Source organism: Oryctolagus cuniculus, chromosome 21 (assembly GCF_964237555.1).
Source record: "Oryctolagus cuniculus chromosome 21, mOryCun1.1, whole genome shotgun sequence".
In the NCBI taxonomy this organism is placed as follows: Eukaryota; Metazoa; Chordata; class Mammalia; order Lagomorpha; family Leporidae; genus Oryctolagus; species Oryctolagus cuniculus.
The window spans coordinates 4,431,695-4,501,772 of NC_091452.1; the positions used below are offsets into that span (position 1 = coordinate 4,431,695).

A 70,078-nucleotide genomic window follows, 5' to 3' on the forward strand; every position below is an offset into this window, starting at 1 on the left:
AGGTCTCCTTGGGAGTGATCGGGTCTCCTGGGGGAGTGATTGGGTCTCCTGGTGGAGCCGACGGGTCTCTTTGGGGAGCCATTGGGTCTTCTGGGGGAGTGATCAGGTCTCCTGGGGGAGTGATTGGGTTTCCTGGGGGAGCCATCCATTCTCTTGCAGGAAAGATTGGGTCTCCAAGGGAGTTATCAGGTCTCCTTGGGAGCCATCAGATCTGGGGAGTGATCAGGTCTCCTGGGGGAGTGATCGGTCTCCTGGGCGAGCTTTCAGAATCCAGGGATAGCTATTGGGTCTCCTCAGGGAGTGATTGGGTCTCTTCGGGGAGCCATCAGGTCTCCTGGTTGAGCAATTGGGTCCCCTAAGAGAGTGATCTGGTCTCCTTGGGTAGCCATCAGAGGTCCTGGGGAGCCATTGGGTCTCCTGAGGGAGCAATCGTTTCTCCTGGGGGAGTGATCAGGTCTCCTGGGGGAGCCATCGGAGGTCCTGGGGGAGCCATCAGGTCTTCTCAGGGAGTGATTGGGTCAACTGAGGAAGCCATTGAAGGTCCTGGGGAGCCATCGGGTCACCTGGGGGAGTAATCGAGTCTCCTGGTTATCCATTGGATCTCGTGGGAGAGTGATTGGGTCTCCTTTTGAGCGATCAGGTCTCCTGGGGGAGCCATCTGGTCTCCTGGAGGAACCATGAGAGGTTGGGTGATCCATTGGGTCTCCTTGGAAGGAGATCGGGTCTCCTGGGGGAGTGATCGATCTCCTGGGTGAGCCATTGGATCTCCTGGGGGAGCCATCAGGTCTCCTGGGGGAGTGATCTGGTCTCCTGGGAGAGTGATCGGATCTCCTTGTGGAGCCATCAGGTCTCCTGGGGGAGTGATCTATTCTCCTGGGAGAGTAAACGTGTCTCCTGGGGGAGCTATCCATTCTCCTGCGGGAGTGATGAGGTCTCCTGGGAGAGTGATCGGGTCTCCTGGGGAGCCATCGGGTCTCCTGGGGAGTGATCGGATCACCTCAGGGAATGATCGGGTCTTCTCAGGCAGTGATCAGGTCTGGGTGAGCCATCGGAGGTCCAGTGGTAGCCATCGGGGCTTTTCAGGGAGTGATCTTGTCTCTGGGAGACATCGAGTCTCCTGGGGGAGCCATTGGGTCTCCTGAGAGAGTAATCGGGTCTCCTGGGAGAGCCATCAGAGGTCCTGGGGAAGCCATTGGGTCTCCTGGGGGAGCGATCATGTCTCCTGGGGGAGTAATCGGGTCTCCTGGGGGAGCCATCGGAGGTCCTGGGGAGCCATCAGGTCTTCTCAGGGAGTGATAGGGTCTGCAGGGAAAGCCCTTGGAGGTCCTGGTGAGGCATCGGGTCTCCAGGGTGAGTGATCATGTCTCCTGGGGAGCCATTGGTCTCCTGGGGGAGCCATTGGGTCTCCTGGGGGAGTGATTGGGTCTCCTGGGGAGCCATCGGGTCTCCTTGTGGAGTGATCGGGTCTCCTGTGGTAGTGATCGGGTCTCCTGCAGAGTGATCGGGTCTCCTGGGTGAGTGATCAGGTCTCCTGGGGGAGCCATTGGATCTCCTCGGTGAGTGATCGGGTCTTCTGGGGGAGTCATCGGTCTCCTGGGGGAGCCATCAGGTCTCCTGGGGAAGTGATCGGGTCTCCTGTGGGAGCCATCGGGTCTCCTGGGGGAGCCATCAGGTCTCCTCGGGCAGTGATTGGGTCTCCTCGGTGAGCCATCAGAGGTCCTGGGGGAGCTATCAGGTCTACTCAGGGAGTGATCGTGTCTGCTGGGGAAGCCTCCAGAGGTTCTGGGGAGCCATTGGGTCTCCTGGGGGAGTGATCTGGTCTCCTGGGAGAGTGATCAGATCTCCTGGGGAAGCCATCAGGTCTCCTGGGGGAGTGATCTGGTCTCCTGGGATAGTGATCAGGTCTCCTGGGGAGCCATCGGTGGTCCAGTGGTAGCCATCATGTCTTCTCAGGGAGCAATCCTGTCTCCTCGGGGAGACATCAAGTCTCTTGGGGGAGCCATTGGGTCTCCTAAAAGAGAGTGATCTGGTCTCCTGGGGGAGCCATCAGAGGTCCTGGGGAGCCATCGGGTCTCCTGGGGGAGCGATCGTGTCTTCTGGGGGAGAGATCGGGTCTCCTGGGGGAGCCATCAGAGGTCCTCTGGGAGCCATCAGGTCTTCTCAGGGAGTGATTAGGTCTGCTGGGAAAGCCATCGGAGGTCCTGGGGAGGCATCGGGTCTCCTGGGGGAGTGATCGTGTCTCCTGGGGAGCCAACGGGTCTCCTGGGGGAGCCATCGGGTCTCCTGGGGGAGTGATCTGGTCTCCTGGGTGAGCCATCGGAGGTCCTGGGGGAGCCATCACATCTTCTTAGGGAGTGATCAGGTCTGCTGGGGAAGCCATCGGAGGTCCTGGAGAGTCATCGGATCTCCTGGGGGAGTGATAGGTCTCCTGGGGGAGCCATCGGAGGTCCAGAGTGAGCCATCAGGTCTCCAGGGGGTGTGATCAGGTCTCCTAGGGGAGCCATTGGAGGTCCTGGGGGAGCCATCAGGTCTGCTCAGGGAGTGATCAGGTCTCCTGGGGGAGTGATCAGGTCTCTTTGGGGAGGCATCATATCCTCTGGGGGAGTGATCTGCTCTCCTAGGGGAGTGATCAGGTCTCTGAGCGAGTGAGCAGGTCTTCTGGGGGAGCCATCAGGTCTCCTGGGGGAGTGATCTGGTCTCCTGGGAGAGTGATCAGGTCTTCTGGGGGAGCCCTCATATCTCCTCGGGGAGTGATCTGGTCCTGGGTGTTATCGGGTCTCCTGGGGGAGTGATCGGTTCTCAGGGTGAGCCATTGGGTCTCCTGGGGGAGCCATCGGGTCTCCTGGGGGAGCCATCAGGTATCCTGGGGGAGCGATCGGATCTCCTGGGAAGCCATCAGGTCTCCTGGGGGAGCCATCCGAGGTCCTTGGTGATCCATCGGGTCTCCTTGGGCTGTGATCAGGTCTCCTGGGGGAGTGATCTGTCCTGAGGGAGCCATCGGGTCTCCTGGGGGAGCCATCGGAGATCCTGGGGGAGCCATCAGGTCTCCTCATGGAGTGATCAGGTCTCCTTGGGAGTGATCAGGTCTCCTGGGGGAGTGATTGGGTCTCCTGGTGGAGCCGACAGGTCTCTTTGGGGAGCCAAAGGGTCTTCTGGGGTAGTGATCTGGTCTCCTGGGAGAGTGATTGGTTATCCTGGGGGAGCCATCTGGTCTCCTGGGGGAATTATCGGGTCTCCTGGGGAGTTATCGTGTCTCCTGGGGAGCCATCGGATCTCCTGGGGAGTGATCGGGTCTCCTGGGGAGCCATCGGTTCTCCTTGGGGAGTGATCGGGTCTCCTGTGGTAGTGATCTGGTCTCCTGGGGAGTAATTGCGTTTCCTGGGGGAACGATCGGGTGTCCTGGTGGAGCCATCGGGTCTCCTCGGGGAGTGATCGGGTCTCCTGGGGGAGCCATCGGAGGTCCTGGGGAAGCCATCAGGTCTCCTCAGGAAGTGATTGGGTCTCCTTGGGGAGCCTTTGGAGTTCCTGGGGGAGCCATCGGAGGTCCTGGGGAAGCCATTGTGTTCCTGGAGTAGCCATCAGAGGTCCAGGGGGAGCCTTCGGGTCTTCTGGGGGAGTTATCGGAGGTCCAGGGTGAGCCATTGGGTCTCCTGGGGGAGTGATCTGGTCTCCTGGGGGAGTGATCAGGTTTCTTGGGGGAGCCATCCGTTCTCCTGTGGGAGTGATCGGGTGTCCTGGGAGGTTATCGGGTCTCCTGGGGAGCCATCGGGTCTCCTGGGGAGTGATTGGCCACCTGGGGAGCCATCTGTTCTCCTTGGGAGTGATCAGTCTTCTGGGGATCCATCGGGTCTCCTCAGGGAGTGATCGGGTCCTGAGGGAATGATCAGGTCTCCTGGTGGAGTGACCGGGTCTCCTGGGGGAGCCATTGGAGGTCCTGGGGAGCCATTGGTTCTCCTTGCTGAGTGATCGGATGTCCAGGGGATGCCATCGGGTCTCCTGGGGGAGCCATCGTGTCTCCTCGGGGAGTGATCGTGTCTCCTGGGGGAGCAATCAGTCTCCTGGGAGAGTGATCGGGTCTCCTCGGGGAGCCATCGGGTCTCCTCGGGGAGTGATCGGGTCTCCTCGGGTAATGATTGGGTCTCCATCTTGTCTCCTGAGGGAGCCATCGGGTCTCCTGGGGAGTGATCGGGTCTCCTGGGGGAGCCTTCACATCTCCTGGGTGAGCCATCAGGTCTCCTTGGGGAGTGATCAGGTCTCCTGGGTGAGCCATCATTTTCCTGGGCGAGCCATCAGGTCTCCTTGGGGAGTGATCGGGTCTCCTGGGGGAGTGATCAGTCTCCTGGGGGAGCCATGGGGTCTCCTCGGGGAGTGATCGGGTCTCCTGGGTTAGTGATCGGGTCTCCTGGGGAGTCATCGGGTCTCCTGGGTGAGCCATCGGGTCTCCAGGGCGAGCCATCAGGTCTCCTCAGGGAGTGATCAGGTCTCCTGGGGGAGCCATCAGAGGTCCTGGGCGAGCCATCGGGTCTCCTGGGGGAGTGATCAGGTCTCCTAAGGGAGTTATCCAGTCTCCTGCAGGAGTGATCGGGTCTCCCTGGGGAGCCATCGGGTCTCCTGGGGGAGTGATCTGGTCTCCTGGGTGAGTGATTGGGTCTCCTGAGGGAGCCATCCATTCTCTTGCGGGAGTGATCAGGTCTCCTGAGGAGCCATCGGGTCTCCTCGGGGAGTGATCGGGTCTCCTGAGGCACTGATCGTGTCTCCTGGGGTAGCCATCGGAGGTACAGGGTGAGCTATCGGGTCTCCTCGGGGAGTGATCGGGTCTCCTGGGGGAGTGATTGGGTATCCTGGGAGAGTGATCGGGTCTCCTGGAGGAGCCATCAGAGGTTGTGGAGCCATCGGGTCTCCTGGGTGAGTGATCATGTCTCCTGGGGAGCCATCGGGTCTCCTGGGGGAGTGATCGGGTCTCCTCGGGTAATGATCGGGTCTCCATCTGGTCTCCTGGGGAGCCATCGGGTCTCCTGGGGAGTGATCGGGTCTCCTGGGGGAGCCTTCACGTCTCCTGGGGGAGCCATCAGGTCTCCTCAGGGAGTGATCAGGTCTCCTGGGTGAGCCATCATTTTCCTGGGGGAGCCATCAGGTCTCCTCGGGGAGTGATCGGGTCTCCTGGGGGAGTGATCGGTCTCCTGTGGGAGCCATGGGGTCTCCTCGGGGAGTGATCGGGTCTCCTGGGTTAGTGATCGGTGTCCTGGGGAGCCATCGGGTCTCTTGAGTGAGCCATCGGGTCTCCTCAGGGAGTGATCAGGTCTCCTGGGGGAGCCATCAGAGGTCCTGGGGGAGCCATCGGGTCTCCTGGGGGAGTGATCGGGTCTCCTAGGGTTGTTATCAAGTCTCCTGCGGGAGTGATCGGGTCTCCCAGGGGAGCCATCGGGTCTCCTGGGGGAGTGATCTGGTCTCCTGGGTGAGTGATTGGGTCTCCAGGGAGAGCCATCCATTCTCTTGAGGGAGCCATCGGGTCTCAGGGAGTTATCAGGTCTCCTGGGGAGCCATCGGGTCTCCTGGGGAGCCATCGGTCTCCTCGGGGAGTGATTGGGTCCTGGGGGAGTGATCGGGTCTCCTGAGGCACTGATCGTATCTCCTGGGGTAGCCATTGTAGGTACAGGGTGAGCTAGCGCGTCTCCTCGGGGAGTGATCTGGTCTTCTGAGGAGCCATCGTGTCTCCTGGGGGAGTGATTGTGTCCTGGGGGAGTGATCGGGTCTCCTGGGAGAGTGATCAGGTCTCCTGGAGGAGCCATCAGAGGTTGTGGAGCCATCGGGTCTCCTGGGTGAGTGATCGTGTCTCCTGGGGGAGCCATTGGGTCTCCTGGGGGAGCCATTGGGTCTCCTCGGGGAGTGATCGGGTCTCCTGGGGGACCCTCGGAGGTCTAGGGGAGCCATCAGGTCTCCTGGGGGAGTGATCGGGTCTCCTGGGGAAGCCATCGGAGGTCCTGGGGAGCGTTCGGGTCTCCTGGGGGAGTGATCGGGTCTCCTGGGGGAGCCATTGGGTCTCCTCGGGGAGTGATCGGGTCTCCTGGGGGACCCTCGGAGGTCTAGGGGAGCCATCAGGTCTCCTGGGGGAGTGATCGGGTCTCCTGGGGAAGCCATCGGAGGTCCTGGGGAGCGTTCGGGTCTCCTGGGGGATTGATCAGGTCTCCTGGGGGAGCCATCGGGTCTCCTGATGGAGCCATCAGAGGTCCAGGGGGAGCCATCAGAGGTCCAGGGGGAATCATCGCGTGTCCGGGGGGAGCCATCAGAGGTCCAGGGGGAGTCATCGAGTCTCCTTGGGGAGTGATCGGAGGTCCAGTGGGAGCCATCGGGTCTCCTCAGGGAGTGATCGGTCTCCTGGGGGAGCCATCGGAGGGCTCTCCCTGAAGACTTCACGGAGCTCCCCACCCACCTGCTGGGGCTGGACTTCTGCTGCTGGGCAAGACGTGGGGCCATGGTGTTTGAAGCGATGTGAGTCGGGGCTGCGTGACTTTACGTGGGACTATCCAGTCACACTTCCATACACTTCTCCTTACAGAAACCCTGTGAGCTGCCTTCCAGATCCAACACAGCCTGGCAGTGGTGACCAAAGGGGTTCTGACTCCAAGTCTGAGGGACAATGGAAGGGGAGCGAATCGGAGGAAAAATCTTTAAATACAAAGATGGTGCATGGCAAACAAGATTGCATGATGTGCTGGTGGGGTATTTTTAGAAGGCGGGATCACATCTAATCCCTGTCGGATCTTTTTTCTCAGGCTTCAATCTGTTCCTCATGCCAGCTGTTAGACTGAATTCTCAGAAAGACACTAAATGGGAAAATGGCTTTCTGACATTTCTCCACCTCCAGATTCAGCCCCGCTCGTGCCCTGCCACCTCCCTCTGATTTGCCCGATGACTCCCTGCTTCCCAGGACTGGGTTCACGGCACTTCAGAACCACGCAGCGGCGAGGCCACACGTGGTCTCTGGCCTCATCAAGTCCCGTTCTCACGGGAAGCCCGAGTCGGGGTTGGCCTCTGCTGCTCCTCCAGGACACAGCTGAGCTCCCTGCGCCCCTGTCCCTGGGGCCTCCTCAGTGCCCTGCACCTGGGGGAGTGCTCTGCTGCTGTCTGACCTCCCCGCCTGCAGGCCTCCCTTCAGCCAGAATCCTGCTGGGGCTCAGCAGGCTAAGCCTCTACCTGCGTGGCCAGAATCTCATAAGGGTGCCAGTTCGAGTCCTGGCTGCACCACTTCCAAGTCAGCTCTCTGTTAATGTGCCTGGGAAAGCAGCAGAGGATGGCCCAAGTGCTTGGGCCCCTGCACCCGCATGTAGGAGACCCGGAAGAAGCTCCTGGCTCCTGGCTTCGGATCAGCACAGCTCTGGCCATTTTTGGAGTGAACCAGTGGGTGGCTCTCTCTTCCCAGGAGGGAGGGAGGGAGGGAGGGAGGGAGGGAGGGAGGAAAGGAGGGAAGGAGGGGAGGAGGGGAGGAGGGAAGGAGGGAAGGAGGGAAGGAGGGAGGGAGGGGAGGAGGGAAGGAGGGAGGGGGGAGGGGAGGAGGGAAGGGGGAGGGGAGGAGGGAAGGAGGGAGGGGAGGAGGGAAGGAGGGAGGGAGGGGAGGAGGGAGGGAGGAAGGGAGAGGGAGGGAGGGAGGGGAGGTTAGGGTTAGGTTTAGGAAGGGGAGGATGGAAGGAGGGAGGGGATGGAGGGAGGGAGGGAAGGAGGGATGGAGGGAGGGAGGAGAGAAGGAGGGAGGGAGGAGGAGGAAGGGAGGGAGGGAGGAGGAGGAAGGGAGGGAGAGAGGGAGGGGAGGGAGGGTTAGGTTTAGGGAGGGGAGGATGGAAGGAGGGAGGGAAGGAGGGAAGGAGGGAGGGAGGAGGGAAGGAGGGAAGGAGGGAGGAAGGAGAGAGGGAGAGAGGTAGGAAAGGAGGGAGGGAGGAGGAGGAAGGGAGGGAGGGAGGAGGAGGAAAGGAGGGAGGGAGGAGAGAAGGAGGGAAGGAGGGAGGGAGGAGGAGGAAAGGAGGGAGGGAGGAGAGAAGGAGGGAGGGAGGGAGGGAGGGAGGGAGGGATGGAGGGAGGCAGGGAGGACCCTGTCACATTCCCTAATGTAGGGAGTTCTTGCTCCCCAGACACCCAGCCCGGACGTCCCACCCCGTGAATGTCTGGGTTCAGCCTCCCAGAGGACTGAGCCCACAGGAGAGGACTGACTGACTGACCTGTAGCTATCATGCTGTGAATTCACATTGAACAAAACAAAAACAGTTGTCTTATGATTTTAATAGTTCTTTTAAGTATTTATTTATTTATTTATTTGAAGATCTGAGTTGCAGAGACAGAGAGAGAGAGAGAGAGAGAGAGAGAGAGAGGTCTTCCATCCGCTGGTTCACTCCGTACAGAGCCGCAACAGCCAGAGCTGGGCCACTCTGAATCCAGGAGCCAGGAGCTTCCTCCGGGTCTCCCACGCAGGTGCAGGGGCCAGGCACTGGACCATCCTCTGCTGCATTCCCAGGAGCATTAGCAGGAAGCCGGATGGGAAGTGGAGCAGGCAGGACTTGAACCAGTGCCCATATGGAAGGCCAGCATTTCAGGCAGCAGCTTTACCCGCTACACCATAATGCTAGCCCCAATTTTTAATAATTTTTACCATTTAATTTCCTAAAACTATCTTACATCCACACTACGAAAATGTTGGTTGTTTGTAAAAACACTTGATTCATGGGGGCAGTCAGCAAAGAACACTGAATTCAATTTCAGGAAAGGGAGCGGGAAGCTGTCCCCCACCAAGCCCTGTTTGTAGGCAGAGGAGGAGCTTCAACCCTCACTCCCGGCACCTGGGGACACGCAGCTCCCACCAGCTCTCCCTGCCTGTACGACTCTGGGGACTGGAGGATGCCTGGGAGGGGTGGCCTAATTTCCTTGTAACAATACTTGGAGACTCCGTCTGTCTCCTGGGACCAGACCCAGGGCTGCAGAGTTCACAACTCCCAAGAACAGGATCTTTAAAGTGTCTGCCCCCAAGTTAGGGACCAGCACTGCTCGGCTCTAATGTGCTCAGACTCATCTCGCGGGGAAATCCATCCACCTTGTAAACCGTTTTCTCAATGCTCTGGACACCTGACACCCGGAGAGCCTCAGTAACTGGCCCCAGTTAGATCCACCTGCTCGGAACCTTCCGGCATTTCCAAGGCTGCACGGTCACACGCAGCGCTGAGCAGGGGTCCAAGGAGAGCTGGCTTGGCAGGCTGTGAAGCGTGGGTTGATGAGGCTGGGGTTTAACATGGCTCGCAGCTGCAAAAACTCAGAGCAGGATGACCACAGGCGTGGCGTTCAGCCGGGTGGTGGTTAAGACTTGGGACATGTGCACCCCGTGCTGGAGCGCCTGGGTTTGAATCCTGGGTCTGCTTCCAGTTCCAGCTCTCGGCGAATGCACACCGGGAGGCAGCAGGTGGCAGCTCAAGCACTTGGGTCCCTGCCACCCACTTGGGAGACCTGGATGGAGCTCTGGATCCTGACCCACGCATGTCAGCACTTGGAGAGTGAAGCAGTGGATGGAAGGTCTCTCTGTCTCTGTGCCTTTGAAATAAAGTGAAAATAAACAGTAGGTTAAAAAAAAAAAACAAGAACATTGCATTGCACTGTAGATACAAATCAGAATTACTTGCAGGATTGTTAAGTATTGATAATAACCGCGATGAAAATCCACTTCACACAGTAGACGAGAGCTTCTGAGCTGGAGTTTCACTCTCCCCGAAAAGCGCTACAAACTCACAGGCGGCAAGGCGGCCTCTGGGCCACCCCCGACCGATCCAGAGGACCGAGGGAGAGCTCAGGTGGGAATGTGGGATTGCATGGCTCGCCCCACCACCGCCGCCACCCATGGCTGTGCCACCTGAAGCCGCCCTGCACTGCAGGATGCACCTGCCCCCACCCCTCGGAAAAAGCTGGGTGGCCCTGAGGTTTCGTCTGTTGATGACACACGAGGGGGCCAGGACATGGAGGGACAGGACATGGGGGGACAGGACACGGGGGACAGGACACAGGGGACAGGACACGGGGGCCAGGACATAGGGGACAGGACACAGGGGCCAGGACACGGGGGACAGGACATAGGGGACAGGACACGGGGGCCAGGACATAGGGGACAGGACACAGGGGACAAGACACGGGGGGACAGGACATGGGGGGCCAGGATGTAGGGGGCCAGGACGTGGGGGGACAGGACATGGGGGATAGGACACAGGTCAGGGATGTCACCCACCAGCCTTCTGGTATGTCTTCTGAATTTTTAGCACTGCCCAGACAGGTACAGATTCTTCTGCCTTGGACAAGAACACCCTACACACCTGTGCTTTCCGCGTCCGGCAATGTCCTCCCACGAGGATGGACGTTGGCTTAGGAAGCAGAAGCAGGACCGCTCTTGTAAAGTTCACAAACTAATAGAGAATGTGCCAGAAACAGTCTGCAATGCTCCAAGTCTATGGTTGCACAACAAACTGCCTAAGCATCACGGTGTAGGAGAAGGCAGCAGGGTTGTAGCCCAGCAGGTTAAGTTGCCACTTGCGACGCCAGCATCCCATCTGGGCTCCAGTTTGGGTCCCAGCTGCTCCACTTCCAATCCAGCTCCCTGCTAATGCACCCGGGAAAGCAACGGAGGACGGCCCAAGTCCTTGGGCCCCTGCATCCCACATGGGAGGCCCAGATGGAGTTCCTGGCTCCTGGCTTCAACCTGGCCCAGCCCCCGCCATTGCAGCCATTTGGGGAGTGGATCAGCAGATGGAAGCTCGCTCTGTGTGTGTGTGTGTGTGTGAGTGTGTGTCTGTTTCTCCCTCTCTCTCTGTAACTCTTTCAAATAAATACATAAATCCTTCTAGAAAAAATTAAAGCGTGACAGTTAAAGTGTGGCTTACAGCCAAAATCTGATTGGCTGCCTGTTTTTTTTTTTCATCCAAACAGCCATGTGCACGTGTCCACGGTGTGTGGCTGCTCCCACGCTGTGCTGGCAGCAGTGAGCAGTGGAGACAGAGACCAGTCTTCGAAGACCAAAACGCTTCCCTGCCTGGTCCTTCCATACCCGTTTTCCAACACCTGCTGCAGAGCAGCAAAGTACGTGTGAGCCGACGTAAGGGCGGAATAGCATCCCGGGTGCAATGGAGACACGCACGAGCAGAACCCATGCATCTCCTGGTAGCTGAAGGACATTCTGTGTTGTTAGCACGTCACCAACAAACCCACAGCACACTAAGAACCCAAACACCAAGTACAGAAGAGGCAGCCGCTCCCTGGAAATGCGGTGGAAGTCCCTGGCTTCCACGGAAGCGTGTTCTGCAGGGGTTGCCCTGCGAGAAGGCCCTGCCATCTGGCTCAGCCCCTCTGTAGTGCAGCCGCCCTGTCTTTCTCGGTTAGCGTTTGGCACCTGCCCCTCACAGCCGCACTCGGGGAGAAGAAGCCTGGCTTTCTCTGCCCACAGAAGGCCCGGGTGTCCGGCAGTGGAACCGAGTTCCATGGCCGTGATCCTGCCCAGCAGGCCTCTCCATTCTGCCTGGGATTACCAGGCAGCGCACAGAACATGGGAATGAGCCTCCTCCCTGAGCCGGGTCCGGGCCAGCCGTCCCTCAGTGGACTCTGTTTGCATCCATAACTCGTTAGCTTAATGAGCTCCGTGTCCACGCATCATTACTGGGTCGTGGCCTCCAGCCGGTCTCAGGAGAAAGATTTTTTTTTTGTTTTTCTCCTTCCATTGGCTTCCTGGCTGCATTTGTAATTCAAAGCTCAGGGCTAAATCCCTCCCTGAGCTGAGACATTAGTGGAGGATGGAAAGACCCCCGTCTGTCTTGGGCACTTAACGGGCTGGGAGGCCTCTGAGCTGCGCTGATCAGTTAGACACGCTCATTCTTCCACGCCTCAAGGAGCGAGAGCTGGCTCCTGGAGTTAGGAGGGTTGCTTAAAACACTCAGAACCATCATCAGCCACAGGCCCTCTGGGCTGGGCTCACAGCCCACAGCCCACGCACCCGCCCCTCCAACAGCTCTGGGGGTTTGGTGCGGATTACCATGAGAGGGAGGCGGGAGGGCGTGCTGGGAGCTCACGGGGCACAGCCGGGGAGGACAGAACCGCCCAGCCCAGGCTGGCTCTCGCTGCCCCTCCCACGGCCACCACCTCCGGCTGCTCCCTGCTGCCATGAACTCCCCCGCTCCCTGACCCGTTTCCCACTCCACTGGGCGCTGAATCCCACTCTAATCTCCTTCCACACCCCGGCCAAGGTGATTTTTTAACTACAAATCAGATGACCTACACACATGAGAATACCCACAGTGTCTTCCGAGAGAGAAAGAGAGAGAGAGAGAGAGAGAGAGACAGGCAGGGAGGGAGGGAGAGAGAGAGAGAGGCCAGCTAATCCTCTGCCTGCGGCACTGGCACACTGGGTTTTAGTCCCCGTTGGGAAGCCAGATTCCGTCCCGGTTGCCCCTCTTCCAGGCCAGCTCTCTGCTGTGGCCCGGGAGTGCAGTGGAGGATGGCCCAAGTGCTTGGGCCCTGCACCCCATGGGAGACCAGGAGAAGCACCTGGCTCCTGCCTTCGGATCAGCAGAGTGCACTGGCCGTAGTGGCCATTTGGGGGGTGAACCAACAGAAGGAAGACCTTTCTCTCTCTCTCTTTCTCTCTCTCTCTCTCACTGTCTAACTCTTCCTGTCAAAAACAAAACAAAAACAAAAACAAACAAGGAGAGAGAAGAGATCTTCCACCTGCTGCTTCAGTGCCCACAGCAGCCAGTTCTGGGCCAGACCTCACGTGGTGGGTGGCAGGGATGCAGGTACTTGGGCACAGTTGTAGGAAGCCAGGTTGGAAGCAGAGTAGCTAGGACTCCTGCTGGGTGTCCCAAGCAGCAGCCTGGCCCCTTGGGCCAAGCGCCCACGTCTGCTCTTTGTCCAACCAGGACAAAGTCATGCAGCAAAGCCCGTGCTGGCCGCGTGGCCTGTCCCCTGCCTTTCTCCAGCCTCAAGCCCCACCCTCTCCCAGTTCACCGCACGGCTCCGTCCACAGGGTCCACGGCGCTGTCCGTGGCCTCGCTGCCACAGGGCTTTTTCCTGTGCAGTGCTCCGCCTGGATGCCCCTCTTCCCTCTGCCCATCATCCCCCGGCTCTGCAGTGGGCACACTCCCAAGGCACCGCCCGGCCTCTGGACAGGGACGCCTCCACCTGCCTGGTCAGGGCCCACAGGTGGGTCCGGGTCCCCAGCACAGAGCGTGGTCCCGGGAGGCTATAGTGGAAGAACAATCAGCTGATTCACATGCAGTCTAATCAGTGCGATTCCTGTAGGTCCCAAAGTGCAGCTCTCTGTGTTGGGCTCTTTGTCACGCAAATCGCGGCCTCCTTGTGATGCTAATTTCATTTTCATCAGGCAGGGGACCAGCAGCGCGTCCTTTCCCAGTGAAATTAATGAACCATCTCAGTTTAGTTGGGGCTTTTCCACTTTTAATCTCATGTATTGAATACATTTTTTGCATTTTTTATTACTACAAAGAGAACAGATTCAGTGTAGTCCGCAGATGCAGTCCTAGGAATTTAATTTCACTTCGCTCCTCCCTAACTTCTGCCTTTCTACCTTACTAGTTTGATTTTTGCAACAATGTATCTTAGTTTACTGCTAGTCAAAGGCTTAATACTCCAGGAGTGAAAAATAGAAAAGGCCCCCACCTCACGAAGAGCTCACCACCAGCAGCTCAGTCCTGTGTGAGCTCCCCAAAGCCCTGTCAACCATCTCGGGGGGAAAGTGGCTCCGGCAAGTTGCCCCTCCGTGTTCTCACTGCCCCCTTAACTGCACGCACCCCAAACCCGAGGTCTAGGACAAGCCCAACAGCGCCGCCCACCGATGTCCCTGCCCGTGCTTGTGTTACTCTGCAAGGCACAGGGGAGCAGGGACCTCGGAGGAACCAGCGCCCTGGAGACGGGGAGAACTTCCCTGGGATCACCCGGCTCACTCATGCGCTCCCAACCAATCACAGGGGCCCGCACAAGAGGGAGAAGCGAGAGGCGGCAGCACGAGATGGTCTCCAGTTCTGCCTTTGCCAGCCACCGGGGCCCAGGGGTGCCCCTGACTGCTGGGATCTCACAGCCCAAGGGGGCGGTCGTCCTGCGCGGCCCTGCGAGAAACAGCTCTGCAGAAGTCTCCCGGACGTCGGGGTCCCGAGGTCCGGACCAGATGTGGATTCCTGGGGTAAATAGGACGCTGTTTCCAGTCACTGGTCTCTGGTCATTGTCACAGCAGCAACAGGAGTGGGGCAAGTCTGCTTCCAGGGTCTCCTTCAGCCTCACTCCGGTGCCTGTTTGCTCGGACTCCGTCCTGTCCCGTCCAGTCCCCTCCCGGGAGACACTGTCACTGCTTCACTCCTTTCTCCTTCCCACACTGTGCCTGCCAGAGCCTCATTTGCATGTGAGAAAAATACCCAGAGGATTGAAAAGGCACTCGCCTGGCTTATACCCAGCTGCTGAAGCGAAGCAGTATCTAGGTTTCTTTTTTTTTTTTTTAAGCTTTATTTATTTATTTGGAAGGCAGAGGCAGAGAGAGAGAGAGAGAGAGAGAGAGAGAGAGGTCTTCCATCTGCTGGTTCACTCCCCAGATGGCCGCAATGGCCAAAGCTGCACCCATCTGAAGCCAGGAGTCTCTTTGGGTCTCCCACACGGGTGCAGGGGCCCGAGGACTTGGGCCATCCTCTACTGCTTTCCCAGGCCACAGCAGAGAGCTGGATCGGAAGTGGAGCAGCCGGGACTAGAACCTGAGTCCATATGGGGTGCCGGCACTACAGGCGGCAGCCTTACTAGATAAGCCACAGCGCCGGCAGCCTTACCGGATAAGCCACAGCGCCGGCCCCTCTAGGTTTCCTGATGTGGGAGAAGAGCAGTCCCCTGTTTATGTCACTAAGGTCAGCCGTTGGCGGTCGTGGCCGGGACCCAGGAGCCTGGCACTCGCCAAGGTCTGCAGCCCCTAGGATGGCGCCCGCGCCCATGCCTGTCTCTCCCGTCTGCCCCTGAGTTCTTGGGGCTTTCTGCGTTCCCCGATGTCCCCACCGCCGAGTCTGCTCTGTGGTTTGAAGTCGGGGTGAGAAGGGCCCGTCCCGGGGAGGCATCTGCAAGAACAATGCCAGAATCTGCCCCGAGAATCCAGCTCACCAAGGCTGCCAAACTCTGGTCTGGTGGTACCTGAGCCTCCGCCCTCGGGGAACTCCGTCTCCCTCTTGGAGAAAGAATGTCTCGGGACCCCCGTGATGGGTGCTGCTGTGGGGCTGGGTGACGTGCAGCACCCACCCACAGTGGACAGAGCCATGGCTTCTCCTGTGGAAGGTCCAGGCTTGGCAGACTGGCACACCTGGGACTTGCTGGCCGGGGAAGCCCGAGAACAAGACAGGGCCCTGGTGTTAGCTCCACGGAGGCACCAGCGGGCAGTCCCTGCAGCCCGGGCTGTGTGAGGCCGCAGCTTCCCCCGCCGGCCCCGCAGAGACGCGGCAGTGCCGCCCTCTCCCGGCTGTGCCTCGGAGGACAGCGAGTTGTCCCAGAATTCTGCAGCAGGCCCCTCATGCTCCCCGCTCCGTTAGGGCAGGAAAGGGCATTCCCTAGTAGCGAGCCAAGTCTCCCCGGTGCCAGGGCGCAGGGTCAGCTCCCAGAAGGACGTGGGTGTGGTGGGAAGACGCTGCTAACCACGAGGAAGGAAGAAGGCGGCGGCACCGGGGGCGGGAGGCAGCCCCCTCCCCCCGTGGACGAGGGTGGCTGTGTAGGTTCAGGAGAGTTCGCTTGGAGTCCAGCACAGGGGCCTGTGCTTGATGCAACCACTATGACCCCAGCGGGGAAGCCCGCATCCCACGCCAGAGTCCCAGTCAAGTCCTGGCTCTGCTTCCATCCCAGCCCCTGCTATGCGGGCGCTGGCCTGGCTCAGGTGGGTGCCTGTCACTCACGCGGAGCCCTGGCCTGCAAGTGCTCACGTGGAGATCCTCGTGGGGCTACCACCCCCGACTGACCACTACACCAGGCATCTGGGGAGTGAAACGGGCGGGTGAGAGAGCCGTGTGCGTGTGCGTGTGCGTGTGTGTACACGCGTGTCTCCCTCTCCTCCTCTTGAATAAATAAAGAACAATTAAATTCCGCAATGTGCGGGGATGGGTTCTAAATGGTCACTTCTACAGTTAGAAAGCTGTCATTAACTTGTGTCCGTTTCCTAGTATTTTGGAGACGTCTAGGTTAACACCTTATTTCTCCTAAATATAATTTACGTAGCAAATCGAAGTTAACGATGTATCACACTTGACACAGGAAAATTACTTGCAAACTGAGATTATCTCGCTGCGATCCTGTCTGCTTCTGGGAGAGGTGCAGTTTATCCCGCAAAATCCAGCCAACCAACCAACCAACCGCACCGATGGGTACTGCGTGTCAGCAACCAAGAGCCAGAGGGAAAGGCCGTCATCACCGTCACTGTCCACAGGGACAGTCAGGAAAGGCGTCGCCTCATCAAGCAGGCTGCTTGCTGCACACCTACTGTGCGCAAGGCAGGCTCCTGAGAGCTGGGCTCGATGCTGATACAAATAAAGGATTCGCAAGAACGGCTCCACTTCGATGGTGAGTCCACCCTCCGTTGAGATGCGGTTACTTAAGTCTCCACTTAAGGAGAAGCTGTGCACCTCAGGGACTCTGGAGCTGGGAGTTTTCATTCCACGGGGTTGAGAAGGAAGATGAGAAGGCCGCCGCTCTCCAACATTCTCCTTAGACGCTGGCATTTCTCTTCTGTCACTGCAGGAACCCGTGTGCCTGACTTGCAGGGACCAGAGCTGGGAGTGGACCTGCAGGTCCGATGGCCCCGGTGCCTTGGTCTTCCCTGAGTCCAGTCCTGTGCCAAGAGCCACAGCATGAATCTCCCCGTGGGGTGGCCCCTGCTGACCATCCCACAGCTCCCTGGAGGAGTCCCGATGCAGGTTAAGGGAGCTCGGCGGTCGGCTCCCCCTCTGGAGAGCCAGGGTGGCAGCAGCAGGACGCGAGCCATGGCCCTTGGTGGTGCTGACCTGTGGCTGTGTGTCCCTCGGTTCCGGCAATTGTCCCTGCTGATGGGAGAGGCTCGGGTGGCCGAGGGGATTGAGGGACTCGCGGGACTTTCCACTCAGGTTTCCTACGACCCTAAAGTCCCCCCTCCCCGGGCGATAAAAGTTGGTTAATTTGAAAAACCCAGACTTTTACAGTGTCTCGTGGGCTTCTGGAAGGGGTGGAGATGAGCCAGCACTTTGAAAAGGTCACGGAGTACGTGGAAGAGGGGACGGCTGGCTGTAGAAGAAGGAACGCGTCGTCGCCTGCTTTCCCACTCACAGGACCTCCCCAGGTCCGCTCCCTCCCTGGACACAGGACAGTGAGGGCTTGCCAGGGCCCCGGGTCTCCACTTCCTTGCAACAGAGAATCCAGGAGCGCGCAGGAGAGCAGTGAGCGCAGGTGCGCCCTCCACAGAGTGGCCCATCGAGGGCAGCGGCCCCGTCTCTCACTGAGTCAGCACACACGGGTCATTTCATGAAAGGACGCCGCCTCGATAAAGGAAGGAACTCCCCTGGCCTTCCTGGGAGGTGCAGGACAATCTCCCGGAGCCAGCGCTGTCCCTTCTCGTCCCTGTGCTGGGCTGGTGTCCCCTGCTGTGTGGCAGGTGTGTCACTGACAGGCTAAGGTATCACAATCGGCACACAGTGAGCTGTGGCTCAATCTTAGTCTGCCTTGGTCCTCTAAGCCACCATGAATCTGGGTCTCCATCTCCAAGCCTACACCCGGCAGGTGGTGAGACAACACAGGCTCCCCGGCCGGCTCCACTGCGACCTCTGCCTCCAGCCCCACTCTCCCGTACTCACAAATTGTTTCTGAGAGGTTTCTGTGAGACCCCCTCGTAGATACGAGGACGGCTGAGGTCAACAAAGACGACGTGGTCCCCACCCTCAGGCTGGTGCAGTCTAGAGGGAGCAGACATGCCATCCAGCAAGCGAACCATATTCGGTGCTTAGTAGGGTTTTCTGTCTGCTGATCAGATAGGCTGTCACATGCTTACATACAGCAACCTGTGTTTAAAAAAAATTAACTCCGGCCGACGCTGCGGCTCAATAGGCTAATCCTCCGCCTTGCAGTGCCAGCACACCGGGTTCTAGTCCCGGTCAGGGCACTGGATTCTGTCCCGGTTGCCCCTCTTCCAGCCAGCTCTCTGCTGTGGCCCGGGAAGGCAGTGGAGGATGGCCCAAGTGCTTGGGCCCTGCACCCCATGGGAGACCAGGAGAAGCACCTGGCTCCCGGCTTTGGATCAGCACAGTGCGCCGGCCACGGTGGCCATTGGAGGGTGAACCAACTGTAAAGGAAGACCTTTCTCTCTGTCTCTCTCTCTCACTGTCCACTCTGCCTGTCAAAAAAAAAAAAAAAAACCCAACAACAACAAAAAAATTAACTCCCCAAAAGCTCAGAAGGATACGTGGGGCTGGGAGGCGGGCCAACAGCCCCAGTCTTGGGCTCTCACTGCACACGGGCACTTGGCAGGGGGTGGAGCCCGGCCAAGGCCGACTGCGCCCTGACACGACACAGCAGAAAGCAGCAGGTGTGGGGGGGGTCACGACTCAGAGTGGAAGAGCAAGTCAGAGACTTGAAACGACTCAGCGCAGGTCCTGGGGGAGCCGGGCGTACGCTCTCGTTCTCCCCTGACTCCTTTGCAGGGGGAGGCTTCCCAGGCGTCTCTGCCCACGTGTGTTCTCAGTAGCAGGGCACCGAGAAAGAGAGAATTCCCTGTCACCACCCGTCCGGGGCCGCCAGGGGCTGGTAAGGCCGCTTTCCACGGCACAGGCATGCGTTAGCTGCGCCGTCTAAGGTCTAGCCCGCAAGAAGGCTCAGGGGTAGAAGAGGAGGGGTCCCCTGAGCGCTGTGGAGCGAAGGCGTGGATTTGCTCGGGTTCTGGTGCTGCTCACATCACCTGAAACTGGAGCCTGCGCGGTTTCTCCTGGCATCCCTGCCGGGAAATCGGCTTTGGTTTCACGAGCCATGTGTTTCCAGAGTGTTTTGAGTTAAATTTCTTACAAATCCAGCAGGTTTTTTAGCAGTCACACATGGAAAGGGGAAAGTTGGATCCACAGATGCCTAAAAGGCCAGGCCCCGAGCGCCACGATCCTGACAGAGCCGCGGCGTGGAGAGCAAACGCTGCTCTCCAGGGTCGTTCTCAGCGGCACAGGGACGGCCTAAGCACAGAGCCGCTGGGAAGCGTTTGGAAGAAGAGGTCAAGTGTCCCCAGGAATGCAAGTGCATCTAACGCTATCATCCCAAACACAGGAAGCCAAGCCGGGAGCCAGAGAGAGACACAGACAATCGCACATATAGAGGAAAAACTCAACCACCTTTTGGATGAAGTGCTGAGTCTCCCTACTTAAGGGAGCTGCTCCGGGAGTCAGGACGAGGTTGGTCTGACCCCAGAACCTGGCCCTAATCACCAGGAGCAACCTTTTGGCCAAATTTTCATCCCCAGCTCCTTGTCCGACACCATGCTCTGACTTGGGCTTTCTTGGCTTAGTTGTTCTTTTTTTTTTTTTTTAAAGATTTATTTATTTATGTGAAAGGCAGAGTTACAGAGAGGCAGAGAGAGAGGGAGAGAGAGAGAGGGAGAGTCTTCCATCCGCTGGTTCACTTCCCAACTGGCCACAACGGCCAGAGCTGAGCTGATCCAAAGCCAGGAGCCAGGAGCTTCTTCTGGGTCTCCCACACGGGTGCAGGGACCAAGGACTTGGGCTATCTTCTACTGCTTTCCCAGGCCACAGCAGAGAGCTGGGTCGGCAGTGGAGTAGCCAGGACTCGAACTGGCGCCCATATGGGATGCCGGCACTGCAGGCGGCAGCTTTACCCGCTACGCCACCGCGCTGGCCCCTGGCTTAGTTTTTATCTTGTGCTTTTGAGGCTGCTCTTCGTGGGTGGTTCCAGGTCAGCATTGGTGTGGTTTCTGGCCCACTGTGGGTGTCCAGTAACCGCCAGCCGAGTGAATACCACAGCCGGCCCACGACAGGGATTTGTGAGAGGAAAAACCATCCTTTCTCGTGGTCCTCGGGCATGCTGCTCGTGGGCACTGAGAATTCCCAGTCCCTGCTGAAAACGGAAGACGCACACTTGACCTTGTGCTCGGCTGCCGTCCGTGCGCGGGGATCGGCCACTCCTCGCCCCCACCGCCCCCCTATCCTACACATGCTGCCCCACGGGAGCAGTCCTCTTCCTGATACTTTTATGAGCACTGGTTAAGACCATCTTAAATAAGCTGTGAGGGTGGTGCAGAAGAAAAGAGAAAGGGTCTCCGCAGAGTGACACCTCCTGACTTCTCCTTTTGCCCGAGTTAGCATCTGTGAGTCCTAAAGTCATCCCGCTGCTCCGCTAGCAGGTGAGTGGGGCTGCTGTCTCCATCGAGCTGTCTAATCAGTGAGAAAACCGCTCACTGAATGACTGAGACGTGTTCATTTACGCCCAAGTGGGTGTGCGGTGGGAAGCGGCACAGCGAGGAACACAGTCTCTTTCGTAGCCGATGGTCTCTCCCACACATCTCACCAAATACCACTTACATGATAATATGTCATTTTGCAATTGGTCTACAGCTTTCCACAGTAGGGAGAAAGCGTGAAGTAGGGTATCGTTTTCATTAAAATTCATAAAAGCAGAGGCTGCCTGGAAGGGCTGGCAGCGCTCTGTTCAGAGCTGAGGACTGCCTGTCTGTCGTTACGACCCGGGAGGCAGTAGCGGATACCCGATTTCACGAACGCAAAGTGCATGAGCCATGACGTCATCCTCTCGGAAGCCAAGTCCCTCACAGCCTCCGAGGCTCAGGAAGGCTCGGAGAGTCTGCGCTCACGGAGGGAGGTGGGAGCCCCTGAGAGCGCGGGATCCGCCACGGCGCCCGCCTCACTGCCACGGTTCCCCCGCCTGTGCCTTGCCGACTATGCTGAAGCTAGCTCTGAGAAAGAACTGGATGCAGAGACTGTAGCGACTGGTGATTAAAGTCCACTCGCTTTTCTTGCAGAAACACTTCCGGAATTTCATTTCAGGAAGGTATTACACATGGATCGATTATTAACGGCTTTTCACCTCTTTCTTATGTTCTGAGAACACGTAGAAGCTACGAAGAATGCAGTGACAAGATTTGCCATGACTCCTAGAAGATGGAACACCCAGGCCTTAGGACAGGAAGAGGACAAATACTCCTGGTACTTGAGCAAGGATACGTTAGTACATCCATCACTGTCCAGTGACAAAACACGCCAGGGACAGCGCTCAGATGTTGACACTCAGACTGAGGGTGAGATGAACCCTGACCACAGCCCTGTGAGATGGGCACTGTCTTATCCCACAGACAGAAGAGAAAACCGATCCTCACGGAGGCGCTGTGCCCGGCCCGGAGCATCAGGTGCCCGGCTGGGGGAGCCGGGATCAGATCCTGCTTGGGTGGGGCTAAGGCTCTTCCTGTAGGATGCCCCCAAGCCCCCCCGTCGCTTCTCTGGGTGTCACCTGTTGGGAGAACCTTCTTCAGAACACGCACTGTGACCCAGTCACCTGTCCTGAACCACGGCCCCTCTCACCCCCTCACTGCGCTTTCCCACGACACTGCACGCCCCTGGGGTCCTGGGTCTTTACGGGTCAGTGTTGCTGCCACCAGACAGGGCCACGGCAGAGGGGACTTGTCTGGTTCACCTCTGTTCCGGTGCCGCGGGCAGCTTGCTCCCCCACCGCCTCCCACCCCAGGCCCTCCGGGGAGCAGCAGAGGCATGGATGAGGTGGTTGTAGCTCCTGCACCCTCGTGCTACGCAGCCACATCCTCTCCACGAGTTTCCTAAAGGGACCGGGGTGACTGCAGCAACACTCACAGTAGACACGGAAGACAAAGCGCCCGGAGCCCCTCCACTGACGGACGGGTAACCCCAGTGTGCCGTATGCAGACCCAGGAGTTCTTCAATCCCGAGAAGGACGGAGCTGCTGATCCAGCTGCCACGTGGGGGAATCCTGAACCCCGCGTGCAGGAAACTGGTCACAAAGAGGGCTTATCTTACGATCCGACGCAGGCCGGGTCAGCTGGCAGGGACACGGGGCCCTGGGAGAGGCACAGGGCTCCCCTACTGGGGTGACTGAAGAGTTCTGGAGACAGAAGTGATGGCTGCACGATATTGCAAATGGAGGTTGTGCACCAAGGTGTTTACTTCAAGATGCTTAATGCTCGCTCGCTCTCTGCCTCTCAAAGAAACAAAATAATTTTAATGGTTAATTTTTTTTTATTTTTTGACAGGCAGAGTGGAAAGTGAAAGAGAGAGAGACAGAGAGAAAGGTCTTCCTTTTGCCGTTGGTTCACCCTCCAATGGCCGCTGCAGCCGGCGCATCGCGCTGATCCGACGGCAGGAGCCAGGTGCTTCTCCTGGTCTCCCATGGGGTGCAGGGCCCAAGCACTTGGGCCATCCTCCACTGCACTCCCAGGCCACAGCAGAGGGCTGGCCTGGAAGAGGGGCAACCGGGACAGAATCCAGCGCCCCGACCGGGACTAGAACCCGGTGTGCCGGCACTGCAAGGCGGAGGATTAGCCTAGTGAGCCACAGCGCCGGCAATGGTTAATGTTATGTCACATGAATTTTCCCTCATTTTAAAAAGTTACACAGTAGTCTTGGCCCCAGCCAAGTAAGCTGTGTAGGGGCAGTGTTTGGCGTAGTGAAGACGAAGCCGTTTGGAACACCCGTATCCCACATGGGAGCGACTGAGTGAGAGCCCCAGCTCCACTCCCAAGTCCAGCTTCCTGCTGATGCGCCCTCCGAGGGCAGCAGCGATGGCTCAAGAACTTGGGTCCCCGCCTCCCGTGAGTTCCAGGGCCCTGGCCTCAGCCTGGCTCCATCGCACCTGTCGTAGGCACTTGAGGAGTGAAGACGGAAGATCCTCTCTCTCTCTCTCTCTCTCTCTCTCTCTCTCTCTCATGCCTCCAATAATAATAATAATCCATAGTTTTTAAAACTTTGTACATCTCAGTTTCTTCATCTGTACAATTTCTAAGCCTCCAATCAGGCAGTATTGGGATGAGGTTCAATTGCGACCTGATAAAGGACAGCAATTTACAAATTACAAAGTGCTACAGAAAGGCCGTTCCTACTCGTGTGGGCCGCCATTTCCGGTCCAGTGACGCCACAGGAAACTGCTGAATTAAGGGAACAGTGTGTGTGTGGGGGGGGGGGGGGTCTCAGCTTGGTTTTGCTTGTAAGACAAAGTTAGGCAGAAACAGAAGGTTCTGTAGGAAACTCATGGCCCCATCTTGTCCTTTTAAAAGAACTTTGTTCACATTATTTTAACTTTATGGCCAGGAAGCTGATAACCCCAGTGGCAGTATTGCATGCCGGGCAGTGGGTCTCCGGGACTGTGTCAGTTTTTTTGATGTATTTCATCACCTGTGCAACGTTCTCAGCTGTTATCTTTTCAGATACGCTTCCCTGCCCCGCGAAGCCCGGATGCTGGAAGGCTGGCCCGCACCGCGAGGCCGCCCGGCTCTGGCACACCGCGGTGCCTTCAGCCCGGCTCTCCTGAGTCTCTCCCTGCTCTCTCTCCCTGGCGCATCCACTCAGGCCCTCCTCTTCAGTGAGTCATCTGCTCCTAAATTAATCTGCCGAGTCTCTCATTTTGCCTTAAGTCCCAACATTTTCATTTGGTCCTTTTTTCAAAAGTAGTCCCCATCTCTCTGCAGCAAGTCTGGGTTTCATCTGGGTCTTGCTGAGGACAAGCCCATGGCTACGCTAAGTTCCGTGCGATTCCAGCGGGAGAGGCCCGTGGGGAACGAGTCTGTGCCCCGCTCCACGGACCGTTCAGTGCTTTCCGTGTGCAGCATCCGACTCATCCCGAGCCTGCTTCCTCCTCGCGTGGGGTGGACTCTGCACCTGCAGCTGTGACCATGCTGTCCCCCTCCAGGGAGCGGCTGCCAGCGGGCCGTGGGCACTCGACACCCGCGGTGGAGGCCGCTCTGTGTGCGCAGCTGGGCTGACCCCAGCCTGGGCGGACACTCCCAAGTCGCTGAACTCAGGGTCTCCAGGCCCCTCCCTGAACGACACCCCCCCATCTCCGCAGTTTCCTCCGGCTCCAGCATTCCCGCTGATCGTCCAGGAGTTGCCCTCCAGAGAGGAAAGCTCTCGGGATCCCGGCTGGTGCCCCGGGTACCCCTGGACGCCAGCCTGGGGACTGTTTTTATTAATATCGCGTTGTCTGTCATTTGCATCCCTTCGTTGCTACCTGTGATGGAAGGGTTAATTACCCTAGGATCACCCTAGGGTTACCTAAGCTGCTATGACTTAAAGTAAAAGCTTTCGTTATTCTTTCATTTAGTTTCATCGATTTTTTTGGTCAATGCTAAATGGTTTTCATGTGCCGGTTAGTGATTTTTAGCTCTTTTTCTGTGAATTGTCTTCTGCAGATGATGCGCACTTATAAGTCCCAAATCCAGCCGTGTTCTCACCATCCCTGTTGTCTCTGGGTGACTGGAAATGAAGCCAAAATGCTTCGGCCGCGCCAGGAAATGCGGAGTATGAAATTCGAGTCCGAGTTTATTTTCAAAACGGTATAAACTTTCCAAAATATTGCTCAAGCCTTCAGTTCCTGGGTCTGGACAGGGCCACCCATCTCCAAAGTGAACTGCGTCGCACAGACAGCCCTCGGTTGTGTCTGTCAGGGGAGTTCCCGTAGATGCAGTTCAAATGAAGCCTGCGTGTCACCAAGCCATGGCTTGTCCCTCGCTAATCCTCTTCTGTCACCAAACCGTTGAAGTGGCTGACAAGCACTGGGGTCGGCCTGTGGGGGATTTGCCTGCTCCGTAAAGTGTCTGCAGGGTTAAAAGCGGGGTAGACGCTCTGGAGAGAGCAGGTTTCACACCAAATGTCAAGAGAATCTAAATGTAAATGTCGACTCAGAAAAACCGGCCGGCTGACGTGGCGGGTCGATAGCCTGCCTCCAAGCTGTTTGCCTAAGTGCCGCTCGAGTGATCCCGACCTTTGGATCCATCACCCCCGATTCACAGGGAGAAAAGGTGGGTCTGTGCTCAGGACGCGGTGTTGGACGGCAGACACGGCCCCCTTCGTCAGCCCATGCGCATGGGCCAGCTGCCGGGCCATGAGCGTCTCCTGCCGGACTCCCCCATTGTCTGCCGGGTGGGGGCCTTTGCTGGCTCTTTGTCGTCGCTGCTCCCTCCTATTGATAACGTGACTGCTCTGTGGAGAGGAGGCCTGGCCCCCTGGCAGAGCTGGATGAACTTCTTAGAGGCACCCAATGGATTCCTTCGCCCTTCTTTGATTTCCACTGTGAAGACAGCAACCTCGATAAGGCAGCGAACCCCGTGCAGAACCCCCTACCCCCTGCAGATGCCAGATCCCGACCTGAAGCCAGGAGCCAGGTGCTTCTTCCTGGTCTCCACGTGGGTTCAGGGGCCTGAGTACTCGGGCCATCATCTACTGCTTTCGTAGGCCATAGCAGAGAGCTGGATCTGAAGTGGAGCAGCCGGGACTCGAACTGGCGCCCATATGGGACGCCAGCACTTCAGGCCAGAGCGTTAACAAGCTGCACCACAGCGCTGGCCCCAAACTTCCTCTAAAATGCTTTTCTTGCAGCCAACAAGCAAGCAAAACCAGCAGGTCTGTATGATGAGGAAGCGTGCCTGTGGCCAGCCTCACGGAGCAGTTCCTGCAGTGAGTGGAGTTAGGGGAACACTCCCTACCCCTGCCTTGCCCTGGGTGCCCAGCAGGTGTCGGACAACTGCCTGTGCGGTGCTCCTGCCGCACGGTGATGAATCACAACCACAGAGCTAGGTGGACACCATGATCCCCGCTGCTCCTGGGCAGGTGGGAGTGAGGGGGCAGGCCCCAGGCCAGGCAGCCAGCGCTGTGCGGTCCTCCGCACCCATGTCCCTGAAGATTGGGGGAGGAGGGAGCGAGAAGCCGGCTGTCTGGCTCCATCCCACCAGCTGGCCACCACCAGTGTCAGTCTCACGTAGGGACCCACAAGGATGAAATTCCAGAACAGAGACCCAGGACCGCAGCGGGATGTGCTGAGAATGACAGCGCGTGGGGCAGGTCCCACAGCTGGTTACCACTAGAGAGCGGCAACCACTCGTGTGCCAGCGAATGCCGGATGCCTTGGAGACAGGAGCAGCTTCCCAGGGCGGCACCCTTGGGTGCACCAGGAGTGGGAGAGGGGTGAGGGACAGGAGGAGCGAACCTCAGCCCTTCCCTGGGGGGTCGTCCTTGAGGACTAACACACCCCCATCTGAGCTTTCTCGCGTCTCCTCTCACTGCCTGCGATCCCGTCTTGCGGGGACAGACGGTGTCTAACGGGGTAAAGCGCTGACATTTACAGAGGGCTAAGGAGGTGACCACGGCCTGTTGTCAACCCACGTGGTTTCTGTGCTGGCTTCAACTCCTGCCGCTCTCGGCCCAGAGGCGTGAGGGGAAGGGTTTAAAAGCTACTTAGCAAATGTCTTAGTTAATGGAGACCAAAATAAGCCAGTGACCCTATGTCTCTCACCTTGAAGTTGCAGCGTTTGACAATGAACTCTGTGCTCCGCTTGTGAGGCTTCTGAAAGAGGGGCTACCCCTCCTGCAGAGTCGCATCTTGTTTCATAACAAGACATGCACGCGCACGCACACTCACACACACACTCTCGGAAGCGCCTAGACGTGACTAAAGCAGTCCATGGCTACAAACAGCGGCTTTCGCTCTGGTTGCGTAGAATACCGGACACCCCTTGCTGAAGGAAGCCAGCCGTCTGCAGGGTGGTTTTGAGTTGTTAGATCCATGTCTAACGCACGGGCTGCTGTGTGGAGACTCGGGAGACGACAAGGGCAGGATCTCTTCCCTGTGACCCCAGGGTCGACCCCGGCCACACAAATTAACACACTCATTTGTCTTGTGTACAATGGCAGCACAGGGCCAGGCCCACGTTTGCCCGTTCCAATGCACATTTGTTAAAAGGCAGGAGGTGAACTCCCGCGGGGGCCACGTTATTGCGTGGAGACAGTGGGCCAGCAGCAAGAACTAGTCGGCCGTTGTCGGTGGGACCAACCTCGGGTTCACACCACCCACACCTGCCTTTCCAGATGACGTCATAGTTAGGATTATGACCTAAGAAGCAAACCGGATCTGCACAGATGTGTTTAGCAATATCCAAGGTTCACGCTTCCAAAGGACGGTTAAGGAGCACGCGTAGAGGAATAGAGGGACCCTGCCCAGACCCCCGGGTCAGCCCTGAGCCTCCTCCCAGGTCAGGCTGCAGCGCCCGGCCCCAGCAGGGCCAAACAGGCGAATCGTCCCACCCACACGGAGCCTTGCACGTTGAAGTCATTTCAAGCTCCATTAGATAGCTGCTCATCTCTGCTTCTAATGTGCGTGTTATTCTGGCTAAACACATCTGTTACCAGGAGCTGGTCTGCTTCAAGAATTCTGCGTCCCAGGGCCAGACAAGCCCTTTCAGTCCTTGTGAGGATTCTGAGGCCGCGAAGAACGGCCTGTGGCCGAGAGTGACGTAAATTCTGATATTTTAGCTTTCAGCAAGATGGCGGGCTATTACAGTATTCAATTATCTAAATGTGACAGTGCTACGAGGCAAATGTCCCCAGGTCCGACATATCAATCTACTTGACATTCAACAAATTACCCTGTGTTTTTACAGAGTGACCGTCATTTGAGAAGGCCAGGACCCATGTCACCCAGCTGCCCCTGCCCGCCCGCACCGCCTCCACTAATGCACCCATTACGGACATAAGGGGGCACATTTGATGCTGCCGGAAGAGAGGGTGCCTGCAGCTCTCGGAAGAGGCGGCTCCCGATCGGGCCGGGCACCTGAGGATGAACCGGCCGCCGCTTTTGTTCTCCCTGAGACAGACCAGTGTGGACCTCGGGGAGAACGCCGTCTTCCGTAGACGTCCAGCTGTGGCTGCTCCTCGGCCCAGTGAGCCTTCTTGTCACCGTCCCTTGTGAGAGCAGAGAAGGACAGTGAGTCCCGCCCTGGGTCCCCGCAAAGCCAGGTGTCCTCGCAATCACACACAAAGCCTACAGGCCAGCTGTGACGGGTGACCGCCCTCCAGGGGCCAGGGACACGGAGGGGCCCTGCCCCTGCACTGACCCCGAGTCACCCTTGTGACAGAACTGTGGGTGACTGTCAGGGGCTTGGCTCCCGACTGGAAGAGCTCACTGCTCTCGCCGCTTTCGCCACTTAGGAATTCATGGCTTTCCCTACCTCCTTCATTATCGAGAAAAACGAGGCTACGCGCAGTTAATTTTCCACAAATCAGATAGCTTATAGATGTAGGAATCAGGACCGAAACGTGTGCAGGCGCCTGGGTCAGCGCCAGCTGTCGTGCCCGGAGCCCTCGTCTAGGAAAGCAAACTCACCAGCCGCTGGAAGCCCTAGAAGCTGCTGGAGACCATTGCCTTGCAGCTTTAGGGAATGAGGCAATGTCGTCACATAAAGCACTTTAAGGTCTCTTTTTAAATAAGTGGATGCAGGGCTGGCACGGTGGCATAGCAGGTAAAGCCGCTGCCTGCAATGCTGGCATCCCATATGGGTGCAGGTTCAAGTCCCGGCTGTGTCACTTCTGATCCAGCTCCCTGCTGTGGCCTGGGAAAGCAGCAGAAGATGGCCCAAGTCCTTGGACCCCTGCACCCATGTGGGAGACCCGGAAGCTCCTGGCTCCTGGCTTCAGATCAGCGCGGCTCCGGCAGTTGCAGCCATCTGGGGAGTGAACCAGCGGATGGACGATCTCTCTCTCTCCCTCCCTCTCTCTCTCTCTCTCTCTCTCTCTGCCTCTCCTCTCTGTGCAACTCTGACTTTCAAGTAAATAAATAAATCTTTAATAAATAAGTAAGTGCAGTGCGTGTGAAAGCAGAAGCCACACTCTCCTGCACAGTGCAGGAAATGCAGGCGATGCCCCACCCTGTCCCCCTCGCCGTCCGATGCCCCTCCCTCCAGAGCTGAGGCCGAGCTGCCGGCCCCCTCGGTTAGCTCTGTGCGCCCTCAGAGAGGCCGCTGCACTGCTCACCCCCCGCACTTCTGCTCCGTAGCCTCCTGCAGAGAACAGCCACGGCTGACGCTTTATTTTCTGTTGCTTCCTGCTTGGTGTCAGGGCGAGATTGTCCAGGCTCACGGCTGCACTCTGAGGACAGGCTGTCTCTGTCCATTGCCACAGCATCCACGGGCGGCCCTGGGTTCCAGTCTGCTGAACGGGGCATGGGAGACCCGGCCACACCAGGGCCTGTCAGCCCCAGAGGCCAACGGCACCAGTGGCCTCGGCACCTTCTGCCCGCAGGCCTGGACGCCGCCCCGCCGTGCACCACACATCCGCTGCCTGCAGCTGCGTGCAAAGCCGCGCCCACCGTGGAGATGCCACAGCCCGGAGCTGAGGCCCGCCCGGCCTGCGGAAGCTGGGACGAGCGCCCTGTGCTCAGTGGTTTCACGCGACTCCTACTCCGCTCCTCCCTTCAGAGTGGCTGCGTCTCAGCCTTCGTGAGGTCACGCGCAAACCTGGCCGCGGCGCCGTGGGTGGTGACTAGATGTTTTTGCTCTTGTTTTATGCAAATCTAAAGACATTCTGCTTTGAAAAAACTTCTGTAGGGGCTGGCGCTGCTGCACAGTAGGTTAATCCTCTGCCTGTGGCGCCAGCACCCACATGGGCGCTGGTTCTAGTCCCAGCTGCTCCACTTCCTGTCCAGCTCCCTGCTGTGGCCTGGGAAAGCAGTGGAAGATGGCCCAAGTGCTCGGGCCCTGCATCCACGTGGGAGACCTGGCGGAAGCTCCTGGCTCCTGGCTTCAGATCAGCACGGCTCTGGCTGGTTCAGCCATCTGAGGAGTGAACCAGCGGAAGGAAGACCTCTCTCTATGTCTCTCCCTCTCACTGTCTATAACTCTACTTCTCAAGTAAATACATAAATAAAATCTTTTTTAAAAAAATATTTGCTTATTTTAGTGCAAACAATTCCAGGCTTTTTTTCATAGTGCACATTTTCACTCTTACGAGGAGGAGCCAATTCCAGGGTGATGGGTAGATTGTCAGCAGCCAGTGAGCTAACGCTCCCCGTGTGGAGGGAGGGGAGGAGGAGGAAGGGAAGGGAAGGGAAGGGAAGGGAAGGGAAGGGAAGGGAAGGGAAGGGAAGGGAAGGGAAGAAGAGAAAAGAAAAGAAAAGAAAAGAGAAAAAGGGAGGAGAGAAAGGAGAGGAGAGGGGAGGGGAGGGGAGGGGAAAAGAGAAGGGGGGGGAGGGAAGGGGAGGGAAAGAGAGGGGAGGAAGAAAGAGGGGGTGGAGGTGGGCAGAGAGCGAGGAAGGCGGCTGTGAAGCCTGCAGCAGAAAACAAAGCCCCCCCACACACACACCACCACCACCCCCCACCCCCCCACCATCTCCCAGGCCTCCGTGCAGGGCAGGTGCAGGTGCAGGGAGGTGTCGCGCAGGGGCACTTGGGCAGTCGCCCCGCCCAGCCCTTCCTGCCTGCGGTTCCCTGCGGGACTCACCAGCGTTAGGCGGGACGGCAGCCCCGCAGCCCTGTGGCCGTGAGGATGCGCAGAGGATCAAGAAAACCACGAGACGCAGAGAGCGAGCCACAAGGGCTTTAACTCGTCTTTATCGTCGGCAAACTTTCCTATAAACTCTGTCCCGGGCGGCTGGGCAAGTACTCGAGCCTTGAAATGAGATCCTGGAGCGTCCAGTAGCCCACGCAGCCCGAGTCAGCCAGGCCCGGGCGTCCACTGCGGCTGTGCATGTCGCGTTTCCACACTGTTGCTGCCCCAACGGTTTCTACAGTCATCTTCTAAGTTATTTGTGCTTTCTTTATATTTTGTGTAAACCTTTTGTGAAAAGAATGTCATGTAAACCCTGAATCAAAGCACAGAACTGGCATTTTATGCTCTTTGTGATCTGTAACTTATGTTCCACTACGTTTCTTATTTGTATTTTCAAAATTATTTCCTTGTGAAAATACTGGTGTGTGATAGTGAGTGCAGTATTTGAATTATTCTTCAGCAGATGCTGCAAATCTGTGCATAGCCCAGGAAACTCACCCATACCCTGTCCCTGTGAAGTCTTCAAAAGTAACGTTTACGCTCGTGTCTGCTCAAGGATCATGAATACGTGGACAAGAGTGCAGGGGAGAGGCTGGCGACGATGTGCAGATTCTGCCTGTGTCCGGGCCTTGCCCTCCTCTCCATACGCCCCACATCTCTATCTACAGACTGATACACGTGCATGTGTGTGTGTGCACGGTGCACCCGTGTGTCTGTGTGTGTAAATGTATGCATGCATATGCCACGGTACCCTGTGCACATGTATAGAACATGTGTGCATGTCTGTGTGTGTCTGTGTGTACATGTATACATGTGTATGCCTCTGCCTCAGTACCCTGTGCACATGTATAAAACATGTGTGTTTTTGTGTGCACAGTGCATCTGTGCATGTCTGTGTGTACATGCATGTATACATGCATACACATATGCCTCAGTAGCCTGAGCACGTGTATAAAGCGTGTGTAGGTGTGCATGGTGCATCTGTGTGTACATGTATACGTGTGTGTGCCTCTGCCTCAGTTTCCTGTGCATGTGCATAGAACATGTGTGCATGTCTGTGTGCACAGTGCACCTGTGTGTGTCCCTGTGTGTACCCGTATGCATGCATATGCCTATGCTTGGGATCCTGTGTATGTGTACAGAACAGTGTGCATGTCTGTGGGCACATGTCTGTGTGTACATGTATGTATACATCATACACATGCCTTGGTATCCTGTGTGTGTATGGAACATGTGTGCATTTTGCATGCATGGTGCACCTGTGTGTCTGTGTGTGAACACGTATCCCACGCTACAATATTCAGATTTTTTTCACGGACTGTGGGGAGCGCAGCTCTCATTTGCTTCTGAGCGTAGTTCTCATAGCCCCTCTGAAATCTGGTGTCACGGCTGAGTGCCCACCCTCGGTCCTGGACACTCGCTTCCATTCCCTGGCTCATCCTTCTCTTCCGTGTTCTTTCTGACTTAAGCAATGCATGCTCTTGAGAACAGAGGCGTAGGATATGAGTGGGTGTAGATGAGAACATGACCGCTGGATGGGAGAGCAGTGTGGGTGCTGGGGCACGGGGTGAGGGTCCCGGGAGGTCTCAGCTGGCAAATGGACCCGGTGCTCCCACGGAGGCAATGTAAGCCAGGAGCTGACAGAGCAAGGGAAACGCTGCCATTCCACAGGAGAAAAATAAAAGGAGAGAGCTTCGCGGTTCCATTCCAATCAATTAGCGAGCAAAAATTTATGCGTTAATTCAGGATTAAAAGGACTGTTCTGAAACTGTGGTACCGAAAACCCCCCAAACTCACAACTACCTGGAGACTGAAGCAGCGACTATGGTTGAAAATTTAGTAAAAATTGAAGTGCATCCCTCTATGGGGCTAGCGCTGTGGCACAGCTGGTAAAGCTGCCACCTGATGTGCCGGCATCCCATATGGGCACCAGTTCGAGTCCCGGCTGCTCCACTTTCTATCCAGCTCTCTGCTGTGGCCTGAGAAAGCAGTGGAAGATGGTCCAGTGCTGGGGCCCCTGCACTTGTGTGGGAGACCTGGAAGACGCTCCTGGCTCCTGGTTTCAGATAGGTACAGCTCCGGCTGTTGCAGCCATCTGGGGAGTGAACCAGAGGATGGAAGACCTCTCTCTCTCTCTCTCTCTCTCTCTCTCTCTCTCTCTCTCTCTCTCTCTTGCCTCTGCCTATCTGTAACTCTCTGCCTTTCAAATAAATATTTTTTAAAAATCAATTGCATCTCTCTAACAGGCTGATTTGGAGTATGATACCTCTGCTCCGTTTTTCCCTCTGGAATATGTATATATTCTTATTTTGTCTTTGGTGGAATCAAATTAATTTACTTGAAAGAGCTATTGAGGTACAACTGATGAACAGCAAGCCCCATGCACCTTCATATTAACACTGTGCAGTTTGATGGAATTCCTGGACTTCCAGAACACACCAGAGTCCTTGTCCCACCGTTCAGATTTCTTTGTGACTTTGTGATCCGTCTATCCCTGCTCATCCAGCCCCGGAAGACACAGACATGTTTCCCGTGAGCACAGGTTAGTGAGAGCATTCAGTATCTGATGCCATGGACTCACTCTGTCCAGCATCTTCCGCTCAGTGTCCTTGTGGACTGAGCTGCGTCGGCTACTCCATCGGTGCAGTCTTCTTCCAGCCCCGTCGCTTATTTAGTCACACGCTGGGTGGACGGTCTCTGCTATGAATGAATCTGCTTGCTTTCCACCTACCCACATACCTAGGTGAACGTCAGTGTGCGTCGACTTGAGCCTGGTTAGGAAACCAGCCATTCTAGCACCTATATTTTAGTAGGTGTATTCATTTAATAGAATACGAACGCTCTATTCATGATCTACTCTGCCATTCTGTCTTATTGCTTCCTCTTGGTTCTTTCCAGGTGGTTTCTGTGTTCATGCTTCTGCATTCCTGTAGGTTACTTAAACTTTTCTTAGCCTTCTCCTTTGATGTAACTACAGTAATTTTATCATTATTGTACTTTTTAATATTTATATGTTTATTTGAAAGGCAGAATGGTGGAGAGAGGAAGAGTACTAGCCCAAACGGCTGCAGTGGCCAGGGCTGTTCCAGGCTGAAGCCAGGAGCTCCGAGCTCCAGCTGAGTCTCCCACAGGGGTGCAGGAACCCAAGTGCTTGCCCATCCTCTGCTGTCTTCCAAAGCACGTTGGCAGGGAGCAGCAGCAGAAATGGAGCAGCCGTACCACCAGCCGGTGCTCGGATACAGGATGCTGGCATTGCAGGGGGCGTTCTAATCCACAGCGCCAGCCTGAACCTACTCTTAGGCCTATCTTCAGTAGCTCTCTGCACATGGAGTTATTCATACATGCATAAAAGTTGTTGCATTTTGTTTGTGTCTATACTTTTCCAGCTTGGTGTATAGAGATCTTTTTTTTTTTTTTTTTGACAGGCAGAGTGGACAGTGAAAGAGAGACACAGAGAGAAATGTCTTCCTTTGCCATTGGTTCACCCTCCAATGGCCACCGCGGCCAGCGTGCTGCAGCCGGTGCATCACGCTGATCCAAAGCCAGGAGCAAGGTGCTTCTCCTGGTCTCCCATGCAGGTGCAGGGCCCAAGCACTTGGGCCATCCTCCACTGCCTTCCTGGGCCACAGCAGAGAGCTGGACTGGAAGAGGGACAACTGGGACAGAATCCGGTGCCCCAACCGGGACTAGAACCCCATGTGCTAGCACCGCAGGTGGAGGATTAGCCTATTGAGCCATGGCACCGGCTGTATAGAGATCTTACACTACTTTGCCCCACCCCTTTTACAATATAATCCCCAACTTTGCTTCCTCCACACACAGTGACCGCCAGCTGGCCGGTGTTGTGATGTTTGCTTCAATAACCAATCATGGTTTAGAAAACCAGCAGGAGAGGGCATGTGGTTCTCCTGTGTTTTTGATTATTCCATCATTCTTTGCTTCCCCTTCTGGTGTTGCAAGATTCATTCTCTTACCATTTCTTCTCTGTTGAAAAAATTCCCATTAGCTATTCTTTTAGGATCGTTCTGCTGGGCAGTCCTGAGAATTTGTGGGCTTTCTCCTCATCTGGGGGAGTCACTTTCCCTTCAGGACTTAAGTCTATTGTGCCACTTCCTCCTCACTTCAATGGTGTCTACCGAGAAGTCGGCTGTCATTCTAATTGTCTTTTTTCCCCTCCATAATGTCCCTCTCGCTGTTGTTCAGAAGTTCTGCTGTCCTCCTCAGTTCTGTTTCATTGTCCTAAGTTCACTATGTTTGTGTTGCTGTGTATTTCTGTGGTTTTCATCCTGTTGGGAGTCTTATCCACTTTTTTTAATCCTGTCGATTTGTGGCTTTTGCCCCCAAGATGGGGCAATTGCTGCTCTTGTGTATCCAAGTGCATTTCAACCCCCTCCCTCTGCCCCCTCCTGGACGGAGACGACACGAGAGCTGTGCCTTCTGCCGCAGTCCCGAGTCTGGGTTTTCTCACCCCGTTTCATCTCTGGTGTTCAAACTGAGCAGCTGGCATTGCTCTGTCCTCAAGTTCACTCTGGGGCCGTCCATTGTCCAGTGAATGGTTTCTGCTCCTGTATTTTTAGATCTAAATTGTCACTTTGTTCTTCTCCCCTTCCTCTCCTCCTCTTCTGGGGCTTCTAATTTTTTCACTTGATTGGAGCATGCTCCTAATTGGTTTTGGAAGCGTTTGGTGACACGTGCTCTAATATCCTCGTCCTAAATTCTAATGCCTGTGTCACGGTGCTGCTGCCATCTGTTGACCGCCATTTCCCACTCAAGTCCAGTTTTGCTTGACAAATGAGTTTAGGCTGAAACTGAGACATTGGGGCTGTTATCCACCCAGCCTGCTTCTTCTGCAGCTCGCACCGTTTCACAGGTCAGGATTGGAGGCCCAGCATCTCATTGCACTTTTTCTGGCACAACCTTGGCAAAGGGATGGGGCCAGCTCCTGGCAATCTGGTGGGAGTGGGCACCCAGGCTCCGCACTCAGCCTTGGCCACCACTGTCAGTCCAGGGACCCAGGCCTCAAGTGGAGCTTCCTCCTCCTCCTCTTTTGGCTGCACAGAGCGGGGTTTGAGGAGTTTTCTGTTTGTATCTTTGCCATTTCCATGTTGCCAGCCTTATAGTATCTGATTAAGAAGAGAGGAGGAAACCCAGGGACCCCCCACATGCTGCTCCTCTCACTCCCCAGCTGGTCTCCCCACATCTCGCTTCTTCACGAATTTCCCTGTCTGTGCTTAGTTTTAATGCCCAGTGTTTTAGGTGAAGGAATAGGAAAATCATGTCTGGTATGGTTCCTTGAGTGGCAGTAGCCCACATTCTTTTGTTTTCTTTTGTTTTTAAAGATTTATTTATTTATTTGAAAGTCAGAGTTACACAGAGAGGAGAGGCAGAAAGAGAGAGAGAGAGGTCTTCCATCCACTGGTTCACTCCCCAGATGGCCGCAACAGCCAGAGCTGCATCCGAAGCCAGGAGCTGGGCGCTTCTTCCAGGTCTCCCACACAGGTGCAGGGGCCCAAGCACTTGGGTCATCTTCCACTGTTTTCCCAGGCCATAGCAGAGAGCTGGATTGGAAGTGGAACAACCGGGACTTGAACCAACACTCAAATGGGATGCCAGCATTGCATAGAGCGGCTTTACCCACTATGCCACAATACCAGCCCCTAGCCTATATTGTTTTAATGTATTTTCTTTACCTAGTCAGAGCTGCAATGATTGAGATTAATCACAACCCAAATCCCTAATTTGTAACTATATTCATGTAGGTAACAGACGTGCAACAAAAAGAAGAGAGGAGGGGAGGGAGGGGAGAGGGGAGGGGAATGGAGTGGACAGGAGGGGAGGGGAGAGGTGCGGAGGGGAGGAGTGAGGAGGGAAAGCAGAGAGGATGGGAGGGAGGAAGAGGGGAGGGAGGAGGGGAGGAGAGGAGAGGGAAGGGAAGAGGGAGGAAGGGGAGGGGCGGGGAGAGAAGAACTAACAAAAGAGAATTGTCTGTGTGTGGGACTCACGGAGCACGCCACATCCCGGGACAGAGACTGAGGGGCCTCTCTCCTGTGGAACAGCAGAGCTGCTGGTTAAAACCTGCTTCCTGTGGAGCTCAGGCCACGAGCTCCCTGGGTTAAGCTCGCAGGGATGTGGTTGCTCCGTGTCGGACGTCAGCTCTGATGACCAGCAGCAAAGCCAGGCACAGGTGTGGCCCAGGATTCTCGTCGAGAGCCAGTGGCATCCAAGCCCAACCCCTGAGTCTGGATGAGAAGTCAGATCAAGGTACACCAGGACAGGTGGCACATGCAGAGCCTCCTGACGGCACGTGTGGGCAGAGAGGGAAGTGCGTGAGACCACGTGTGGCAGGGAGGGAAAGGCATGAGACCACATGTGGGCAGGGAGGGAAGTGCATGAGACCACGTGTGACCACGTGTGGGCAGGGAGGGAAAGGCATGAGACCACGTGTGACCACGTGTGGGCAGGGAGGGAAAGGCATGAGACCACGTGTGGCAGGGAGGGAAGTACGTGAGACCATGTGTGGGAAGGGAGGGAAATGCGTGAGACCACGTGTGGGAAGGGAGGGAAATGCATGAGACCACGTGAGACCACGTGTGGCAGGGAGGGAAGTGTGTGAGACCACATGTGGCAGGGGGAATTGTGTGAGACCTCCAAGGAGGCCCAAGGTGGCTGAGGCCCTTGTCCTTCATCGGATGCCTGAGCCACGGGGGAGGAATCTCCCTTCCCAGTCCTAGACAGTTTAACCAGCGCAGGAGCAGGGCTGGGGACAGTTTTCTACGTCGTCTGAGAGTTAAGCACCCTCCCTGCTCTTGTCTCTGAGCCAAGCTCGGGGAACACACGTGGTTGGAGAGCCGCTGGTGGAGCGCCTGGAATCAGAAGCATCCCCAGCGGCTCAGCCCAGCGGTTCTGTTCGGCAAAGCCAGGAGTTTCCAGAGCGGGGTCCAAAGCGATTTCTGCACAGCTCACTGGTGATTCCAAGCAAACCAAGCCCTGCCCAAGAGTGTTCGGGAGTCTCAGCGACAGAACAGCGTCTGCGTTTGTTCCTGGGGAGTCCCTGGTTTCTTAGCCCTGAGCACTTGCCGTGCCCAGGTACAGGCACCATCAGCAATGAGGTGTTTATTTGGCAGTTGGCTCTAATTGGGTCTTTGAAGGTGCCTGGGGACTTGGGGTTTCCCCACCTGCTCCTCCTGTGCCCAGAATTTCCAAGAACAATGCCCCGCTCATGACCGGCGGAGAACGCCAGAGAGAGGAAACCTCCCTCTGAGAGAGCAGCCAGAGCAGTTAACCCCGCCCCCCAGTGTTACCCGGATGCGTTAACTCAGCGGTTCCAGGAAAGGTGAACAGGTGGAGTCCTGCAGCCACGGACCTGTTACCTTCCCAAACTGACACAGGACAACATCTAAGCCAGAAGACCCCAGGCACCTGTAAACACAGCGGATGGGAGGGGAGATCCTCTCCAGGAGGGAGACAATGAACAGACCAGGATTTGACACCAAGCGTGCATCCCGAACCAGCGGCCCCAAGACAGACGGCAGCAGAGCAGCGGCTCGGACAGAGGGCGAGAAAGCCAGAGGTGGAGGCCCAGAGCAGGCTGGGACTTTATAAAGTAGGGCAGTGTTTGACAGGACGTTCTCGTTGGAGAGACGAGGAATTTACCTTCCGCGATTGGTGCAGCTCCTTCACCAACGTGGTTTCCTCACCGTGCTGTGTCCGGCGGCTGGGACAGAACCCTCTCCTTGCTTCTGGCAAACGTGTTTCTCCTGCGAAGAATGAGCCACATAGACCTGCGAGTGAAGCTGTTTTCCTTGGGTTGCAGTTATCTGTTTTGTGTTTGTGGTCTCGTTACAGAAATCAGTGCCTTTGAGAATGCCCACGGATGCTGGCCAGTGCACTGTCTGGGGCGTGCGGCAGGCTTTCCGCTCCCTGACTGCCGCCCGGCTGCTGCCCTGTGCCGGGAACCGGGCCTAAGGCCGTGTGCTACCTCCACGGCGAGCGTCACCACCTCCACTTAACGATTCGAGAACTCAGAGCTCGGAACAGTGAGCTGTCTCATCCAGGGACACTTTGGACTGAACCCGAGGTTGACTCAAGTGTTCCCAGGGATAGGTTCACATCCGTGGTGTAACGTGGAATGATTCATCCAGAACTCGAAACGTGGGCTCGGAGGGCAGTTCTCTGCCATCACCATTCAGGGCACGAGAAAAGCAATCCAAGAAAAACGGCGCTATCCGACAAAGCACCCAAGCATTCATCCTTCTAAAGCCTCGGCCGAATTCTAAGCACTGAATTCAGCAGCAACGGGACTCCCCTTCGCAGCGATCATTTGTCACATCACCGCAAACACCTGGGGTCTCCGTAGGGAACGCAGCGAGAGGCAGCGCTGGGGAGCGCGTCCAGGCCCTGTCAGAACTCTGCTTCCAGCGAGGCGCAGGTTTCCATGGCCTGGTATTTCCATCCGGCCTCTCCCTGTTTCTCGAGAATTAACCCAGGTCCGTCTCCCCCATTTGGTTCTCATTGTCTCCGACACTGAGCTCACCCCATGCCCGCCACGCTCCAGGCATCCAGCTTGGTACAGAAGCCCCAGGGCCAAATCAGACCGCGTCTTTGTGTCAATGTTTCGGTTGGATTTTTGTTTCGTCTTATTGAATGGATCAGTGAATAAATTATAGCAGTAAAGAGTGATGCGTCCTGGGGCAGGATCTGGTGCAGCAGTAACCCCCTGGGGAGCCGGTGCTATGGCTCATGGTTAGACCACTGCTGCAGGGCCAACGTCCTGTACGGGCTGTGGTTCCTATCCCGGCTGCTCCACTTCTGATCCAGCTCCCTGCCAGTGCACCTGGGAAAGCAGCAGAACACGGCCCAAGTCCTTGAGCCCCTGCACCCACATGGGAGACCTGGATGAAGCTCCTGGCTCCTGCCTTCGACCTGGCCTGGCCGGGCAGATGTGCCCATTTGGAGAGTGAACCATCAGATGGAAGATCTCTCTCTCTCTCTCTCTCTCTCTCTCTCTGTAACTCTACCTTTCAAATAATTTAAAAAGCCCACTACCAGGATTCCCACGTTCCATGTTGGAGTGCACGGATTGAGTCCAGGCTCTGCTGACTCCGGCTCCCTGGAAGTGCCCCCTGGGAAGCGGCAGGTGACGGCCCCTGAACTTGGGTTCCTACCACTCACGTGAGAATCCTGGGTTGGATTCTGGGCTCCTGGCTTTGGCTTGACCCAGCCTTGGTTGTGGGCATTTGATGAATGAACCAACAGGTAGAAGTCTCTCTCTTTCTTCTCTCTCTCTCTCTCACTCTCTCTCCCCCTTCCTCTCCCTCTGCATTTAAAATTTAAAAAAAAACTAAATAATGATGTGCTCTTAAGAATAAAATACGTTTAAGGTAAGCAGGGGCTGAACAAGAAGGATGTGTATAAATAGGAACAGTGATAGCAAGTGAAGGATGCATGTGTGCATGTGTGTGTCTAGAGAGTCCGTGTGTGTGTGCATGTGTGTGCATGTGTGTGTGTCTGAGAGGGACCATGTGCATGTGTGTGTGTGTGTGTGTCTGAGAGGGACCATGCGCATGTGTGTGTGTGAGAGAGAGAGAGAGGGTCTGTGTGTGCATGTGTGTGTGTCTAGAGAGTCCACGTGTGTGCATGTGTGTGTCTAGAGAGCATACATGTGTACATGTGCATGTGTGTGTCTGAGAGGGTCCATGTGTGTGCATGTGTGTGTGTGAGAGGGTCCATGTGTGTGCATGTATGTGTGTGAGAGGGTCCATGTGTGCATGTGTGTGTGTCTAGAGAGGATATATGTGTGCATGTGTGTGTGTGTGAGAGAGAGAGAAGGTCTGTGTGTGTGTGTCTGAGAGGGTCTGTGTATGTGTGTATCTGAGAGGGTCTCTGTGTGTGTGCTTGTCTGTGTCTAAGAGGGACTGTGTGTGTATGTGTGTGTGTGTATGTGTGTGTGTGTCTAGAGGGTCCGTGTGTGTGTGTGTGTGTGTGTCTGAGAGGGACCGTGTGTGCGTGTGTATGTGTGTGTGTGTCTAGAGGGTCCGTGTGTGTGTGTGTGCTTGTGTCTGAGAGGGACCATGTGTGTATATGTGTCTGAGAGGGTCTGTGTATGTGTGTGTCTGAAAGGGACCATGTGTGTACGTGTGTGTGTGTGTGTGAGAGAGAGAGAGAGAGAGAGAGAAGGTGTGTGTGTATCTGAGAGGGTCCATGTATGTGTGTGCGTGTCTGTGTGTGTGTGTCTGGGGCTAAAGGACTTGAACTGATGGAAGCAGCCCAATGGGCCATCGTGAGGTCTGACGAGGGAATGGCAGGGTCCAGTGCAGCAGATGGACATCCCTGCAAGTATCTGCCTCTGTGTGGAGGGCAAGTGGGGGAAGAGCAAAGGGACGGCGGGAGGCCTGCACGCAAGGGGCTCGGCCGGCTATGGCTGACTCAGCAGGTCGAGAAAGACTTAACCGAGATAGGACACTGTAACGGAACCCTGAACGACTTAAGGCTTGCGTAGCCTGAGTAAAAGAAGTTGACCAGATGCACCGTGCGGAAGGAAAAAGACAGGAATAGAGGCCCCTGGGCGTCCGTGTGGCCCCGCCCTCCCCGGTAGGCCAAGGGGGTCTGTGTGGCCCCGCCCTCCCCGGTAGGCCATGGGGGTCTGTGTGGCCCCGCCCTCCCCGGGAGGCCCCTGGGCGTCTGTGTGGCCCCGCCCTCCCCGGGAGGCCCCTGGGCGTCTGTGTGGCCCCACCCTCCCTGGTAGGCCATGGGCGTCTGTGTGGCCCCGCCCTCCCCGGGAGGCCCCTGGGCGTCTGTGTGGCCCCGCCCTCCCCGGGAGGCCCCTGGGCGTCTGTGTGGCCCCGCCCTCCCCGGGAGGCCGCGGTGCTCAGGCCCTCCGCATGGACGAGGGGGCTCCCTGCAGCCTGAGCCTCCCCTGGAGTCCCCACAAGCAGTCTGCGCAGCAGCTCAAGCGTTAAATTAGAGCTGATTGTCTTCAAACTCACCTGATCAGCGACGTGTTCTGCTGTATCTTCCATGTGAAGCGGCTCAGCTAGTGCCTGCGATGAAGAGCAGCCACTGTTGTCCAACAGAGGGAGAAAAACCTCACCAGGCCACCAGGCAGGAATGCGGCGGCCTCAAGGGCAGTGCCCGCAGCCAGAGCTGGCCTGGCCTGGCGCTCCCTGCAGGGAGTGTCTTCCACCAGGAGTAAGGAGCGGGCGCTGCGGCACCTCCTCCAGGGTTCCCTGCGTGAGGCTGAGATTCCTCGCCGCTCCCTGAGTTTCCCCAGAGGGTTACCCACGGATGCGACGCCCGTGGTGGTGGCTGGCCTGGTGCTGCGCCTTTATCGCCTGCCTACACCCCCGTCCCCTCTCCCCCACCATCCCCTCTTCCCCCGCCCCCTCCCCTTGTCCCCTCTACCCCCCCGTCCCCTCTCCCCCTTGCCCCCTCTTCGCTCCCATCCCCTCTCTCCCTTGTCCCCTCTCCCTCTTGTCCCCTCTCCTCCTTGTCCCCTCTCCCCCCGTCTGCTCTCTCCCTTGTCCCCTCTCCCCCTTGTGCCCTCTTCCCCTTTTGCCTTCTCCCCCTTGTCCCCTCTCCCCCTTGTCCCCTCTCCCCCTGTCCCCCGTCCCCTCCCCCCACCCCGTCCCCTCTCCCCCTTGTCCCCTCTCATGGGTCTGCTCTCCTACTGGCGTCCCCTTCACCCTCATCAACTGCCTGAGCTCCTGTCTTTGTCTCGCTCCCGGCTTCTGGGGGACCCCTGCTGAGACAGGCACATCCCGAGGGCCACTGTGCCCCAAGATTCTAGAACAGGTGTTTCCGGAAGGCGGCTGTTGGGCAAGCGACCTTCAGAACAGACGCTGGAAAATGAAAGGAAGTCAAAGAAACCTAAAGTTTTTGCTTTTCAAAGGGAAGTTCAATGAAAACGGATTTATCGCGTGTTGATCTGCACCTCCTGGTCCCTCGGGCGCCCCTCGGTTCTCAGAGCCCACGCTGGAAACTCTGCTTCAGCTGACGGATGCGTTAACATGGAGCTGACGATCAGTGATTATGATCATGGCCACGACGCGCATAGCTTGAATGCTGTAACTAGACTTCCAAGCCTCACCCGAGAAAATGGAGGTTAACACTAACGCGGGTGAGCAACTCACCAGGATTGCAGCAAGCGTGGCCACTCCCTGGCCGCGTGGCTGAGGGCCGCTTCCACAAGGCAGCCAAGGGAAGCCCCGCGGCACAGAGCCAGGCACAGGTGCAGGCACAACCAGGCTATTCTACAGCAGACTCTGCTACGGACGCTGCGAGAACACGCGGTGCTAGGCATGGCTGCAACACAGTGCCCAGATAAATTCAAGGTCATGCGTGAAGAATTATGCAAAATGTGGAATGACACAGCAAATACATATGTGTAGTGTTAGACCCCGAAACGGCAGCGCATAAAATAAAACCAGAAAGGAGGAGAACAACTCTTTCATAAGCTGGACTTTCACTTGACATTTCTCTTTATTGTGAATTTTTGGAAAGGTTCCTATGAATAGCATTATTTTTATACAAATATATGAACATATATGGAGAGAACATATATGGAGAGGCTGGGAGACTCCTTCCATTTTTAAATGGGAAAAGAAAACATCGAGTAACGCGAAGGCATTGACACAAAGAGGGAGTCCTGATTCCCCTCGGCACGCGCTTACCTGGCTGGGCCGGCATCTCTCCCCACACCGCGTGGTGGACAGAGAGGGAGGGCAGGGAACAGAGCTTAGGCCATGGGTCAGGGACCTGGACGGGAGGGTGTGTCCCCTCTGTGCGACCGGGCCAGATGCCGCCTGCCCACGAGGGTAGGACAGCTAGGAGCGAGGAGCCCCTCCGAACCCACGCTGCAGACGCCTTCCCTCCAGGGACCCCCAAAGCAGTGTCTGCCACACACTGGGGAAGACTCTGGCCAGCCACACCGCGCTCCCCTCGGCACTGGCATTAGATGGAGCCACACTTGCCTGCCGCAGCAGCAGGGCCGCGAGCGTGGCCTCACGGAACCAGGGGCATTGTGTGAACTTGAACTTGCAGGAGGGGCTCGCGGCTTCCAGGGCACAGAGGGGAGCGCCGTGTGGTGAGGATTTAGCCTGCACTGCTGGGGCGGCCACGGGAGGCAGAAACTGCCACGTGGTCCTCACAGGGAGAGCCCCCAGCACGCATCCTGTCCACTCAATAACCGTGTCGCGATGGCCAGCAGGCTGGAGTTAAGACTTCCCTCAGACCCGTCTGGAACGTGGCTTCAGTTTCAAAAAGTAATAACAGCCATTTTCACCGCACTGGCCAGAGTGGTGACCACCATTTCTCTCAAGGTGAGCTGAGCAGAGGCCCACTGGACAGAAGCAGCCCCCTGCCTTCAGAGCAGATGCAGAGAATGGGGCTAGCGTGGGCCACAATCTGCTTCTCCCGTGGGACAGCAGGGTGGGCACCCCGCCTACACGGACACCCAGCTCTGGTGGCTGCCCTCTCCCCGGCAGAACAGGGGGAGGCCCCCCACGGAGCAGCAGGAGACCCCCCCATGGCCCCACACAGAGCAGAGGGAGACCCCCCCTCGCGAGGCCCCACACAGAGCAGAGGGAGACTCCCCAGGATGCCCCACATGGAGCAGAGGGAGACCCCTCATGGCCCCACACAGAGCAGAGGGAGACCCCCCCATGGCCCCACACAGAAGAGGGAGACCCCCGCGAGGCCCCACATGGAGCAGAGGGAGACCCCCCATGGCCCCACACAGAAGAGGGAGACCCCCGCGAGGCCCCACATGGAGCAGAGAGCTAGGGGCGTCACCCCGCTCCGCCCCCACCCCCCCCACTGCACCCAGTGCGATGCCCCCTCTCGCTCGCAGGGCACCGCGATTCCTCAGTTACCGCAGCCAGGCACACACTGGGCGCTCGTCTTCCAGGATGAGCCGTCCCCGCCCCAGGTTCCCATCTCCCCACTTCTCAGAGGGGGTAAGTGGTATCCTTGCCGCATCGCCTTAACACACGCGTTTATTCTCCCTATTTCTGTACACCATCACTAATTTCAGATTATGTCGGCCTTAACACAGGCAACTAACGTGCCTCTCCGGGTTGTGTTTAGTGACTTCCTGGAGGGGTCAGCGGCACCAGCCGGCGCCTGTTGGTTCAGGAGGGAACAGACAGCGCGGAGTGCAGAGGAGCCAGAGTCCCCTTGGCTCTGACTTGGAGTTTCCACTTTTTTTTTTCAATTAATTAATTTATTTGAAAGTCAGAGTTACACAGAGAAGGAGAGGCAGAGAGAGAGAGGGAGAGAGAGAGAGAGAGGTCTTCCATCCGCTGGTTCACTCCCCACTTGGCTGCAATGGCCAGAGCTGTGCTGATCCAAACCAGGAGCCAGGAGCTTCTTCCCAGTCTCCCACCTGGGTGCAGGGGCCCAAGGACTTGGGCATCTTCTACTGCTTTCCCAGGCCACAGCAGAGAGCTGGGTCAGAAGTGGAGCAGCCGGGACTTGAACCAGTGTCCATACGGGATGGCGGCACTGCAGGCTGCAGCTTTACCCGCTACGCCACAGCGCCAGCTCTTGGTGAGCAGCCAAGGCTGAGTCTTGTGGAGGAGCAGCTGTGGGGGGGTAGCTGGGGAGCGAGGTGGGGAGCTGGCCCGGGTGAGGGCTCTGGGGGGAAAGGATGGAACCTTGGCTCAGCAGGGAGTCCCTGTTTGCTGACAGGTGTCAGCCCTGGGCAGGCACAGGCTCTCCTTCTGCAGGGTGATGCCTGCCTCCACCATCATCTTCAGAAAGGAAGCTTTGCAGGGGAAGCACGTCACTCTACACCCCTACAAGTGTTCCAGAAGTGCCTGCCCACACCAGGCCCCCACCGTGCCGGCTCTGGACACTGAGGCTCCCTCCTCACGTGGCTCACTGCAAGGACCCGGCCGCGGAGCGTGCATTAGCTTCCTGCCTCATAGTCTCTGCAACCCCAGCTGGCAAATTGCACTCTTGCAGATAAAAGGTTGACCAGATAGCCAGGGACGCCACTTCTCTCTGGCTGGAGCACAAACACTGGGGGCACCCCTTGGCCAGGTGCCCTGCTGCCACACCGAGACCACCACCCCCACGCCAGCCCCCAGCCCAGCATCTGTGTGGGCCAAGAGCTGGGCCTGGCACCAAAGGGGCTTCTAGCAGGGACAGACACAGATGCACTCGTTAATGAAGGGCTGGGAATTGGAGCCGTAATGAGCGACTGGACCACAAATGAGTGCAAATTACATTGTCGGCTATTTACAATTTCACATGGCACGCAGCCGTGTAATTACGTCTATTCAATTATTCCATCCTGAGGACTTTGCAGTGTGGGTTCTCACCACAGCCAAGACCCAGCGGGAGGCTTCTGGTGTCTGTGGAAGTGAGAATAGCTGGGAGGGAGCAGAGGCAACACCAGGGCCAGCACCAGGTCTCAGGCTGTGGAGACCACAGCCCGTGTGGTTCCCGAGCGGAAGGCCACTCTGACCTCTGAACAGCAGAGTGCCCAGGTCGGCGGACGCTTCCCCGGAAGCTGCGGCCACAACTTCCTGCAGGGTTTAAAAATCTCTCTGGAGGCTGATTTTTTTAATGATTTTTTAAGTCATAAAATCGTTACATATTTCAGTGCTTTTCTCTGAAAGAAAATTTTTAATATAACTACAATATCATACTATGTCTGAAATGATACAAAATAATTTATATATAAATATATGGTAAGTCTTCTGAACGAGTGAGCTTATTTTTTTTTAAGATTTATTTATTTGAAAGTGAGAGTTACACAGAGAGAGTAGAAGCAGAGAGAGAGAGAGAGAGAGAGAGAGAGAGAGAGGTCTTCCATCCGCTAGTTCACTCCCAAATGGCTGCAATGGCCAGAGCTGTGCTGACCCAAAGCCAAGAGCCAGGAGCTTCTCCTGGTCTCCCATGCGGGTGCAGGGCCCAAGCACTTGGGCCACCTTCCACTGCCTTCCCAGGCCACAGCAGAGAGCTGGACTGGAAGAGGAGCAGCCGGGACTAGAACCGGTGACCATACGGGATGCCGGCACTGCAGGCAGCAGCTTTACCTGCTACGCCACAGCGTGGGCCCCCCGAGCTTATTTTTAAATCTGTTTTATGTGCGTGATTTCACGCTTTATGTCATCCATGATCATGAAAGCTGCAGCCTTTCATTCCACGTTGCTTTCTTGAAGCCCAGCCGATGGCATAATTAGACCCACCTTCTCTAACCTGTCCGCGCCTGCTCCCTCCCACCCATCTTGATGTCCTGCAGGATTTAAACTAAATTGTCCAACAGGCCAGGAAGGCTTAGTTTGTCGGAAAAGCTTTTTGTTTCCTTCTGGGTGGAAAGTTAAAGCTCAAACTGAAAGATCAAAGTTAGCTTTTATGTTGATGCAAATGAAGAGGCTTCCAGCCTCCATAGCAAAGGTAGGACTCAGCACACGGTGGGGGAGGACTGTCTCAGCCTTGGAATCCCCAGGGCGGTGCACGGATGGCCGCAGCCTGGCTCGGATGGCCACAGCCTGGCTCGGATGGCCGCAGCCTGGCACAGATGGCCGCAGCCTGGCTCGGATGGCCACAACCTGGCACGGATGGCCACAGCCTGGCTCGGATGGCCGCAGCCTGGCACGGATGGCCACAGCCTGGCTCGGATGGCCGCAGCCTGGCACGGATGGCCGCAGCCTGGCACGGATGGCCGCAGCCTGGCACGCCAAGCGCTGGTTCAGTTAGGACACAGCTTCAGACACACGGCCTGCTGCTCCAGGCGGGCACACAGGGCCTGGATGTCACTGGGGTCGTGCTGGGGCAGGAATGCTGAGCTGGAGCAGCGCCCTCCCTGGCCGGTTGAGAACTAGTTGCTGCGAAACCTCCCCTGCGAATGGGCAGGCGGTAGGGCCTCACACACTGGCCCCCGGTCCACGCCTGCCCCTGCACGGAGCCAGGCTGGCCTGCTCCTGCGCTGCTCCTACGCCTCTGCTGGCTTCTCCCCTTGGCCGACACCCCCAGGCCCTCTCAGAGGAGCACCAGCGACCTCGCTGTCCCAGGAGGCCTCACCACCCGCATGTCAGTCTCTCATCAAATCCCCTCCCCCTCCCCCAGTCATCACAACGCAGAAGCTGAGTGTGTGTTTGCTTGCTTGTGAGGGCGCTGTGTCCACCCACATTTGTGACCCCTGAGAGTGCAGACTTGAGTGCCAGCGTCACCACAGTGCCCTCGGACCACATCAGCATCCGGCACAAGGGAGGCACTCACAGACGAATGACCGGAGGCCCGTGTGAGGTCACGGCTGACCCACCTGCCCCTGAGCCGGCACAGCCCACACCATGCCACAGTTCCAGGAACTCTGTCCTCAGGGACTGGGTCCTTGGCTGGAAGCCAGTGAGGACGAGGCAGGGGCTTCATTCCTGGATTTCCAACAGAGGACATTCTAGGAAGAAAAGCAGTGTTAACCCCAAACCAGGGCTCTGACCCAAGGACAGAGCTCGCTAAGATGGACACACGTTGGGGCTGGTGCTGTGGCTCAGTGGGTTAAGGCTGCTGTCTGCAGTGCCAGCGTCCCATATGGGCGCCAGTTCAAGTCCCAGCTGCTCCACTTCTGATCCAGCTCTCTGCTGTGGCCTGGGGAAGCAGTGGAAGATGGTCCCACTGCACCTGTGTGGGAGACGCAGAGGAAGCTCCTGGCTCCTGGCTTCAGATCTGCGCAGCTCTGGCCATTGCAGCCATCTGGGGAGTGAACCAGCAGATGGAAGACCTCTCTCTCTCTCTCTCTCTCTCTCTCTCTCTCTGCCTCTCTGTAACTCTAACTTTCAAATAAATAAATAAATAAATAAATATTTTTTTAAAAATGATGGACACACGTGCTCCTCTCCCTGGCTTCGCTGGTGACGTCAGCCCTTTCTACTGCACACAGCCCGAGTGCAGCGACCCTGGTGAATCTCGGTGTGGGAGCGGCGCCACATTGACCTGGAACTGTCTGTCCCGCCCGCTCCTAGCCCTGCTCTGTTAGCTCAGAAGACCCAGGGCGTGAGCTGCCCTCTCAGGTCCTCCCCAATCTACTCTCATCTCGATCATCGTAAGCCCTTCAAAGGCTCAGCCACGCCAACCTCCTGAGCGATGCCCTATTGCAGGAAATAGCGTTCATTTCCCTGAGTGTTGAAGGCAAAAATGAAAGAGGAAGCAAGCTCCAAACGGGAACAAGACCCCAATCAGAAACGTGCGATGTCCTTTGCTGACTTTCTATCATGCAATTTGCATCAAAAACGCTCGAACTCACACCTGCCATCAGTGAGCCGATTTCTCTCAGAAGCTGTGTTGGAAGCAGATGGTCTTTACGTGTCTCAAAAAATGTTTTATCCGGTGGGGAGCGGAGTTGGGGATTGTGTGAAAGCCACCCCAGGACATTCATACCCCCGCTCCGGGCTGCAGTGCCCTGGAAGCGTCCACCCTCCCGCAGGTGCACACAGAGGCGTCCTCTGCCCCCTGCTGGAGGTGGAAACCCATGAACCACTGTCCTAAGGACGCAGGTGTGCTCGGAGCCCTGTGCCCGGCAGAGCTGGCCGCCGAGCCTGGAGATCAGCCGGCGAGAGACACAGCTGTTGCTGCTACAGGACCTGCCTGCTGGCCCCCGACTCACCATCCGGTGTCAGTGGTGTGACAGCCCCGGCAGGCCGCCCTCTCCCCTGCTGCACCGGAGGCTGGCACTGCGGGTGCAGAGCTGCCTCCAGCCACCTCGGGTGTGAGCTGACAGTCATGTGACCCTGAGACTCAGGACACCGAAGGTCTCTGGGAAGGAGAAGCGCTGTTGCTGCCTCTGGGACCGGGAGAGCTCAGCTGTACCCCGTGCAAGCTGCTCCAGACCCCGCCCCGGGACGGACGCGTGCAGAGCCCGGGACGAGGCCAGCAGCTGCTGGCTCTGGTTGAGCGCAGACACGGATGCTCTAATTGATGACGCTGGTGACCCCTGCACGGGTGTCCCTGTGTCTGTGCCCGGTGCCCGCTCCTCCGATACAAAGCGCGGCTGGCACTCGGCAGGATGTGTGCCCCATCAACGGTCACGCCGCGTGCCACTTTCTCCCTGGATTGGCTTTGTCGCAACAGGGTCTTTGTTCCTGGCCCTGAGGCTCACGGGTCTCACTGTGGGTCTCACCTGAGCTGTATTTAATCAGACACATCGTGAGAACGTTGTACCAGAGTTTAATAGAAACCGTGACCAAGGGGAGACCCAGGGAACTGTGTGTTACCTGAAACAGCCGGAGAGAGAAGCGCGTTTCTGTGTCTCTGGGTCTGTGTGTGATTGTACTGTGTGTGTCTGTGCCTGTGTGTGTCTGTGTGTGTCTATGTCTATGTATGTGTGTACATGTGTGTCTGTGCCTGTATGTGTGTCTCTGTGTCTTTGTGTGATTGTGTCTGTGTATATGTCTGTGTGTGTGTCTGTGTGGTTGTGCCGGTGTGTATCTATGTGTGTCTGTGTGTGTGTGACTGTGTGTCTCTGTGTGTGTGTCTCTGTGTCTGTGTATGACTGTGTCTGTATATATGTCTATGTGTGTCTCCATCTGTGTGTCTCTGTATCTGTGTGTTATTGTGTCTGTGTGATTGTGTCTGTGTGATTGTGTCTGTGTGATTGTGTCTGTGTATATGTCTGTGTGTGTATGTCTGTGTGATTGTGCCAGTGTATATCTATGTGTGTCTGTGTGTGTGACTGTGTGTCTCTCTGTGTGTGTGTCTCTGTGTCTATGTATGACTGTGTCTGTATATATGTCTGTCTATGTGTGTCTCCATCTGTGTGGCTCTGTATCTGTGTGTGATTGTGTCTGTGTATATGTCTGTCCATGTGTGTCTCTGTGTGTGTCTCTGTGTGTGTATGTGTGACTGTGTGTCCGTGTGTGTGTGTGATTGTGTCTGTGTGTCTCTGTGTCTGTGTCTCTCTGTGACTGTGACAGTGTCTATGTCTGTGTCTGTGTCTGTGTCTCTGGGAGGAGCTAGGAGAAAAGCACATCCAGGTGACCCCGCATTGTCAGAGGCCGTGGTGAGTGCCATCTTCACAGGAGGACACCTGTTAGCACCCGTGAGTGCCGTTAGCACCCGCATGCATCTTCAAGGCCCCCAGGAGTTGTGGGTCATCCTCAGGGCACACATTCAGCGTTGTCCCTGTTGGGCTGAAGCAGCCACTTCCCCTGCGGGCGTGGATGAGACGTGGGATGGGAGGGCGGGGCCCGGCAGCGTCCCCAGTGCTCTGGGTTGGTCAGTCCTGCACACGGGCTGAGTGACTTGTCCCTGTCCCCGCCACACCTGGTCCCCTCTGCTCTCTGTCCCCACCCCCTCTGGGTGCAGCTCAAACTGCACTGGGACATCCAGGGCCTCCCCCACCACCGTGCACCAGCACCTTCACTCCACGGTTCTCCCACCTGCCACGTCCCTGCCGTGGACCCCCCCACATAAGCCCCATTGCCAAGGGGCCGTGGATCCCACCACACAGGAGCCACGTGGCTCTGAATGGCAATGGCATGCACAGCCTGCCCCGCACAACCTAATCCCCACACCAGGCCTCCTCCTGGGCCCCGTCCAGCAGGCTCCCAAGACCCCAGTGGTAACCCAAGAGGGACGCCCGCTAGCATGTAGCACGCCTGATGGAGTCGGGCACACGGGGGCGCTGTCTGCACCAGCTCCGTGCTGCTCAGAGCCTCCCCGCTCACCCGGAAGGCAACCGTGGGTGTCCTGTCCCCGTGTCCCTGCGCTGCTACAGACCGAGCCCTCGACTTCTCCTTGCTGTCGGCTCCAGCTGCCCCGGCCCCGTTTCAGTTCTGAGGATTTGTCCCCAAGGCAGCTTCGCCTTCCTCCACGAGGAGTGCTGGAGTAAGTCAGTGCCCCCAGCCCTGGGGTCCCCGAGCCGCTGTCAGGCACACGCAGACCCTCACCCCTCCCATGTCGGCTCCAAGCTCAGCCTCACGGGGCTTAGAGTGAGCAAGGGAATACAATATGGTTTTTGTAAAAAAGACTTAGTTATTTGAAAGAGCCACAGAGATAGGAGAGACGGAGGTCTTCCATCCACTGGTTCACTCCCCAAACAGCTGCAATGGCCAGGGCTCAGCCAGCCTAAGCCAGGAGCCGGGAGCTTGCAGGTCTCCCATGCGGGTGCAGGGGCCCAAGCACTGGGGCCATCTGCTGCTGCTTTCCCAGGCCATGAGCAGGGAGCTGGATTGGAAGTGGAGCAGCCAGGACTCGAACCCATGCCCATATGGGATGCCAGCACGGCAGATGGTGGCTTAACCCACTGCGCCACAGCGCCAGCCCGAGTACAATATAGTTCTAATGAAAATTAAGGCAGTGTGGGAAACGGATATACAGAAACCACAGATGCGACCCTCCAGCTGCAAAGCAGACCCTGTCCCCTGGAGACAGCTTCCTGCAGGCCACTCGGCCGGGAGGGTGGGCGTGTGTTTCCCCATCAGGTAGGAGCCGATTCCCCGGAGAGGCAAGTGGCGGCCCCGCCTGCACGGCTGTGGCAGATGAGGAGCTGCAGTCGCACATACGGATTGATTAGTATTGATTATTGGTTGTTGATTCCCTTCCTCACCATGCAGGCTCTCAGAAGATGCGTGAGAAACCACGCCCGTGTTTCTCCTTGGCCATTCTGTGCTTGTGACACACAAACAAGAAACACTTCTGAGAACAAGTGGAAGGAGCAGTTCAAGTCCAAATCTCAGCCGGTGCCATGGCTCACTAGGCTGATCCTCCACCTTGTGGCACCAGCACACTGGGTTCTAGTCCCGGTCGGGGTGCCGGATTCTGTCCCGGTTGCCCCTCTTCCAGGCCAGCTCTCTGCTGTGGCCAGGGAGTGCAGTGGAGGATGGCCCAAGTGCTTGGGCCCTGCACCCCATGGGAGACCAGGAGAAGCACCTGGCTCCTGCCTTCGGATCAGCTCAGCGAGCCAGTCATAGTGGCCATTTGGGGGCTGAACCAACGGAAGGAAGACCTTTCTCTCTGTCTCTCTCTCTCTCTGTCTAACTCTGCCTGTCAAAAAAAAAAAAAGTTCAAATCTCCCCAAACTAGCTACTGATCAAGTTAAACTGAGGAACAGTTTGCAATGATGAGATCTGGGGGAGACTGACGATTTCCGGTGTTCATTACAGTCAGAAACCTGTGACTCATTTCCTGGACGCTGACACCTACCCGTCATGAAAAGGGGGTTTGTCCCATTTAGTTTATTTTCTTCCTGATTTCAGCGATCAGGAATTTGTGCTCCCAGCAGCTCCGTTTGTGGTAGCCCAGGTGTCTCGTGTAACTGAGCGGTTGTGCACACGACGGCACAGCCGCAGGTGGAAGACCGCTCGGCCGTTGCGAAGGACTGGAACTCTGACGCCACAGCGGGCTGCATCTCCAGGGTCTTCTCTCGAGTGGGAAAAGCCCAGCGCCTAAAAGGCAGGAGTTTGTGGTTCTCTACAGGCGATGAGGTTGAACCGGAAGGATTTTCCTTTCGACAAGGTCAGGGACTTGGGAGGAGGGGATGACGTGTGGAGGTCGGGAGGGAGATCGTGGGGTCCTTGTGCTGTTGACGAGGCTTTTGGGGGTCAACAGGTGACCTGGCTGCCATCTCATGTGCGTATGCGTGCGCATGTGCGTGCGTGTGTGTGCACACACAGACGAGGGCGTGGGCAGCTGGTCCAATCGGAGCTATAGGAATTACACCGTGGCAACACTGTGGCATCACGCGTCACTGCACAGGTGTTCCCATGATAGACATGAGCGGGCTGACCAAGGGGACTCTGCACATCGTTTCTTGCAACTGCCTGTGATTGTTAGCTCAAAAAATTTCAAAGACAGTCTCCAGATGAATAACTGTGTGTGTAACCAAGAGCGAAGCATGTTGTAGACCTGGCTCAGGTTGGAGGGCGCTCCATGGGGGACCGGCCCAGGATTCCCCAAAGCTGTCGAGAGACAACAATCCAGAGGAACCGTCTCAGCAAAGCGGGGTCTAGGCAGGCACAGCCGCCAAGTGCAGCGTGGCCTGGAGACCTGGGTCGGGAGAAGGGCTGAGCAACGCCTAAGGAAGACTGAGTGACGCGGGCTTTGCCGAAAACCCAGGGCCAGCTCAGCTCACTCATTGTGACAGACGGACCGAGCGGGAGATGCTGGCCGTGCGGGAGGGGGGAATGGCAACTTCCCCGCAATTCAGACTGTTGTGAAATAACTAACTCTACTAATTTGTTCAAGAATTAATTACTAAGCAAAACATGATTGCCCATCCAGGGGTCATGTCGAAGGTCAGAGGTCGACTTTGTGGGAGTCCCTCTCCAGCTGCCACGAGGCCCCCAGGGAGCTTCCTAGCGCAGCCTGAGCAGAGCTGAGAGTCTGTCCCTGGACTGGCAGTGCAGGGTCTTCTGAGGAGGGCTGGGGGGCGCCGCTGAGGGTCCTTCGTGGGAGCTCTCAGTTAGCCAGGAAGAATGACGAGCCCCAGCCCCGGCGTCGGCTCCAAGCGTGCGGGCTGCGTGATGCATTCAGCTGGCACGTTCTCAGCACACTGCCCCCGGCACGGCGCTGACATTTGCCGGGGACGGACTCATAGTTTGCTTTCATACCTGGATGATTCAGGACCTGGGAGGGGGAGGGAAAAGCTAACAGGGGAGCGACAGAGGCAGTGACAGCCCGGCTGTCAGGACTCCAAGGTCACAGGACGTAATTTTAAATCGCTCCCAGCCCCAGACCGGAGCGTGCCAGGCCTGCCGTCGGTGTGTGCGCCGGGGACGTGGCTGACGCCACTGAGACCCACTGGAGAACAGCTTTGAAAACAGACAGCAAAGAGGTGGATGTAACTTCTTGTTTGCTGTCCCATAAATAGGGGCCATTGCTTCTAACGCTTTCCTGGGGAATCTATCAGCAGATGGGAAACCTAGCGAAGCATTAACACAGGAGTATCTGCCGGTACCGGCTAAGGCAACGCTCTGGCTCAGCACATGGAGGTGAAACTTCCACTCACTCCGTGGTTTCCAGGACTTGCTCTCAGAGGGAGCGTGTGCCTGCCAGCGGCTGGTTCACCAGGGACGGAGTGGATGCCGCGTCTGTGGTCCTAGTCCCCCAAGCGGAAGCGTCAGGCCCCTTTGCTCGATGCACTGATTAAACCTTTGCCCCCCCTTTTCCATCCTGCGTCCATTCCGGGGCTGAACATATCGCAGCGATCCAGTTCTGGCACTTGACGTTCAGAAGGCCAGGAGGGAAACAGAGAATTGTATCTTTTTTTTTTTTTTTTTTGACAGGCAGAGTGGACAGTGAGAGAGAGAGACAGAGAGAAAGGTCTTCCTTTGCCGTTGGTTCACCCTCCAATGGCCGCTGCGGCCGGTGCACCGTGCTGATCCAAAGGCAGGAGCCAGGTGCTTCTCCTGGTCTCCCATGCGGGTGCAGGGCCCAAGCACTTGGGCCATCTTCCACTGCTCTCCCGGGCCATAGCAGAGGGCTGGCCTGGAAGAGGGGCAACCGGGACAGAATCCAGCGCCCTGACTGGGACTAGAACCCGGTGTGCCGGCGCCGCTAGGCGGAGGATTAGCCTAGTGAGCCACAGACCCGGCTGAGAATTGTATCTTTCACGCTTCCAGGGAAGGCTCGCCTAGCTCGGAGCAGAGACAAATCCACCAGACCACAGGGAGGTAGCGCTTCCTTCTACTAAAGACGTAAGCACATGCCAAAATTAGCGTGTTCCTTCTGCGACAGTATGATCTTAGCCTTATCGTTAACGTGTGCCAGTGAAATATTCAGGTTTGGCATGTTATGAGTTGTCTGGATATACTGAAAATGTACTTCAGTCCTGAAATACTGAAAATAATGTCATCAATAAGGACAAAGGTAAGGTTATTAGGAGCTTGTTTTCACTTTCCTAAATCAGGAGAGAGAGCAGCCTGGGACGGCTGGGTCCGGGTTCCAGTCTCCAGCACGAGAGAAGACAGGGGCGCAGGTCGGCAGAGGCGGGCGTCTCTCCAGGGGTGGGGGGTGGCTTGAAAGAGCTGCTCCCCACCAGGTCTAGAGGCCCAGGGGTGGGTCTGCTAACAGTGGAGCTGGGGAATGTGGTGAATTAGGTGATCTCTAGCTAACCACCGTGAAACAACTGAGTTTCTAGTAACACCGCCAAGAGGGCTGGGCAAGAATGACGGAGATAGTGCGTTGTGTAATGCGGAGGCACGGGAGTCGCCTGTTGTCAAGTGATAAAAACATCCCTGCTGCGAATCATCGGACAGGGCTCACCTTCTCATCGCTGGTGGCTACTTGGATTTGTTAAAGACTTATTTATTTTATTTGAAATGTAGAGTCAGAGAGAGAGAGAGAACGAGAGATTGAGAGAGATCGGCCATCCCCTGGTCCACTTCCCAAATGGCCACAATGGCCAGAGCTGAGCCAGGAGCTCCATCCGGGTCTCCCACAGGGTGCAGGGGCTCAAGCCCTTGGGTCATCTTCTGCTGCTTTCCCAGGCGCATTAGCAGGGAGCTGGATCAGAAGTGGAGCACTGGAATTGAACCAGTGCCCACATGGGATGCCGGCGCCGCAAGCAGCCCCCTAAGCCTCTTCGCCACAGCGTCAACCCTGGCTATTCGGGTTTAAAGTGCTCGATGAAGTCCCTTCTAAAATGCAAACGTATGTTCTGTATTTGTGTATGCACACGAATATGACAGCTAAAGACCCAGTCAATGCGTGTTTATTGAAGGTCTCTTGTTGGCATAAATAGACTTTAGGACCCAGTGATAACTACGCGCACGTGAAACTGCCTTAGTGAGAATTAGCACACCCGGTCTGCTGTGCTAGGAAGCAAGTGCACTAGTCACTGCTGAGGGATTCAAACTTCTCCCTTCTACGCACGAGCAGTACTGCCCACGCCAGGAGACTTTAGATCGTGTAAGCGTAATGATTGTGACCCAATAGAAGATCCGAATCCATGAATTTTCTGAACTTCTTCCCATAAATGGACATAGGTGAAATTCAGAAATAAATGCCACGTTTAACCGCTAGCTTGAGAAGTGACTACAATGTGACGAAACGGGAGAGTTGTTTAGGATAACAGGCACGGCCAAGCACAGGCAGCGGTGCCTCCACTTAAACAGCCACCATGAGACGAGAGAATAACAGGCTCTCTTTCCCCTCGAGGCGCGAAGCCACAGCCATTCTCGGACTGTTTCCCTCTGCTGCTTCTGTCAGACGGAGCCTGGTGTGGCTGCCGTGTCCACCACGAGGCTTTGGCTTCCCTGTAGTGGTCTCGGTGGGGACAATACGCATGCTGAACCCTGGGCATGAGGCTGGAAGAGAGAGCAGCGGAATCGCACAAGCTTGCAAGACCCCTTTCAATGAGCAGAAAGAGCCAGGAGCGCCCCTTACAGGAGTGCAGTGGGAGTGGCCGCCAAGGGTGGTGGATGGGAGGTCGTAGTGGCGAGCAGGTGCGATGGTGGGTGAAGTGAGGCTGGATCCAGGGGTCGGCCTTGGGCATTCAGGATGCAAGGTCACGGGCACAGCTGTGGGGTCCCTGGGACTCGAGGCACTTACTGGATGGGTCCTGGGTGTGTGGGTCACACACATCTAAGGCAGGAGCTGTGTGGGCGGGCGTGCTGCAGCTTGGACATGCTCTCTCTTGTCCCGTTGCCTCTTCCTCCTCTGCAGTTAGGAGCGACCTGGTCCTGCAGTGGAATCCACGTGCCCACTCCTGTATGTGAGACGGCTACACTAGGGGTCACCTGGGCAGATAGTCCCCAGTGTATTCCCGTACGCAGTTTGTATCTGTCCCGTCGATGGGGCGAAGGTTGCCCGCCATTCTAATGGTGCTGTTTCGGAAGGACTCCATCAAGGCCGTGGAGGGACACCTTGACAGCAGGTCAAGGGACTCCATCTTGAGAAAGCACTGCCCCCCAGCCCCTGCCGTGAGACTCTGGTCTGAAGCCATGGCCTACAGCACTCAGACAGCTGCGGTCCACTGCATCACGCCAGGCAAACACAGAAACCCCCTGCGTGATCGCTCAGGCTTGGGAGTGGACAAGCTGCACCCGGGTTAATGATCACGCTGTAGTCTGTCTGTGTCCCACATACGATTTAGGCCAGCACCTGGACTAATGTCAACACGATAATTAAAATTGCTAAGATTGTAACTGACATTGTCAAGATTATAACTGATAGTGGTTTCACACAAGCCTTAGGTCAGCTGGACCCCAGCAACCATGTATCCCCCGACCCCAGCAACCATGGATCCCCCTCCCCCTCATGGCTTTTGCCTTTATAAACCCTGTTGCTTTGGGCTTCGGGGTCTGGGTTCTTTAGGGCAGGAGCCCGCTCTCGGCGGCCGGTGATAAAGACCGTCAAATGCTATCGGTGTGTGGTGCTCCTCGGTTTGCACTCGCTCAGGCATAAGGAGTTTGGGGCCAGAGGTCAGGTTGGAAAACTGTATTAAAGCGAATGCCCCTTTCGGTAGCCTTTCTCCCTTCTCTAGTTTATTTACAGACAGTGTTGCAAAGGGAAACGGCCTTTTCCTGTCGGGAGCGTCTGCACTAAGTGTTCTCCGCGTTTTGAGGAGACAACCTGCAGGTGGGGAAGCGCGAGGAGGCGCCGTGCTGGAAAAGCCCTCTTCAGGACCCAGGGAGGCGGTGGGTCCCGGCTCCAGGAGAGCCCTGTCCAGGGCCTGGGTCGGAGCCGATGTTCCAGGGTCTTGGCTGCACCCGTGGGCCTCCCAGGCTTCCCCAGGGGCTCCTGGTACAGCAGCTCAGGCCTGATGTCCCCGGTCTGGACTAACTTCTGGGGTACACAAGCCTCTCCAAGTCCCGTCATTTCTCCCGGGTGGCCATGACCCTGAGGGCTCTCAGTGAGGAGGGAGGGTACAGGCTCGGCAGGAGAGACCTTCAGCATTTAGCAGGGTGGTGGCTTGACTGGTGCCGGCTACGCCCACGAAAATCCTCCTGAGAGCCATCAAGGGGCCGGCCGAGGAGCCTTCTAAGACTATGGAGGAACTTCCCAGTGGGGAGTCCTGCGAGCGCCGGCCAGCAAGTCCCGGGACCTCCTCCAGACCCCTCGGCCCGGAGGCGGCCTGGGTGTGGGACTAACAAATCTGCAACAAATGACAGAGAAAACAGACACTGGAGCAGGTGGGGAAATCTGGGGTCCTGTGGGCTTCGGAGCCAGGAAAGCGATGTGGCTCTGTGCCAGTGGTGCTTTGGGTGGAGTGTCTGGCTGGGTTTAATTGAATGTTCGCAAGAGGATAGAGTTTGGGGCAGGGCTGGAATGCCACCTGATCCTTGACCTTTTGAGCAATCTTGGAAATGCCACGGCAACAGGTGCATGATGGAGTGGCGTGTCAGTCACAGTAATTTTATTATAATGACTTTATAATTAGCCAAAACTCATCACGGGGTGCAGCTGGCAGCCAGGTTGGGTATTTTTGGCTGGCGCTGGCTCTGCGTGGCAATTTTGCAGAAGCCGCAGTTTTCTGCTGCATGGAGAGGAGGCTGTGTGCTGGGGAGAGGGGCTAGGGCAAGGCAGACAGGTGAACAAGCCCTTCAGCTTGGCCGGAGGTTGAGCAGGGAACCCTCTGGAAAGCGACAAAGTAACAGACATGTTGTCACGTGCAACCTCCAAGTGTAGCAGTGCGTGTGCTCCTAGCTCTGACTCCCAGAATCACCTGGAAAATTAACCGCCACTGTCTCTAAGTATCAACGCCTTTGCTATTTTTGCTCACGTGTATTCTGGGTTTCCTTTGAGCTGTATGTGATGACACATCAGCTTCAAGTTTTAGGTGAGATTTCCGGTGAAGAACAATTTGTCTGGAGCAGAATGCCGAATTTAGCATCAGCAGGAAAACTTTTTGAATAATTGCGACTACAGAAATACCAAAACCCCCAGGAACAGGAGAGAAACAGCCTCTTTGGGGTAGAGGTGCCAGGGGGGCTGAGAACCCTGGTTTAAGTAACCGGAGCCGACATCTCCAGACACCCAGCGAAACAAGCATCCTGGTACCTCTGAGAAGTGCTGTTTTTAAAATACGATCTATCCACAGTGCTATTAGTTTTATTTCCATAAATATGAAAAGAAGTTTAACTTAATTCTTGGGACATAAAAAACATTATCACGCCAACTGTTTTAGGTTCTCGCTTGCTATTTGGACCACCTGTGCCAGTTCTTGGCTGGACTGGCCTCAGTACCAATCACACGGACCTGGTCCTTTGCATGGGTAACAATTTTTGTGAATTCTGCCTCGTGACGGCTGGACACTGTTGTCTGCTTACAGACGCCCCGGAGCTTTGTGGCGGATTCCCTTAAGTTTCTAGGACGCAGCTTGCTCCCGTAGGCTTTGCTCCTGGGATGCGTTAGGCCGAGCAGGACTGGTGCTCGGTTCAGAGCCAGTTACCCCCGCCAGCAAGCAATGCGCCTTCCGAGTACTGCGCCCCGGCTCCGTCGATCTTTCCTGTATTTACTAGGGAGAGACAGAGCTGCTCCACCCACTTCCCAGATGCACAAACAGGCAACACCTTAGCTAGGAGCCCAGAACCCCACCCTGGTCTCCCACAGGAACAGTAGGGACCGGGATTCCACACCTGCTGCCTTCCAGCAGGGAGCTGGAATCAGGGGCGGAGCTGGGACTTGAAACTAAGCGCTCTGTCACATAAGGGCTGTGGGTATCGCCAGCATCATGGCAACCACCACGCCACGGACCCCTCCACCGCCTTGTGCGTCTTCAGGTTTACCTCCACGGCTGAGGGGCATGGGCGCTCTTACCAACATGGCTGAGGGCACGGGCACTCTTACCAACACGGCTGAGGGGCATGGGCGCTCTTACCAACACGGCTGAGGGGCACGGGCGCTCTTACCAACACAGCTGATGGGCACGGGCACTCTCACCAACACGGCTGAGGGGCACAGGCGCTCTTACCAACACGGCTGAGGGGCACGGGCGCTCTTACCAACACAGCTGATGGGCACGGGCACTCTCACCAACACGGCTGAGGGCACGGGCGCTCTTACCAACACAGCTGATGGGCACGGGCGCTCTTACCAACACAGCTGATGGGCACGGGCGCTCTTACCAACACGGCCGAGGGGCACGGGCACTCTTACCAACACAGCTGATGGGCACGGGCACTCTCACCAACACGGCTGAGGGGCACAGGCGCTCTTACCAACACGGCTGAGGGGCATGGGCGCTCTTACCAACACGGCTGAGGGGCACGGGCGCTCTTACCAACACAGCTGATGGGCACGGGCACTCTCACCAACACGGCTGAGGGGCACAGGCGCTCTTACCAACACGGTCGAGGGGCACGGGCACTCTTACCAACACGGCCGAGGGGCACAGGCACTCTCACCAACACGGCTGAGGGGCACAGGCGCTCTTACCAACACGGCTGAGGGGCACGGGTGCTCTCCAGGGAGGTGTGCGCCCCAGGCCTGGGCTCTCTAGCTCCTTCTGGGGGTGCTCCCAGCTCTTGGGCAGTTTCCTCACACACCTGTCCATCCGTCCTCAGCTGAGCACCCGAGGCGATCCTTGGCCATCTCGGCTCAGCCCTCTTCCCTCTGCTGCCTTGACCACCCTCAGGTTCTCAGCTCAGGTTTGCACCGTTCGCTCCCCGTGTGAAGCGTGAACGTGAAACCTGCTGAACCCAAGAAGTCACTCTTGTCAGAGCCAGACAAAGTAGAACCAGAGGCTGCGAGGGAGTGGTGGAGACGCGTGCGCTTGCTTCCGGGGCTAAGAACAGGACAAGGACCTTCCAGAGCCCAGGAGCAATCCCTCCACGTCTCCCACACAATGCAAGCCCCACACCTTGCTGGTTCTGCGTAGCCACTGTGCTCCTGCTCCGTGGCTTACCACAGGAAGCGCCAAGACTGCAGGAGTTCAGGTGCGAGGCTCGCCCAGCCACAGCTGTCCCCACAGCGGACAAGGTCAGCTCCTACAGTGAGCTCTGGAGACCCCGGGCCCTGCACAGAGCAGCTCCCCCTCACCTCAGCCTCCCCAAAGGCACCTGCGACCTGTCATGTCCTGTGCTTCCCATTGCAACCCCCAACACTTGCTCCTCAACTGTTCTTCCCAGAGGCATCCGCTGCTGGTTTTGGCTGGCGCCCGTCTCTTTGTCCTTGGTTGATTTTTTTTTTTTTTGGATATCCTAAAAATAGTTGTTAAGGAAATTTTATATTTTTGTATACACTTTTATATTTCAGGCTGTTGTTCCAGGCAGGAAGCTAAGCCTGGTCTCTACTAATCAGTTTTTGCTAAGAGCTAAACATTCACCCAAGAAGCCCCTCACGCGCCCGGGCAGACTGTTAGATGTTCTACTTGGAAGCACCGCTGCGGAGACCCAGTCTAAAGGTTGCACTGATTGGAAACCCCATGACTTAGTAACGCATTGGAGGTCCTGCAGCTAAGCCTGAAGTGTGGCTTTGGACTCCTTCTAGATTTCGCCACACTCACCAACAGCAGTCACAAGGCACGGCTGAGGCGCCCGGACTCCCGCTCAGATCAGTCACGCACTATGTACAGAACAGGCTGCCCCCTGGGAACACCTCCACGTGGAACGAGGGTCCGATTCAAAACACAAGCCAGGGGTGAGCTAAGCCACCACTTGGGACACCCACGTCTCCTATCAGAGTCCCTGGGTTCGAGTCCTGTCTCTGCTTCCCACTCAGGTTCCTGCTGAAATGCCAGGGAGGCAGCCGCTGATGGCTCCGGCCCCACAGGGAAGATCCAGTTGGTGCAGCCACACTGTTGACTACTATTCAGCAATGACAAGGAGAAGCCCGGACACGTTCAACCTCACTGGGAGCATCAGGGAAGTTGTCCTGGGTGGCAGAGGCCCCCAGCGCAGGCCTCACTTCTCAAACACTGCCTGGTGAGGTAGCAGAATCATACATCGAGACGGCAACCGTGGGGCCTGTGCTGCGGCCGGCATCCCATACGGGCGCCGTTTCCAGTCCCGGCTGCTCCTCTTCCCATCCAGCTCTCTGCTGTGGCCTGGGAAAGCAGTGGAGGATGGTCCAAGTGCTTGGGCCCCTGCACCCACATGGGAGACCCAGAAGAAGCTCCTGGCTCCTGGCTTCTGATCGGCACAGCTCCAGCCGTTGTGGCCAATTGGGGAGTGAACCAGGGGATGGAAGACCTCTCTCTCTCTCTCTCTCTCTGCCTCTCTGTAATACTGACTTTTAAATAAATAGATACATCTTTCAAAATAAAAAGATCTTAATATCTGGAGCAGCCAGGCAAAGGAGGTTTGCAGCCTCTCTGTGTGTTTCTCTGTGACTTTCTGTGAATCTGTAATTACTTTAAAATATTTTAAAATAATAAAAACATGCCTGCTCTGCATGTGAAAAATTGCACATACTTGTAGTCATTCTTTTTTTCTGAAATCATTACGCTGTCCCGGCAAATGTAAAAGAGCTAACACGATGTGTGAAGGGAGGACTTCTGCCTTCCATTCAAACACACGGTCAGGGCTGCAGACCGTATAGAGCCTGTGGCTGCCGCATCGCCGCCTGGGTTTTCAATGCCAGTCGCTCTGTCACCAGGTGCTCCTGCAGCATTGTCTGTTTGTTTAAGATTTATTTATCTATTTGAAAGGCAGAGTTACAGAGAGGCAGAGGCAGAGAGAGAGAGAGAGAGAGGTCTTCCATCTGCTGGTTCACTCCCCAATTGGCTGCAATGGCTGGAGCTGCAATGGCCGGAGCTGTGCTGATCTGAAGTCAGGAGCCAGGAGCTTCTTCTGCATCTCCCACGTGGGTGCAGGGGCCCAAGGACTTGGGCCATCTTCCACTGCTTTCCCAGGCCACAGCAGAGAGCTGGATGGGAAGAGGAGCAGCCGGGACTTGAACCGGTGCCCATATGGGATGCCTACACAGCAGGTGGCAGCCTCACCCACTACGCCTCAGTGCTGGCCCCAGCATGGATTTTTTTTTTTTTTTTGACAGGCAGAGTGGACAGTGAGAGAGAGAGACAGAGAGAAAGGTCTTCCTTTGCCGTTGGTTCACCCTCCAATGGCCGCCGCGGTCAGCGCGCTGCGGCCGGCGCACCGCGCTGATCCGATGGCAGGAGCCAGGAGCCAGGTGCTTTTCCTGGTCTCCCGTGGGGTGCAGGGCCCAAGCACCTGGGCCATCCTCCACTGCACTCCCTGGCCACAGCAGAGGGCTGGCCTGGAAGAGGGGCAACCGGGACAGAATCCGGCGCCCCGACCGGGACTAGAACCCGGTGTGCCGGCGCCGCAAGGCGGAGGATTAGCCTAGTGAGCCGCGGCGCCGGCCCCAGCATGGGGTTTTAATGCCGTCTGTATGTCGCCCCGTATGGTTGGACTCCTTCAACAACCTCTCCGGCTGTGGGCAGTTCAGCTGCCACTGCTGCTATTAATATCACCATTACAAGCTGCCGCTGGAAGCCACAAGCGATCGCTTGTCTCATTTTCTGGGGTGATTTCCTAGGGGTGGAATTACTGGCTCCACGGCTGTGCCAGGTGCGTAAGTTCTGTAGTGGAGAAGGTACCGGCACCCAGCAGCTCCACCAACGGCAGGTCCCCCCACAGCCACCTTTGTGGGGAGCAACTGAGACTAGGCTAAGTTACTGGAATTAAGACTTATTCTATGCATCTGCTCTCCCACAATATGGCGCTGGGGAGGAGTAAACTTCTACGCAGCTGCCTCTCACCAACTTGACAAACTGCAGGAGCTGATCCCGCTCCTGATTGGAGGAGAGCAGTGTGCTCGGCGTGTGGGTAGCAGAGTTGGGATTGGTGGAAGAGGACTATAAAGGAGGAGAGAGACAACATGCACCAGGAACATCTATCTGAAGGAACACCTGTGCAGCCCCCGAGAGAGCCGGCCGGCGGTGTGCCGCTCCCCTGCGGAAGTGGGGAATGTGGCAGGGGGAACCGCCCTTCCACAGAGGTGGAGGGACGGCAGCCAACCCGGGAAGAACCAGCAGCAAACCCGGGGAGGGCCGAGCAGACAAAAGAACAGCGCAGGGTCCTGTGTCGTTCCTCCACGAAAAGGGGGAGCGACACACCTTGAAACCCCAAATCAGGCTCAGGGCAGAGGCCCCACCCTCGCCTGCCACAGGGAGACCTGGGGTTGGGCCAGGCGCTGAGACCCCCGGGACGCCCAGGGCTGGCGTCTTCCTCCGCTGGCCCACTGGAGCTCACGGCCCGCGATCACGGGTGAGCCCTTCCAGGACCACAGTTAGCTCGCCGCTCCAGGGGTGGGGCTAGGAAGAGCATGGGGATAAAGCAGGCCGTACCGAGCTTAGACGTCATTGCACGTTCCAGGGGGTCCCCGGGGGCTCCTGGGCTGAGACGCGAGCCTACTGTAAGGTGCTCCGACCGAGGCGTCAGAGGGGGGCTTTGGGGATAACGGGTTAGATGGGGTCATCGGGGCAAAGCCCCCACAGCTGGATCCTGCTGGCTTCACGGGAGGAGGGGGACACAGGCAGACTCTGGCCGGCCAATGCCCTGCACCTCTTGGCACTGCCACCACCCGTGCAGCCCCAGAGCCCATCAAGACTGGCTTTCTTTCTGAACACCGCCGCCCGTGGGCTGGACCTCCCGCCCTGCAGGTCTCTGCTTCATCTTCCGCTCGATGCCAGCTGCCCCTGGGTGTGAAGCAAGGATTAAGTCCACGGCCAACGGAGGGATCAGCTGAGTTACGCAGGCCGCAGGAGCGGGGATTTCGACTGCACTAAGGTCACTTCCAGTTCTTGATGTTCCGGAGCAGCGGCGCCGAGCCACGCTGACCCGCCGGGGAGGGGTTGCAGCCCCCACGGGCCCCCGCCGGGCTGCGAGCCGCTCCAGGCCCCGAAGGTCGCAGCGAGGCCCCTTTGGTGAGAAGCGTGAAGCACCTCCGCCAGGCTGGCCCGGACTCCTGCCGTCTCTGCCTTTAGCTTCAGGAAAGGAAAAATGTAAAATGAAAATGACAGCTACGCGGTGTATTCCCAACAGAGCGCGTTTGTAACTAGCCTCTGCTTTCAGGACTGATAGAGACACGGTGCACACAGGTGCTCCCGAAGCGTTGTCCCAGACAGCCGCGTGCGTCGCCTGAGGCCCATCGTCTGCTGCCAGCTTGGCGCCTGCACCCCCGTCCCGCCCCGGCCGCCCGCTGCAGCCGCGGCCACCCAGGAGTTGGCTGTCAGCTGCTCCGGGCACCTGTGTCACCATCTGGCGTGGTGATGGCCTTGATCGACACGGGACCTCCCGATGCCTCAATGCCTTGCCCGGGCTGTGTGGACCGTGTTCTCGTGTCGAATTTAAGGAGGACATTTGTTTTCTTGGGTGGCTCCTGTGTGAATCAATCAAGCAGTGACCCAGGGAATAAAGGAACATTTCTTTCCTCTCTGTAATTGTCGGTGCCCCCCCCCCCGCCACTCTCTCCTCAGCCTTGGGGCAGGCAAAGCTGTGGGAGCACCTCGCCCCACAGACACCGAGGCCCCTCCCTCCTCTATCTGGACGCCCGCACATCCACTGGTCACTCGTTCCCAGCCCGGGGGCGGCTCAGCCTCCAGGGAGGGCCGCCCGACAGTTCTGGCTGCCTCATCCGCTCTGACGGGTGCGTTGATCTGCAGAGTAGCTCTAGAACCTTGTCCGGGCTCAGTGTGGACCTCAGCGCGGGTTAGTAGAGTAAGCCACGGGCACGGAAATGCGCCACCCTCCCGGGGTGAAGCAACCCCAGAGCTCAGTGGGCGGAGCAGCACCCAGGTGGGGTCTGCACGTGGCTGTCCGGGCACTGGACCAGAGCAGACCAGCCAGTGGCATCCACACGGCTAAGGGCGCTTAAAACGTTCTTAGTCACAATCTGTTCATTTGCCCACTTGCTTATGTGTTCTGTGTATGCGTTAAAATGCCTGTTATGGGCCAGCGCCGTGGCTCACTTGGCTAATCCTCCGCCTGCGGCACCGGCATCCCATATGGGTGCCGGGTTCTAGTCCCAGCTGCTCCTCTTCCTGTCCAGCTCTCTGCTGTGGCCAGGGAAGGTAGTGGAGGATGGCCCAAGTGCTTGGGCCCTGCACCCGCATGGGAGACCAGGAGAAACACCTGGCTCCTGGCTTCGGATCAGCATAGTTCTGGCCATAGTGGCCATCTGGGGGGGTGAACCAATGGAAGGAAACCCTTTCTCTCTCTCTCTCACTGTCTATAACTCTACCCGTCAAAATTAAAAAATAAATAAATAAATAAAATAAAGTAAAATGCCTGTTATGGTGGCGGCTTTGTGCCATAGTGGTTAAGTCACCGCTTGGGATGTGAGCATTACGTATCAGAGCCTGGTTCAAGTCCCAGCACCTCCGGCTCCCTGCTAATGCATCCTGAGAAACAGTGCTTGGGCCCTGCCACCCACACGGGAGACCCAGATGGAGTTCCGGGCCCCCCGCTTTGGCCTGGCCAGATACACAAACACTTTCTGAAGTGCCTGTTGTGGTCCGGGCCCTACTTCAGAAATGGGGGGAGGGGCCAGGCCTCCCCTTGGTGATCTAACAAAGACCACAGCATGGTGGCTCCCAGCAGCACACACGACCACCTGACAGTTCTGGGCGCCCTCAGTCAGGTGGGTGGCCGAGGGCCGAGTCGGGGTGCCCCAGGGTTGTGAGCGCCCCCTGGAGGCGTGAGGTGTGCTCCCGTGTCCTCGTCTCTCCAGCCCCTCAAGGCACCTGTGCTCCGGGGCTCACAGCAGCCTCCCCCGCCTCTGCGGCCCTCCACCTGCCTCTCCGCGATAAACCTGCCACTTCCTTCTACCAAAGAGAACTCCCGCGATTGCATCGCCAGAACAGCCATCACCACCCCCACCGATCCCGTCTGCCGGGTCTCTCACTGTCACGGGCTCCGGGCCTGAGGGCGTGGGCAGGCCACCGAGCTGCACCCACCACAGCTCCAGAGGAGGAGCACCGTGGGAAGGGCCACGAGAGGGGTGACAGGTGCTCCAGGTTGCCACTCACGCCCCCGCCCAATCCTCTCCACACAAGCTGATGCCCCGCCTCCAGCCCTTCCGCCCCAGTTTCGTCTGGGTTGACAGCACGTGATGGACGCCTCATCACTCTGGTCGCACTGTTGCTGCTACCTGGGTGTTAGCCCAGGTCTCAGATAGTGCACACAAGCTGATCAGCTTCCCTGGGGGCCGCAGCCTGGGGACACGGCAGGTGCTCCCCACCATCGGCGATATTGATGAGGCATTGACACTAAGTCACAGGGGAATTCCTGGACGCACAGCTGAAAGAGAGAAGCGGCCCGCTGTGCGTGTGTGAGAGGGAGAGGCTGTGTGTGTGGTGGGGGCGGGGGGGTGGGTAGGGGACTGCATCCCACGTCCACAGCCAGGGGAGGCCGGGGGATGCCAGAGAGGGGCCCCAGGGCATCGCGCGAAGACCCATTCGGGTTCAAATCCACACTCATCACGGCCTGCCCGTGAGAACAGGGACAAGTGACTCAGCCGCTTGTTGGAAAGACGGACACCACGACTGGTAACAGGAGCCCAGGCTTGGCGCTTTCCAAAGAGCCGTGACATGGAGCCCCACGCAGGTGCAGCACCGTCACCACACCCTCCACGCTGGCAGGTGCTAACGGGGAGGGCTATCAGCTCCTGTGAAATAAATACAGATAAGTCACGCGTGGGTCCTTCCACGGCGGCACAAGCTGAGCAGTGTGGCTCTCTCAGGCCAGGGATAAACAGGACAGAACCTGCTGGCTGGGGGCTGATGAACGTGCTCCCAAGTGTGGACGCTGTGTCGGGAGCATCATGTGGGGGCATGATGCTGGGCAGCGGGGGCCAGAGGCGGTGCCAAGCCCTGGGCCACGGCGGCGGCTGAACACATGGAGCCCAGACCCGGCTGGGCTGGAGCCAGCCTCACGTCCACACCTCAGGGCAGGCACGTGCCCTGCACTCTCGCTTGGTCGGGGTCTGGGCTGGCGCCCCCAGACTCCCTAGCACTCACACCGGCTATTGTCCTTTTGTTCGTGGACAGAGGCTACAGGGCAGAGGCTGAGTGTGTCCCTGCCGAGAGTCCGGAGGGCACTGCTCAGGGCAAGCCCACCGCATGGCGGGGTCCACGCAACTCTGCAGGGGGCGCTGCTGTGCGCGGTGCCTGCGCCTCTGTCCCCCGAGGGTGCCTGTGCCTGCTCTCACTTCCGATGGCCACAGGGCTGTCTAGCTCCTTGTAGGTGTGCCGGCTGCTTCTGTGTTTGGAGGTGACTGCCTTCCAGACATAAAGGGGCCACACAGAAGGACACTGTGTGCACACAGTCGCCTGCACTGTAGACGTCATCTACAGGATGAGCCCAGCTTTGCAGCCCATGGAAAAGGCCCCAGAGCCTTCCCCTCTCCTTCTCAGCCATCTCGGGGTTCCGTTCCCCAAGATCGTTTCTGCCTCCCCCCCCGGCAGAGGGCTGGCGCAGCCCAGCTGTCCTGTCAGCTCCAACAATGGGCTGGGTCTGTGTGGGGTGCTGTGCCCACAGGGATCCTGGGGCGTGCTGCGATTGATTAGTGATGCCTGCTGTGGACACAGAGCCACATGGCGCTTCCCTTCCCCAGGGAGAGGGCGGGGCTTGAGTCATCCCCAACCTCAGAGGGTGGAGTCTGAGGGCCCAGGTGGATTTGCGCTCCGTCTCCCATACACAGGCCTGAGCTCAGTCAGCATTGCTAAGATACGCAGGAAGCATTTCAGGTTCAGAACAAGACCGGACCAGATCAGCATCATCCATTTTTTTTTTATTCCTTCAATAAACATTGCAGTAACCACTGATGCTCCAAACACTGCTCCGAGTCGGGAGAGCAGAGCAGTGAAGAGACGGCTGCACCTTTGCTTCCCGGTCTGTCCAGTGGGACGATGGAGACTTCATTACCAGGACGCCCTGGGTGACAGGCAAATGCCAGGCGCTGGCGCCAGTCCCCAGAAGGCTCTCTCGCACTGGGGAGAAGCTGCGTCCGACGCAGACATCCCACGTGGCTGGCTGCTTTGTATGCAAACGCTGTTGAATAACACCTTCACCACTTCTGTTCCCATACTTTCCATATTTTCATCCAAGTTATTAAAAATGAAAGCGGCTGTTCCACGGCTTTAAGGAAGTTTTAATGAATAGCTAAATCGATGCCATGGGCCGTTGTGTAAGCTCGAGGCATGTAGTCTACCAGCACAACTGGAGATATTAATGCCTACTGGCAGAATAATTAAAAAGGAATTTCTGGACACAGTAAGTAGGGCTCTAAAAAGAGAGAGAGAGAGAGACCTCAGCTGGGTGGGCTGGCGCGGCAGGACGGCTGAAGGGGAGGCTGCACCCCCAGCCTCTCCCGCGACACAGGACGCGGAACACGTGGAAGGGAGGCGTGGGGCCGAGCTGCGGGCAGAGCAGCCAGGCGGTCTGGTTCCCCCTTCCCCCGCTCCCCAAGGGCCAGGAGTCACAAGCAAGGGTGCAGCTTACTCTGGCTGGGGTCATCTCTCAGGTGGGAGTGACCCTCAGCGCCTCAGCCTCGGTACAGCGGTGAGGGTTACCTACATGCGTGTGCCCTGCACGTGTGTGTCCTCTATGTCATGTGTGTCAATGTTCCATGAGTGCAGGACCAGGTTGCCCGGCACATTGCGTCTG

At 57.1% G+C, this 70,078-nt stretch overlaps 1 long non-coding RNA gene across 1 annotated transcript; it reads right to left on the bottom strand.

The window, feature by feature from the left end:
- Positions 1–25,671: 25,671 nt before the first annotated feature.
- On the bottom strand, positions 25,672–41,910 carry LOC138847373 (uncharacterized). Its single transcript, XR_011385129.1, has 3 exons — positions 41,552–41,910; positions 38,220–38,323; positions 25,672–27,986 (listed from the first exon to the last, which is right to left on the bottom strand). It is a non-coding gene; the product is annotated as an uncharacterized lncRNA (long non-coding RNA).
- Positions 41,911–70,078: the final 28,168 nt, after the last annotated feature.